The sequence below is a fragment of the Hibiscus syriacus genome, unplaced genomic scaffold, assembly GCF_006381635.1.
Source record: "Hibiscus syriacus cultivar Baekdansim isolate YM2019G1 unplaced genomic scaffold, ASM638163v2 tig00110528_pilon, whole genome shotgun sequence".
NCBI classification, from domain to species: Eukaryota; Viridiplantae; Streptophyta; class Magnoliopsida; order Malvales; family Malvaceae; genus Hibiscus; species Hibiscus syriacus.
In genome coordinates this window covers 2,596,342-2,668,430 of record NW_024062770.1, presented here as the reverse complement: position 1 = coordinate 2,668,430, position 72,089 = coordinate 2,596,342, and the positions used below count along the sequence as shown (strand labels likewise).

General features: G+C 32.9%; 2 protein-coding genes and 1 pseudogene across 3 annotated transcripts in view; 1 reads left to right on the top strand and 2 right to left on the bottom strand.

The window, feature by feature from the left end:
* The window catches only part of LOC120130205 (DEAD-box ATP-dependent RNA helicase 39-like), a 3,146-nt gene extending 1,815 nt beyond the window's left edge, over nucleotides 1-1,331 (top strand). The window contains exons 2-5 of the mRNA XM_039147497.1: nucleotides 74-163; nucleotides 494-682; nucleotides 778-918; nucleotides 1,047-1,331. Of these exons, the coding sequence (XP_039003428.1) occupies nucleotides 74-163; nucleotides 494-682; nucleotides 778-918; nucleotides 1,047-1,220 (594 nt within the window). The 3' untranslated portion in view covers nucleotides 1,221-1,331. The remainder of the gene's footprint in view (nucleotides 1-73; nucleotides 164-493; nucleotides 683-777; nucleotides 919-1,046) is intronic.
* A 2,366-nt stretch (nucleotides 1,332-3,697) lies between these two features.
* On the bottom strand, nucleotides 3,698-6,278 carry LOC120130206 (RNA-binding protein 2-like). 2 transcript variants are annotated; one of them, XM_039147498.1, is made up of 7 exons: nucleotides 6,188-6,278; nucleotides 5,977-6,085; nucleotides 4,985-5,121; nucleotides 4,605-4,893; nucleotides 4,446-4,507; nucleotides 4,236-4,317; nucleotides 3,698-3,844 (listed from the first exon to the last, which is right to left on the bottom strand). In XM_039147498.1, exons 2-7 carry the CDS (start codon nucleotides 6,062-6,064, stop codon nucleotides 3,741-3,743), a joined length of 762 nt encoding a protein of 253 aa, XP_039003429.1. In that variant the 5' UTR covers nucleotides 6,065-6,085; nucleotides 6,188-6,278; the 3' UTR covers nucleotides 3,698-3,740. The 2 variants fall into 2 exon arrangements, with proteins under 2 accessions (XP_039003429.1, XP_039003430.1); XM_039147499.1 differs by having other exon boundaries at nucleotides 5,989-6,085.
* A 37,816-nt stretch (nucleotides 6,279-44,094) lies between these two features.
* LOC120130191 lies at nucleotides 44,095-47,439 on the bottom strand (annotated as a pseudogene).
* Between the last annotated feature and the right edge of the window lie 24,650 nt (nucleotides 47,440-72,089).

The following is a 72,089-nucleotide window of genomic DNA, read 5'->3' as shown; positions in this document are numbered from 1 at the left end:
GATTTATATTAGAAGTTCGAAAAAAACGTTTTACAATAAAGGTTAAGCAATGCACTGACATTGAGTTGTACAGCTTCTTAGGCAGGATGAGGCATTGCTAAGTGTAAAGCCAAAGCATCCTCGAGCTATTGTTTTGTGCTCCTCGGAGGAACTATGCGACCAGGTTCTTTGTTACCCCTCTGTATTTTATTTTTATTTATGATAACTATTTGGACGTATCGTCTTTCTCTTTAGTTCCGAGAGGTTCTTTTTAGAAACAAATAAATAAAAGAGATGCCACTTTGTTGAGATATCTTATCTATTTCTGCAGGAAAAAGGATATTGAAAGAAAAGTTTATAAGTCCATTCCTTTTTCTATCTACTTGACCAATCTGCTCACTTGGAATCAAAATTCGGTTTATTTAAGAAAATGTCTGAGTTAGATTTACAGTTCATAAAAATCCCATATTTCTTATCAGCGCAAGTTTATGATTAAATAAAGATGTTCATGCAGAGTTTTCAAACAGCCAGATTCATCAGCCGTTATGCTAAGTTGAATCCTGCTTCAAAACGTGGTTACGGCAAGTCAAGACTCTCTGAAAATTTGGCACATGACTCGATCGGTATGCTTGTTGCCACTCCTAGTGAAACTAGTCAGTACATTGAGGAGGGAAGTGTTGTTCTAGAGGACATCAAATTATTGGTTTGTATACATCTGCACAACAATGTTTTAGAATGCTGGTCCTTAATTATGTTCGATATCTTTTATATTTAGTGATAGCTAAAGTCTCTAAACAGGTATTGGATGAAATGGACGCTATGTTCGATCATGGCTTTGGTTCCGAAATTCACAAGATACTCGGCCAGTTAAAGAAGTGTCGATCGAAATCCAAAGACGTTGGACTTCAAACTGTTTTAGTTACTTCAGCAATAACAAAGGTAGGACAATAATCTGCTTGATGTACTGGCTTTAGACCATGCATTAAAGTTCCGAATCATCAGTACAATGAGCTGCACCAATCTTCTGAGTTTGTGTATATATTCATTTTATTTTCCCAAAACAACAGATGCTGGGAAAAGAGTTATCTCTTGTAATGGAGCATATGGAACAAAATAATGCTGGAAAAGTGGCTGCAATGTTGCTGGAGATGGATCAACAAGAGGTATATGAACTCACCGAGTCTCTGGATGCTTTGAAGATAAAAATTGCTGAAACAATGAATTCTTGTCTTTCATCTTGATTATTTGATATTTAATTGATCTTTGAAGAGTTGCTATTGTTCTTGAATCTTACCCTTTTTTTGTGTATTTGAACATTATCCTTCTATAGGATAAATAGTTGACCGACTTGATTGTATTGCCGCCATATTTAATTCTTATGAGCATTCATTTTCTGATCCAGTGTTACCTAATTCGTCCCCCACCCCAAAAATCTCGATTTGTATTTGTTAACGGTTCGCTCGCATACTGAAACGATGAAATTAACGTACCAAAAACTCATCACAATAAAAGCAAAGGAAACATAAACTCATTACAGCAAACCAAGGAAAACGGAAACTCATCACAACAAAACAAAGGAAACAAAACCTCATCAAAGTAAAAACATAGGGGTAAGAGTTCAGAAGGAAAAGGGGTGGAAGGAGCGTAATGAAGATAGTGTAAGGGCCAATCTTGGCAGTCGTTGGTAGTGGAGTGGACAATTTTTTTTATTGGCGCTTTGGTAAAAGAAAAGAGAGGAAGATGGGGAAGGGAAAGTGTGGGTAGAGAAAGAGAAGTAAAACTGAGATCTCACCAAAGTAAAGAAAAGCTGTTTTTATTATTGTGCTTTTACTGTTTAAGATTATTGGTTTAATTATAAATTCAATCCTTCAATTTTATAATAACTAAAAATTATTAAAAAATATTTTACTTTACCTGTTGAACATATAAACAAACTATTAAAAAATATTATCATGAATCATGACCATGAAATTCGTTCCAAAGAAGATTTCCTCAACAAACGGTAAATAGTAAATTAACGAACACGAATTAAAAACATTGACCTGGTCTCATATATACGGGTACGGGTAAAGTATGAAATTGAAGTTTAGGTGAATTCATTTACATTTGAAAGCTAGGTTGATCTAATTCTTCACTTTGAAGTACCATGTGCTGCACTAGTGTCCAACCTCCAAATATGTTGAAAACTTGGAATAATTTGATCTTATACGTGTCGAACGAAGACTTGTATTAGCATGATACTTGAGTCTGAGTGACATTGTTTAAGAGGTAGCATTTAATAGGGTCCAAAATATGAATTTCAGCATTTACATTTCTTTCCTCTCTTCTATATTGCGATGATTAAGCAGGTGAAGTTTTAGCCTACTGCATGCATGCAGCCTCACCCCTGCACCATAGAAACCTTTTCACAGCGGCCACTAATAGTAATCTTTTGGGAGGACCGGGTTTCAAAATTATTATTCCTCACTGTAATTTTTTTTTTCATTTTTTATTAACCTCACTGTAATTTGCTCTATCCATTTATTATATATTATATTATCAACGACAGCAACCTTTTTCCTTTAAAACCTGAACACTGATCATATCAATAGCTTTAAGAGATATTCTATCATCACTTTTTAAAAATATTAAATATAAAAATTAAATTATTATTAAACTAATTTTTTTAATATGTGTATTTAATTTTTAATATATTAAATATTTTTATATTTAAAATTTAAAATTTAAAATAATTTTTAAATTTAAAAAAAAATAAATAATTCTCTAAATTTAGAAAAATAATTTAATCCTTAAACAAGAAAAAAATAATTTAGTTAATCTATCATGTCAGTCACACAACATCAGTTACCACGAACAATCATGTCACCACCATGTTATCTTTTTAATTTTTTGCCCTTTTTTATCTTTTGATTAAATTCATTATTCACTATTTTAAAGAAAGTCGATGTTATCTTTTAATTAAATATATTATTCACTCTGTTAAAGGAAACCAATGTTGATAATAAAAATAGTTATTAACTACGTCATAATTTCGTTAAGGATGGAGAGAAAAAAATGTCAATGTTTAAAGTTAAGTTATTAAATTAAACAAATAAACTTGAATGACCAAAATAAAAATATAAGGAAGTTGAATGATGATTTATATACTTAAACCTTATGAATACAACTATATTTTTGCACAACCAAACTGAATGCTAATTTTTTTTGAATTAATATCATATTGATACAATATATAAACATTAGATACAAATATTTCAAAATCATGAACAAATGAATACACTGTTTATACATTGATAACTGGATTTGTTATTTTCTCAACGAGATGATCTAAAGTATACAAACTAATGGTTGGATGATAGATTATCCATTATAAAAACAAAAACAAATATAAAAAGATCTTTTTTTCTTTAACATATTTTCGTATGTTGCAACTGAAGATTGGATATTTGGATTGATTTATCCTTAATTAAATTCCAAATCCTTGTATTTAACAATAAAATGAAACACTGCAATCATCTCTAAGACCCCAAAAGATTAAAAAAACGGCTATTTTATCTAGAAGTTGTTGTACAACACAGGTTCCAGAAACGTGTAAGCAATTCAAGCTTGATCCTCACTCCTAAACTTTTCTCTCTCTCTATTTATTTATTTATTTTTTGTGAATCTCTAGCACCAATACTTAGCAGGATTTAGCAATTTAAATGAGAAAAATAGCCATAAAATGGCATAACATATGATAGCATAATTGTTTCAAGTGGCATTTACCTCCTTCCGCGAACTCCAAAGCCTGAACGTGGACCTGGATTCCGGGAAAACTGCAACCTCAGGTAGTTAGAATCGGGTTCATGCTCGTCGATTTTATAACCTGCACAATCCAATCATAAACTTAAAAACTCAACAGAAGAATCAAATGCAAGCGCTCATCAATTTTTTTAATAGTCTAGGATAAGGTAAGGGTGAACATTCGATCGAGTCGAGTCAAAATATTTCGGCATATGATCTATATTTCAATTGAATGTCTCAACCGATAGCATTCCTTTTTGCGAAGGAAAAAAAAACCCGCAAAGAAGTTTCGGACTTCTCTTTGAGCAAGGAGTGGTAACCTACAACTTGAGCAAAATATTTGAGTGCACCGATGTCAATCTAAAGCATTCATTATATTTCCTATAATCTTTTATGGGACAAAAGAAAGCATGCATGTTTTCCAGTGAGAAACTACTACTATGAAAGTCAAAATCAATGGAAGAAAGGATCACCTTGCAAGGCACTCTTTGCAGTTGCTGCACAGGCAGGGCTTGAAAAATCAACAAAACAAAGGATAACAGGATCTCCACCACGCTGCATTACAAATGAATGAGTTTCAAGCATTCAACAAATGCTAATGAGAATTTCCCAGCACTTCAGAAAACAGAATAAGCCACTATAAAAAAGACAAATGAGTATTTGCCAATATCTACTTCACTTACATGTTTGTATTCTTTGCTTACTAGTCGTACTTCTTTATATCCCACAAAAGGACGAAAGATATCTAAAGCCTTGATTAAGGAATGTGAATCGACAGTACATAAGGAAGGTAATCAAGTTAAAATAGATTTTACTATGCATCACAGCATTACATAGGATACGAGCTACTTCCCTCCTTGTGCTGTCAGGAGGAAGTCCCTCAACAAATAGAGTATTGGAAGCATCTGGAGGCAGAGGTACAGTATCCTGACCCAGCTTTGACATGGGATCGATGGGAAATTGACCGCCAAAACCAACATTTCGACCATTTAGTGCAAGATCTGGAGCAGCAGATGCAGGACGACCCATCACAGGAGGATCAGCCATTGGATGAGCAGGCATTGCACCGGCAGCTGCCCTTCCCAGCCCACCGAATGCACTAGCTTCTCCAGAAGTAAAAGAAGAAAGTTGCTTCAAAAGCAAGTTAATGAATGCTTTAGAAAACAAAAGTGGACATCCACGATGGGGGATAAATATGCACGAGTGAAAGGTTCGATGGTACCGCGCTCTGGAGATAACGGTCATATGCAGATCCGATTGTTTCCGTATCCTTCACAGACAGAAGTCCACTTTTATCATCATCTCTTACCGGATTATTATGCATCTCATGGGCTGGATGAAACCCAAGAGGTGGGGGATCTGTTCAAGTTGAAAATAGAACATTTATGTCAACTTTTTCTCAATAACAAATAATATCTTTCAACAATTATGCATAAGTGAAAGAATTATATTGCTTAAACTCATTACAAACACACTGGAAAGATAAATCACTAGGTAAATTACTTTGCAATGCCTAACAAAATTGGCGTCTAACTAATATAAGAAAAGGAAAACTTCTTGTCACCAGGCACTATGCAGTACACACTGACGGATGTATGCGTTCTCTGTGATGGGCAGTGACCTTGAAATCCAAATTTCTTTATGTTAGTTGTCCATTTTACTGATGCCCACCCTGAAATTTTATTTGAGTCCGTCCCATATGAAAAAATTATGTTATTAATACATATGTGCCCGCCTCAAAAAATATTTCTGGATCTGCAGATGATAGTATGCGGATACAACTTAAATTATTTTGCTTGTATACTATAAATAGACTCTTAATTGTATTGAGCAGATCAGATTCTTTGGTGATAAATCCAGAAGGAAGATGATTTTTTAGGTTCCTCCTTGTGTTTTCTCTCTAGCTTTCTTTCTGTTTTCTCGAGGAATATCAGTTTTCTAACATAAAGCATTCGTTTGCATTGTTCAAAACAGTTTGAACTTCCAAGCGTGCTTATACATAAATTTATCTAACTGAACAAAATAACCTTTCGCCCATCATAGAGTTTGAAGGAAATTACACCAATCTAATCGAAAATTTTAAGAATTTTCCTATACTGATATCAGAAGCAGCTAAAACTAAAACACAATTGAACAAGAAATTGTATAACACAGGCAAAGGTAAAGGTAAAGGGAAAGAGAATGATTTTAAAACGGAAAAGGAAGGAAGCATACCGTAGTCAGTACGAGTTCGTTTAAGCATGCCGCCTGAGGAGAGTACTGGAGGAGTTGGCTGCTTCCGATTCCAGTAATTATCCGACATTAGCTCCTGTTTCAATCTCCCCTGCCAAGACAACAATATGTATTTAATATACCATAATTTCCCGATTCAGAAAACAAATAACCAAAAAGGAAAAGGTATTCAATAGACAGACAGGGAAATGACCTTGGCACAAAATTGAGGAAACCCTAGCTCGACTCTATACTTCTATTTTGTTTATTTTTGTCGAGATTTTTTTTATTTTAATTTTCCTACAATGAGTCGCGACTCGCACGAGTCAAAAGAGTAGCAATACATTACAGCATTTTTGTTGGCATAATACAAAAAATACTCCTAAAGTTTAATATCAGTGTCACTTTTATCATTATTATTTTTTTAAATATATTACTTTTTTTTTTAAATTTTTTATTTTAAGTCAAAATATCTCTTAATAAATGAAAATCATCAGTCAATTTATGATCAATGTTTGAAACTAATTTAACTAATACATATAAATAAGATACTTATGTAACATCCCAAAATACGGGTTAGTGACTAAATTGTAAAACTTCAGAATTTGGTGATTAAAGTAGAATAATTGGATAATTCAATGATTTATCTAGAAGGATTGTTAGTAATTATTAAAAGAATTAAATGGCAAAATGGTCATTTAACCATTAAATGATTAAATTGTATTATGTTGAGGATATATACGGGGGAAAAGGATAAGAAGAATATCTCTTCTTCTCCTCTTTGTTCTTCCATACGAGAGAAAGCCACAGCAAAGGTGAGTTTTCTATTTTCTTGGTTATTTGTTGTTTTAAAAGTTGGGTTTTGATCATTAGATGATAACTAAACTTAAGGAAAGCTTAAGTTGTCTTATAATCAAAAGATGAAGAAGTTATAAGAGATTTAAGAAAACGAGTTTTTATATGAAATCATGGAATAGAGTTGATAAGTTGAATTTTAAGTTAATTTTGACTTGTCATCATGCTAATTAAGGAATATGAAGTGTTAGAATGGTATTTAGAACATATTGAAATTTGAGTATGATTCTTGAATTACATATGAAGGATAGGATTTTGAAGTTATAGATGATTTTCATAGATATAAGTTGGTTTAAGTAATGGTAGTTGAGTTTAATGACATGATAGGGGTTTAAAATAGAAGAATTAAGTGAAGAATTGATGATTTTCGGGGTTAAAATACAATTTCTAGGTAGAGGGAACCGATACCCTATGAAGGGAATCGATTCCCCCTCTTGGACGAAAATTCCAGTATGTGCAGGGGAACAGATTCCCCCTGGAGGGGTATCGATTCCCCCCTAAATGAAAAAATGGAATTTGATTCATTAAACCGGTTTAAGTTATTAACTTCAAGTTAAAAGTTTAGGCTTCTGATAGTTGTTTTGAAATGATATATTTATGTAGATATTGAGCCTAAACAAGTTCTGGAATAATCAAAGGATTATAATCGAATCAAAGCAAAGCTAAGGTGAGTACAATTTTAGTTGTACTTATATTATTGAACGAACATTGGCTTGCGATGAGCCATTGATGGAGTTACTATGGTAAGAAGTGACTCCTAAAATGTTATTTGATATGTGATTCTTATATGTACATGAATACATGATATGCATAAACATAAGAGCATGAAACATAAGATATATGATATGATATACATGATTATATGCATATGTGATATATGCTATGAGATATGACCAATGTGAAATGAAATAAGCTATGTGAATATATGAAATGACATATGAATAAGCAATATGTGATATGATATAAAATATATGGTTACACATACATATGGTATGTGACAGAAGAGAAAGAACAAGTGATGAGAAATATATTCATAATAAATGCCCATAGTATATGATACGAGAGCTATAGGTATAGTTGGCATGCCAAGAGTCGAGGGTAATGTAGTCCTTCGGGACGTAGTGGTCCTACGGGACATATATAGCAGTCCTTCGGGACGAATACTGAACAAATGTTCGGTGCCCCATGAGGGAATTTATACGAGCTGTGGTGACAGCATTGGTGCACAACCTCAATGTACTCACATATCTCTATTCTCAATAATATACATGGGCAACAACAACAGCAATTGAAATATAAATTAAAGTGAAAGTGATGCAAAAAGGTAAGTTTCATGTGTGCATGACTTGATTATATATGTCATAGGAAATATATCCATGCATATTGAAATATCATGATCAAATGGTAAGAATGCATTTTCATGAATCTACTGTTACATGTTTATTTATTGCCTCACTAAGTCTATGACTTAGCGTGTAAGTGATTTACACGTAGGTACCAAGAAACGTGAAGAGCAAGAATAGAAGTGGCAAGGATAGTTTACTAGAAGATCAGATCAGAAGTAATCGACAAAGTATGTATTTTGTTGTGTATAGAGTGTTGGCATGTAATAAGTCGTTAATTATGAGTACTCTGATCAAGTTTGTATTTTGTGGTCTCTTTTATGTAAATTAAAGTATTTTTTTTAAACAAGTTTTAAATTCCCCGGGGTTTTTCTTTAAGTGTCAAGGTTTGAAAAGTCAATGTGACACCTCAGACTCGTATTCGGGTTGGGTACGGGTTGGGGTGTTACAATTAATGGCATCAGAGCTAAGGTTTAGTCGATTCTCGGCATAAATCGGAGTCTTGAGTGTTTTATAAGGTATACATGCCAACAAAATAGTGAAAACTTCTGATCTGATGGAATAGTAAGTATACTGTTGTGCTAATAGAACTATATGATTGTATTTTTATAGATTTCCGGACAATGTAGTTCAAGAAATGAAGTGGGAGATGATATACCCGCTGAAAGTAGTAATTCACTTACCCTGGCCAGGCAGAGTGAAGAACAGACACCCTCTGGAGTGCATGTGAATGATCAAGATATATTCTTTAGAACTTTAGAAGCGGTATTGATGCGTTTTCAACCTCCTGTTACTTCAACTCCAAAAATGAATGTTACGAAAGAGTTAAAGGGATTAGGAGCTCCAGAGTTTAGAGGGGAAGCCGATGAAGGTCCTGTTACTGCGGACCTTTGGCTTAATGACGTGAAGGTCATGCTTACGAGACTTCATTGTTCCGATGCTGAGAAGCTAGATGGAGTAATTTCCTTGTTGAGAGGACAAGCAAGGATATGGTGGACCAATGTTACATCGGAGATCAATTTGTTAGTCAAATAAAGCAAGAGTTCATGAATCTGAAGCAATGGAATCACACTGTATATGAGTACGAGTGTGAATTCAATAAGTTGAGTCGTTTTGCTGCCGAGCTTGTTCCTACTGAGAAGGATGCTTGTGAGTGGTTCGTAGAGGGGTTACGTCATCGGTTGAAGGAGATGTTGATTGTATTGAATCTATCCTCGTTTCAAGAGGTAGTCAATCGTGCCAAAGCTTTGGAAAGAGCTCAGAATGAGAGATTTGAAAATTCAAGGACTCAAACAGTCAAGAGAACGGGTGCTTCTTCGAGTTCCGCACAGTCAAAAAGAGGCAGAGATGCTGGTTCTCGACCTCAAGCTAGATCAGAGTCAGTGGTATCCTCAACTAGAGGATCAAATCCGATGAGAGGCAGACAAACTCAATCAGCAGGATCTGGGGCTGGGAAATTTAACCAGAGTCAAGACAGATAATGTCAAAATTGTAGAAAGAATCATTCTGGGATATGTAGAAGGATTTCTGGAGCTTTCTATAGATGTGGGGAGACCAGACATTTTATTAGGGATTGTCCTAGAGTAGTCGATGAATCTGCACAGCTAGAGAGGTCTATTTCTACATGCCAAAGGGGAAGAGGTAGAGGCAGAGGAAGAAATTAGTCAGAGTCCTCTGCTCAACAAGAGATACGTTCCACTGCTCGAGTGTATAATCTCAGGACCAATGAGGATCGGGATGACCCGGAGATTATAATAGGTACCTTTTTGTTGTTTGATAAACGGGTTATGGTATTGATTGATACAGGTTCTACATATTCATACATTACTAGTAAGTTAGTGAGAGAATTGAACATTCAATTAGAAGCTACTAACAATGAGGTGATAGTGACAAATCCGTTAGGACACAATGCTCGGGTAAATATGGCGAGTCGAGGGTGTCCCATACGAATTCAGGGAATTGAATTCCCTGCTAATTTGGTGTAATTACCTTTTGAAGAATTTGAAGTGATACTGGGAATGGATTGGTTATATCGTTATTATGCTAATGTTGACTGTAGACTGAAAAGAGTAACGTTGAGAAGTCCATAAGAGATAGAAATCGTGGTGTTTAGTGAAAGGTGGAATCCATTGGCAAATGTGATCTCAGTGATGACGACAAAGAAGTTACTGTTATAAGGATGTCAAGGGTTCATTGCTATTGTTTTGGATGGAAGAGCCAAAGACAAAGAGATTGAAGAAATTCCTATCGTTAGAGAGTTCTCTGATGTATTTCCTGCAGAATTGCCAGGTTTACCTCCAGACAGAGAGGTAGAATTTCAGATTGAGATAATGCCGGGAACAGCGCCCATTGCAATGGCACCATACAGGATGGCTCCAAAAGAGTTGCAAGAATTAAAGATTCAATTACAAGAATTACTGGACAAAGGTTTTATTAGACCAAGTGTATCACCTTGGGGAGCTCCAGTTTTATTTGTTAAGAAAAATGACGGTTCAATGCGTCTCTGCATTGACTACAGACAACTCAATAAAGTGACCATCAAGAACAAGTATCCATTTCCCCGAATTGACGATTTATTTGATCAATTAAATGGAGCTTCAGTGTTCTCAAAAATTGATTTACGTTCGGGTTATCATCAATTAAATATTCAAGAGAAAGATGTTCCAAAGACGGCGTTTAGAACAAGATATGGTCACTATGAGTTTATTGTAATGTCGTTTGGAGTTACGAATGCACCAGGTGCTTTCATGGATCTAATGAACAGAATTTTTCAACCCTATTTGGATCAGTTCGTGGTGGTTTTCATTGATGATATTTTAATATATTCAAAGTCAGAGGAAGAGCATAGTTCTCATTTGAGGATTATCTTGCAGAATTTACGAAACAAGAAGCTTTATGCTAAATTCTCTAAATGTGAATTCTGGTTGAATGAAGTGGCATTTCTTGGACATGTAATTTCTGCAGAAGGAGTTCAAGTGGATCCTCAAAATATTAAAGCTATTATGGAGTGGGAAGTTCCAAAGAATGTGACAGAAGTTTGAAGTTTTCTGGGGTTAGCTGGTTATTATCGAAGATTCGTTAAAAATTTTTCGATCATAGCATTACCCCTAACTAAATTGTTGAAAAAGGAAGTAAAATTTGTTTGGATTCAAGAATGTCAAGAGAGTTTTGAAAAGTTAAAGAAGATTTTGACAGAAGCTCCAGTGTTAGTTCAACCTGAGTCTGGCAAGGACTTTGTAGTGTATAGTGATGCGTCTCATAATGTCTTAGGATGTGTATTAATGCAAGAAAGCAAGGTGGTGACCTATGCTTCGAGACAATTAAAACCGCATGAGAAAAATTATCCGACACACGATCTGGAGATGGCTGCAGTAGTGTTCGCTTTAAAGATCTGGCGTCATTACTTGTATGGTGAAAAATGCTACTTGTATACGGATCACAAAAGTTTAAAGTACTTGATGACTCAGAAAGAGTTAAATTTAAGACAGAGAAGATGGGTGGAATTTCTCAAGGATTATGATGTTGTGATTGATTTCCATCCCGGAAAGGCAAATGTGGTAGCGGATGCCTTAAGCCGAAAGACGTTTGCAGCCTTACGAGCTATGGATGCTCAACTATCATTAGGTGGAGATGGTGCAATTTGTGCGGAATTGAATATCAAACCATCATGGTTAGATCGAGTTAAAGAATTGCAAGCTAAAGATGAAAAGTGTTCAAAGAAGTTGCAGCAAATAAAGAATGAAGAATGTACAGATTATGAGATGAAAACTAATGGGAACTTATATTATCAAGGGAGGCTAGTGATTCCAGATGTTAATGAATTAAAGAATGATTTATTAATGGAAGCTCACTGTAGTCCATTGACGATGCATCCAGGAGGAAACAAAATGTATATGGACCTCAAGAGTCGATATTGGTGGATGGGAATGAAGAAAGACATTACGGAATTTGTATCAAAATGTTTGATTTGTCAGCAAGTTTAGGCTGAGCATCAGGTTCCGTCGGGACTGTTACAATCAATTTCAATTCCTCAATGGAAATGGGAGAATGTAACAATGGATTTTGTGACGGGGTTGCCTTTAACTCCGAACAAAAGAGATTCAATATGGGTGATTATAGACAGGTTGACTAAGTAAGCTCATTTTATTCCGGTACGAACTGATTTCTCTATGGATAAATATGTTGAGTTGTATATCAGAGAGATTATACGGTTACATGGTGTACCTGTTTCCATAGTTTCTGATCGGGATCCTAGATTCACGTCACGATTTTGGAAGTCTTTACATGGATCATTGGGTACAAGATTGAATTTTAGCACAGCGTTTCATCCTCACACAGATGGTCAGTCTGAACGAACTATCCAAATTTTGGAGGATATGTTAAGAGCTTGAGTTATCAAATTTAAAGGATCGTGGGAAAAATATTTGCCACTTGCTGAATTTGCGTATAACAATAGTTATCAGTCAAGCATCAAAATGGCTCCATATAAAGCATTATATGGAAGAAGATGTCGTACACCCTTGAACTGGTATGAACTTAAGGATCGAGAAGTTATTGGTCCTGAGTTAATTCAGGATACGGAAGAGAAAGTTCAAGTCATTCAGAATAATCTAAAAGCTGCAGCTGATAGACAGAAATCATATGCTGATTTAAAAAGGAAAGAAATTGAGTTTCAAATCGGAGATAAAGTGTTCTTGAAAGTGTCTCCGTGGAAGAAAGTATTGAGATTTGGGCGTAAAGGAAAATTGAGTCCTCGGTTTATTGGACCATATGAAATCGTTAAGAGAGTAGGACTAGTGGCATATCAATTGGCTTTGCCACCTGAAATGGAGAAAATCCACAACGTCTTTCATGTCTCCATGCTTAGGAAATATCGATCCGATCCATCTCATATTGTAACTACCGAAGATATTGAAGTTCAATCAGATTTGACTTATGAGGAAGAACCTGTTCAAATATTGGCTCACGAAGTCAAGCAATTAAGGAACAAGACTATTCCATTAGTCAAAGTGTTGTGGAGAAATCACAAGGTGGAAGAAGCGACGTGGGAACGTGAAGAGGACATGAAGATTCAATATCCCCATCTCTTTGAACAATGAAAATTCGAGGACGAATTTTCTTAAGGGGGAGAGATTTGTAACATCCCAAAATACGGGTTAGTGACTAAATTGTAAAACTTCAGAATTTGGTGATTAAAGTAGAATAATTGGATAATTCAATGATTTTATCTAGAAGGGTTGTTAGTAATTATTAAAAAAATTAAAGGGCAAAATGGTCATTTAACCATTAAATGATTAAATTGTATTATGTTGAGGATATATACGGGGGAAAGGGATAAGAAGAATATCTCTTTGTTGAGTTAATCGATCGACGGAATCGGCCAAGAGGGGGGTGAATTGGCAATTAAAAATTTCGTGGAAGCTTTTGCAGAAAATTGAAAGTAATTGCACAACGATTTACAGTGGTTCGACTTTCTCAAACAAAGTCTACGTCCACTACCTTAGCTATCCACACTAAGGATTTTCCAACAAATTCACTAATTTGTTCTTTCTTTTGAGGCCAAAGAGATAACCTTACAAAATCCCTCAAGAGTATACCCCAACTCTTGAGAACACTCTTTTTCCCAAAGAGAAGATTACAAATTTGCAAACTTACAAGAAAACCTCACAAGGTAAGATGTTTGCACAATTCTAGAACAAAGAAAAGAACACTCAAAGATAAATACAATTGAGTACAAAAGTGTTCTTGAAAGCAAATGAATATTGGATGAAAAATAGGCTTGAAATGCTCAAACTTGAGGTTTGATGCTTTCTCTTTGATTCTCTCTTGATTCTAGTTGCTTGATGTTTCTTGTTGTTGATCAATGGCTTCAGAACTTGTTTAAATACCCCCTTGAATTAATTCTGAACGTTGGTGATAATTAGTGGGGATAATAGAGCCGTTTAAGTGTGAAAACAATTAATTTTTCTAGGTGGAGCGTCTCATGCATCGATGCATGATCAAGGATGCATCGGTGCATTCGTGTAAAATTCAAATATTTTAACCGTTGGAACACTTGATGCATCGGTGCACCAAGTGTACATCGATGCATGAAATGCATTCGATGTTTGCAAAATAGCCTGGTGCATCGATGCATGGCTTGTGCATCGATGCATCAAATGCATTCGATGTTTTGAAAATATTCAGAGTGCATCGATGCATGGAGAGTGCATCGGTGCATGGAATGCATTCGATGTTCAATTAATTCATCGATGCATCGATGCATGGACTGATGCATCGGTGCATGCCTTTGAATAATTGATTTAAGGCTTGTTTTTGTTTCAAAATACTTTGTGAAAATTGTTTCAAAAATAGTTTAAGTACAAATCACAATTTTACACATTTAGTAAGGATTAAAATTGATCTTGAAAAACTTGGAGTAATAATTTGATATTCGGTTAATTGAATCGAATATAAATTTGTAAAATCATTTATGAAATCTTAAAATTCATTTAACTTAATTTGTTATATCGAAATATCAAAAATGTTTTCAACAATCTCCCCCTTTTTGATATAACAAAACATTTGAATAATTTTAATATTTGTTTAAGAAATTATTTTTGAAATCGATTTTGAAAAACTTACTCCCCCTTACTATAGCACATCTTAAAAATTTTCTCCCCCTTTTTGTTAAATCAAAAAGACTCTATAAAAACGTTTTAAAAAAGAATTTTGAAAAACATTAGCCAATTGATTTATTAATAATAGGCTGCTAAGATCACAATCAAAAGAGAGATTAGCCATTAGTTTTCACAAAAAATATTCATAATAAAATGTGAAATGGCATAATTTGGTCATAAATTTCTAATGATGCAAAATTAATAAACAGAAAGCGTTAAAATGTCAAACCAAATATAAGTTCAAGCATCCTCAAACAAACATCCAACAACTAAGAAAATCCAAGTTTTAAGAACAAGAAAGCATGGCAAGTAAGTCTACTCCATCGGAGGATCGGGAGGAGGAGGATAATGAGCTCGAACTTCAAGAGTCAGAGCATCCATACGATCACGCATCTCCCTCTGAAACTCAAAAATCGTAGACTCAATGGAGGCAAAACGTAGATCAAACGACTATAGAAAAGATCGGAAATAAGGTGGCGTTTGATCATCTTGCCAAGCTGGTACTTCCTCGTCAATATCTCTCATAAGCCTTTGAAGCTCTGGATCATCATCAGCGTCAGGAGCTGGAGGAGGAGGAGGAGCACGAGAAGAACTAGGAGCAGCTCGTGAAGAACTAGCTCCCGAGGTTTGCTTACCGGGTCGAAAAGACCATAGTCCGGTGTTCTCATCCAATTTCCAATCGGATTTCTTTAAGGATGTGATATTGATTGGGTTTTGGAGCGGGATAGGATTGTCAAGGGAGACATCTAGGCCGAGTTTGATAAACAAATTGCTTAGTAGACAACCATAAGGTAGGGTTTCTACATGCTTTGAGGGAATGATGTTTATGATATCGACAAGCGCGCTAAAGACAATATGTGGAAAATTGATTTTCTTTTTGTTCTTTATACAGTGCATCCACCATAAGTCTGTAGTACGTAGTGTGGAGTACCGACCTGAGGATGGTCTAAACCACCAAGAGATCATTAAGTGAAGAAATCGATCGTGGTGAGACCTAAAGGTACTGACACTAGCATTAGGGAGATATGAATATTCCATATCTTCCTTCTCATTAAATAAACCCTCGTCATCTAAACCAAAATGAGATGCGATGGATTCAGAAGTAATAGTGATATATTGTCCTAAAAGATAGGATCTAATCGCTATAGTACCGCACTGAGTTGTGTTCTGAATACAAACCGCATTGGAATAAAAGATGCGGACAAGTTGGTGAAAGACGATGGGTTGAAGAGAAAAGAGTTTATCAAACTTCCATCGGCGAAGAATTGAGAGGTATTCAAATTCAAGTTTTATCATAGCTTGTAGAGAAGGAATACGCTCTTCCCTAATACGATAGGATTGGAAGGAGTTCATGTACCTAGAGTACAATTCATCCCTACGGTTTTCAGGCATGTTAAAACAAGTACTAATGAGGGATGAAGGAATATTGGATGGATTTTGAGGTTTAGGAGCGGGAGGACGGTTTTGGTGAGACCGACTCGAGGATGACCTAGGGCGTTGGGATTAGACATGGTTAGGGAAATCGGAAAAGAAATATCACCTGCAATTTTAAAACACATGTATGCACAACAATTAATCCCAAAACTCAAATGAGTCCTCAATAATTCAAGGTTCTCCAACAAAGTCCTAATGGGCAAAGTTTTGAAAACTATTTAAAATTAATGTCATAATACGCATAGTTTTCATGAAAACAACACAATTGAATCAGTAATTTTCGATTTTTTTTAATTCGAAATTTCAAAAACAATTTTGAAAGATTATGCGTTTTTGATGAAATTCATTGTAGAAACTAGTTTAGAATCATCATATAGCCAATTCCCGATAATTATTTCAAACTAGAACTAATCTAAACTAGTCCTAAGTTCAAAAATTTAACGAAATAGAGTTTTTGTGAAAATACCTTGAAAAATTCAGATTGAGGGGAATGAGGAGATGTTTTGCGCAATTTAATGAGTGTAGCAGGTTTGTAGGATAAAAATCTTGAAGAATCCGATGATTTCCCGAAGGTTTTGAGCAAAATGGAGATTTAGGGTGAGAAGGGGACGAACGGCCGAGAGAAGTTTAGAGTTTAGGTTTTGAAAAATAAAGAAGATGAAGCCTTTAAAACCTAAAACCCGACGGATGCATCGGTGCATGGTCTTATGCATCGATGCATATTCAAGGATGCATCGATGCATTGTTAAATGCATCGGTGCATGAAGCACAAAAATGTCAAAAATCCGTTTTAAACACTTAAAATGCTAAATAATTTGGCACTAATGGTAATGGCAACTCATATATCAAAAATTAATTATGTTCAATCAAACAAATTAATCTTCAAACTTTATTTGAACATAAAATTATTTTTCACTAAGAATCACAAACTCCCCCTAACTAATAACAAGAATGCAATCAAAAATTATTATTTATAAGCATTTTTCATTTATTCTTAAAAGTGCTAAAATTATTTTAAACACTAAGTGAAGATAGGTCAGTTAAACCTAATTCTCTCCTAAGTGTCCAAAATCTTTCCTTGTCTAAGGGTTTTGTAAAGATATCCGCTAATTGATGCAGAGTATCAACATATTCTAGAACTACATCTTCCTTAGTGACATGGTCTCTAATGAAATGATGTCTTATTTCAATGTGCTTAGTTCTAGAGTGTTGGATGGGATTTTTAGTGAGACAAATAGCACTAGTATTGTCACACTTGATAGGAATGGTACCTACTTCAATTCCATAATAAAAAAGTTGTTGTTTCATCCATAAAACTTGTGCACAATAACTACCGGCTGAAATGTATTCCGCTTCAGTGGTAGATAATGCAAAACAATTTTGCTTCTTTGAAAACCAAGAAATCAACATATTTCCAAGGAATTGACAATTACCGGAGGTGCTTTTCCTATCTAATTTGCATCCTCCATAATCCGCATCAGAAAAGGCATGCAAGCTAAAGCTAGAGTCTCTAGGATACCAAAGTCCTAAACTAGGAGGGTCCTTAAGGTATTTAAAGATTCTCTTAACAGCTAGTAAATGTGATTCCTTAGGACATGATTGAAATCTAGCACATAAGCAAACACTAAACATAATGTCCGGTCTACTTGCAGTTAGATAAAGCAAAGAGCCAATCATTGACCTATATAATTTAACATCTACACATTTACCTCCTTCATCTAAGTCAAGCTTTGTTGAAGAGCTCATTGGAGTGTTATGAGGTTTCCCATTTTCCAGTCCAAACTTCTTGAGCATATCTTTAACGTACTTAGCTTGATTAATGAAGATGCCATCTTTTCTTTGCTTGATTTCGAGTCCCAAGAAAAATGAGAGCTCCCCCATCATGCTCATCTCAAACTCACTTTGCATTAGCTTAGAAAATTATTGACAAAAAACATCATTAATAGAACCAAATATTATATAATCAACATAAATTTGAACTACTAATAAATCTTTACCTTTATGCTTTAAAAACAATGTAGTGTCAACCTTTCCTTTTGAAAAACCTTTTTCAATTAAAAAATTTGACAATCTTTCATACCAAGCTCTAGGAGCTTGTTTTAAACCATAAAGAGCTTTTTTCAATTTAAGAACATGATTTGGAAATTTTGAATCTTCAAAACCTGGAGGTTGTTCCACATACAGTTCTTCTTTTATAAAACCATTTAAAAATGCACTTTTAACATCCATTTGATATAATTTAAATTCATAAAAACATGCAAATGCTAATAACATTCTAATTGCTTCCATCCTAGCTACGGGAGCGTATGTTTCATCATAGTCTATGCCCTCTTCTTGAGTATACCCTTGAGCAACAAGTCTAGCCTTATTTCTCACTATATTACCACTCTCATCAAGCTTATTCCTAAATACCCATCTAGTACCTACAGTAGATTTATTACTAGGCCTTTCAACTAATGTCCATACTTTACTTCTCTCAAATTGATTTAACTCTTCTTGCATAGCCATAATCCAATGTTCATCATTTAATGCTTCTTTAATATTCTTAGGCTCTATGCATGAGATAAATGCAACATAATTACAAAATATTTCTAAGAGAAGATCGAGTTGTTACCCCTTTTGATGGATCACCTATAATTTCACCATCCTTGACATAGTTGTACTCTCTTGGATAAAATACTTCCCTTTCTTCAATGGTTGGATTCTCAAGAGGATCATGAGTTTCCTCATTTTTCGTTTCTTCTTTTGATGATGGTTCTCCAACTTCATGTCTAACGTCATTTGTATTTATAACACCTACATCATCATTCACACAAGAATCCTTCCTCGGAAGGGGATTACCATTGAAAACAACATGTATAGACTCTTCTACAACTAAAGTTCTTTTATTAAATACACGATAGGCTTTAGAATTTAAAGAATAACCCAGAAAAATTTCTTCATCACTTTTAGCATCAAATTTGCCAAGGTTTTCTTTACCGTTGTTTAAAACAAAACATTTACATCCAAAAGGATGAAAATAACTAATGTTAGGCTTTTTATTTTTGAGAATTTCATATGGAGCTTTCTTTAAAATTGGCCTAATCATTACTCGATTTACAACATAACAAGCGGTATTTGTGGCTTCCGCCCAAAAATATTTTGGCAAATTATTTTCACAAAGCATGGTTCTAGCCATTTCTTCTAAAGTTCGATTTTTCCTCTCAACAACTCCATTTTGTTGAGGGGTTCTAGGTGCTGAAAAATTATGGCTAATACCATTAGAATTACAAAACTCAATAAATCCAAGATTTTCAAATTCAGTTCCATGATCACTTCTAACACTAGTGATAGAGTAACCTTTTTCATTTTGGATTATTTTTGAAAATGTGATGAAATTTTCTAATGCTTTATCTTTTGTACTTAATAATAGAACCCAAGTATATCTAGAAAAGTCATCTACCAAGACAAATGCATATTGTTTTCCTCCCAAGCTAGTAGTTCTAGTTGGCCCAAAAAGATCTAAATGGATCAATTGTAATACTCTACTAGTTGATACATCATTAATAGATTTAAAAGAAACTCGCTTTTGTTTTCCTTTAGCACATGCATCATAGATTTTATCATTATCAAATTTAAGCTTAGGCAACCCTCTTACTAAGTCTCCTTAAATTAACCGTTGCAAAACACTCATACTAGCATGACCCAGTCTCCTATGCCATAACCAACTATCATGCTCATCCTTAGCAACTAGGCATAAATTAGTCATATCAATAGAATCTAAATGCACCATGTAAATGTTTCCTATTCTATGACCAACAAGCATAATCCGATTAGATGCAATGTCAATGACTTTACAACCATTAATTTCAAATAAGACATTGAATCCTTTATCGCATAATTGACTAATACTCAATAGATTATGCTTTAATCCATTCACATATAAAACATTCTTAATTTGTATGGAAGAGGTATTACCTATTGTACCAATACCTTCAATGTGACCTTTTGAATTATTTCCAAAAGTCACTTCTCCTCCATTTTTGGCGTTAAGCTCTATGAACCGGCTTTTGTCCCCGGTCATGTGTCTCGAGCATCCACTATCAAGGTACCATGAGTTTGAATTTGTTTCCCGTTCCTTGTAGCAATGCTCCTTTCCCTACAAACATAGATTAATTTTTGATTTTTGGTACCCAAATTCTTTTGGGTCAATATTCATTAGTTTCCAAAATCCTAGTCCCCTTAGGTATCCATTTGTGCAGGATATCTTTATCTTTAGTAGTAATGAGTTCTTTAGGAACCCACATGCTTCTAATGATTTTTCCATTTGAGGTTTTTTGGGGACCTCTATGATTGTAGTTTCTAAAACTTTTTCTAACAAAGTTGGATTTTGAATTTTCTCCTTTTTCAAAATGCTTTGTACCAACTTTATCAAAAGAAGTTTTAAGATCATCAATTTTCTTTTGATGATCATCATTGACCTTTGAAAGTAAATTTTGCAAATCTAAATTTTTCTTTTCAAATTCTTCTAGTTTGATTTGCAAATCTTTGATTTTACTTTCAAGATCATTGTTGGTTTTGGATATGAGTTTGTTTTCATTTTTCAATTTTGAAACATCATTTTTATATTTTAAAAACAGTTTCTCATAATCCGAAGCCAACCCATTGTATTCCTCAAATAACTCATCATAAGATAAATCATCAAAATCGGATGAGTTAGATGTTACCTTAGAATCTTCCTCGAATGCCATCAAGCACAAGTTTGCTACTTCTTGTTCCTCTTCATCGGAACTTTCTTCATCGCTCCATGTAGCCACATGAGCCTTGTGCTTATTCTTTGATTGACCCTTTTTCTTCAATTGTGGGCAATCATATTTAGCATGCCCTGGCTTTTTGCATTCGTAACAAATGATTGAGTCCTTCTCTTTCGGTTCATTTTTGAGGCATTCATTTCGTTTGAATTTTCTTCCTCGATAAGGTCTCATCATTTTTCTGAACCATTTGGCAAACAATGCCATTTCCTCGTCATCGTCATCGTTATTCGAATCACTCTCATCTTTTGTGGATTTGAGAGCAACTCCAATGTTTTTCTTCTTCTCCTTCTCCTTTGGTGTCTCGTCAATTTTGTCGAGGTCCACCTCATCTTCGAGCATCATTTCATGAGTGAGGAGTGACCCAATTAGCTCTTCAAGAGTTAAGGACGTTAAGTCCTTAGACTCGATGATTGCCGTCTTCTTTGATTGCCACGATTTTGGGAGGGAGTAGACTAACTTCCTCACAAGCTTTTCATTTGAGATGATATCTCCATACGATTTAAGACCATTGACAATCGTTGAAAATCTATCCGTCATAGCTTTGATGTCTTCATTTGGTTTCATCCTGAAATTTTCATAGCTATGCGTTAGAATACTAATTTTTGATTTCTTTACCTCATATGTACCTTTATGTGTGACTTGAAGATTGTCTCATATTTCTTTGGCGGTTGTACACGATGAAACTCTTCCGTATTCATCTAGTCCAAGAGCACAAAAAATAATATGGATGGCTTTGGAGTTGAGCTGGAACATTCTTGTGTCTCCTTCACTCCACAACCTTGGATGAGTGAGAAGCTTGATGTATCCTTCTTCTACGGCATTCCATGCTCCCATGTCACTTGCTTGAATGAAGTACATCATTCTATTCTTCCAACAGGCATAATTAGCCCCATTGAAGAAAGGAGGCTTGTTGACGGGCATCGAATCGAGACCGGAGTCGTAATTTGAAGAGGAGGCCATTGATGACTTTGTAATCGATGTAACTCTTCCCGAATCGACTCAAGAGGCGATTAAACCTTCAAATGAGTGAGGCTCTGATACCAATTGTTGAGTTAATCGATCGACAGAATCGGCCAAGAGGGGGGTGAATTGGCAATTAAAAATTTCGTGGAAGCTTTTGCAGAAAATTGAAAGTAATTGCACAACGATTTACAGTGGTTCGACTTTCTCAAACAAAGTCTACGTCCACTACCTTAGCTATCCACACTAAGGATTTTCCAACAAATTCACTAATTTGTTCTTTCTTTTGAGGCCAAAGAGATAACCTTACAAAATCCCTCAAGAGTATACCCCAACTCTTGAGAACACTCTTTTTCCTAAAGAGAAGATTACAAATTTGCAAACTTACAAGAAAACCTCACAAGGTAAGATGTTTGTACAATTCTAGAACAAAGAAAAGAACACTCAAAGATAAATACAATTGAGTACAAAAGTGTTCTTGAAAGCAAATGAATATTAGATGAAAAATAGGCTTGAAATGCTCAAACTTGAGGTTTGATGCTTTCTCTTTGATTCTCTCTTGATTCTAGTTGCTTGATGTTTCTTGTTGTTGATCAATGGCTTCAGAACTTGTTTAAATACCCCTTGAATTAATTCTGAACGTTGGTGATAATTAGTGGGGATAATAGAGCTGTTTAAGTGTGAAAACAATTAATTTTTCTAGGTGGAGCGTCTCATGCATCGATGCATGATCAAGGATGCATCGGTGCATTCGTGTAAAATTCAAATATTTTGACCGTTGGAACACTTGATGCATCGGTGCACCAAGTGTGCATCGATGCATGAAATGCATTCGATGTTTGCAAAATAGCCTGGTGCATCGATGCATGGCTTGTGCATCGATGCATCAAATGCATTCGATGTTTTGAAAATATTCAGAGTGCATCGATGCATGGAGAGTGCATCGGTGCATGGAATGCATTCGATGTTCAATTAATTCATCGATGCATCGATGCATGGACTGATGCATCGGTGCATGCCTTTGAATAATTGATTTAAGGCTTGTTTTTGTTTCAAAATACTTTGTGAAAATTGTTTCAAAAATAGTTTAAGTACAAATCACAATTTTACACATTTAGTAAGGATTAAAATTGATCTTGAAAAACTTGGAGTAATAATTTGATATTCGGTTAATTGAATCGAATATAAATTTGTAAAATCATTTGTGAAATCTTAAAATTCATTTAACTTAATTTGTTATATCGAAATATCAAAAATGTTTTCAACACTCTTCTTCTCCTCTTTGTTATTCCATACGAGAGAAAGCCACAACAAAGGTGAGTTTTCTATTTTCTTGGTTATTTGTTGTTTTAAAAGTTGGGTTTTGATCATTATATGATAACTAAACTTAAGGAAAGCTTAAGTTGTCTTATAATCAAAAGATGAAGAAGTTATAAGAGATTTAAGAAAACGAGTTTTTATATGAAATCATGGAATAGAGTTGATAAGTTGAATTTTAAGTTAAATTTGACTTGTCATCATGCTAATTAAGGAATATGAAGTGTTAGAATGGTATTTAGAACATATTGAAATTTGAGTATGATTCTTGAATTAAATATGAAGGATAGGATTTTGAAGTTATAGATGATTTTCATGGATATAAGTTGGTTTAAGTAATGGTAGTTGAGTTTAATGACATGATAGGGGTTTAAAATAGAAGAATTAAGTGAAGAATTGATGATTTTTGGGGTTAAAATACAATTTCTGGGTAAAGGGAACCGATACCCTATGAAGGGAATCGATTCCCCCTCTTGGACGAAAATTCCAGTATGTGCAGGGGGAACAGATTCCCGCCTGGGGGGGTATCGATTCCCCGGGAACAGATTCCCCCTAGGGGGGTATCGATTCTCCCCTAAATGAAAAAATGGAATTTGATTCATTAAACCGGTTTAAGTTATTAACATCAAGTTAAAAGTTTAGGCTTCTGATAGTTGTTTTGAAATGATATATTTATGTAGATATTGAGCCTAAACAAGTTCTGGAATAATCAAAGGACTATAATCGAATCAAAGCAAAGCTAAGGTGAGTGCAATTTTAATTGTACTTATAATATTGAACGAACATTGGCTTGCGATGAGCCATTGATGGAGTTACTATGGTAAGAAGTGACTCCTAAAATGTTATTTGATATGTGATTCTTATATGTACATGAATACATGATATGCATAAACATAAGAGCATGAAACATAAGATATATGATATGATATACATGATTATATGCATATGTGATATATGCTATGAGATATGACCAATGTGAAATGAAATAAGCTATGTGAATATATGAAATGACATATGAATATGCAATATGTGATATGATATGAAATATATGGTTACACATACATGTGGTATGTGACAGAAGAGAAAGAACAAGTGATGAGAAATATATTCATAATAAATGCCCATAGTATATGATACGAGAGCTATAGGTATAGTTGGCATGCCAAGAGTCGAGGGTATTGTAGTCCTTCGGGACTTAGTGGTCCTACGGGACATATATAGCAGTCCTTCGGGACTTAGTGGTCCTACGGGACATATATAGCAGTCCTTCGGGACGAATACTGAACAAATGTTCGGTGCCCCATGAGGGAATTTATACGAGCTGTGGTGACAACATTGGTGCACAACCTCAATGTACTCACATACCTCTATTCTCAATAATATACATGGGCAACAACAACAACAATTGAAATATAAATTAAAGTGAAAGTGATGCAAAAATGTAAGTTTCATGTGTGCATGACTTGATTATATATGTCATAGGAAATATATCCATGCATATTGAAATATCATGATCAAATGGTAAGAATGCATTTTCATGAATCTACTGTTACATGTTTATTTATTGCCTCACTAAGTCTATGACTTAGCGTGTAAGTGATTTACACGTAGGTACCAAGAAACGTGAAGAGCAAGAATAGAAGTGGCAAGGACAGTATTATTACTAGAAGATAAGATAAGAAGTAATCAACAAAGTATGTATTTTGTTGTGTATAGAGTGTTGGCATGTAATAAGTCGTTAATTATGAGTACTCTGATCAAGTTTGTATTTTGTGGTCTCTTTTATGTAAATTAAAGTATTTTATTTAAACAAGTTTTAAATTCCCGGGGGTTTCTTTAAGTGTCAAGGTTTGAAAAGTCAATGTGACACCTCAGACTCGTATTCGGGTCGGGTACGGGTTGGGGTGTTACAACTTATGTGATAATTTATTGCATTAGATTTTTATAAAAAAATAAAAAGTTATGAATAATATTTATATTAAATTATTTACAATCAATCAAAAAGTGGCACTTATATCTCTCTTAAACAAAGTTTTAAATTTTGATTTTCTTTTAGGAGGCCTCAAACCCATGTACATGACAAATTATTTTATGGTATCGACTTACGATATCATTTATGTTTCGTCAATTTTAAAATAATTTTCAGGGGATGAAATCACTCTGTCTAACAAACAGGTCAAGTCGCTTACTTTGCTCATATTCTGAAAGAAACATTATTTAACTTATTCCAACTATAATGCTTTTCATGAACGAATATATCACCATTGAATACAATAAAGATCAAACTCCAGCACAAACGAAAAGAATATGGTCCGAAAGCAAAATCTTAAGCCTCACAAGAAAATAGAATGTAAAGCAAATTGCAACATATAATCATGCATGTATTACATACATGCATCGTACCTACATGATACATGTTTTACATGCATTATATATATATATATATATATATATATATATATATATATGCATCATACATGCATTCTCATTTCTCATGCATCAATATGTTTTTATAACATTTTCAAAATAAAAATATTGATCAAGATATTAAACTTTATTCACTAACTTTTAAAATGAATACAATTTAGTCCAATTTAATATTAATTGAAGCTTCACATTTTATAATTATTTTGATTTGATATTTGCGTGTTGTTTAATTTAGTCCTTAAAATTATATTATTTATCCAAAATTGGTCCACACTTATTTATATTTTTTTAATTTACTCCAAACCCTATAAATCACATCATAAACTTCATTTCAAGCCCTATAACGTATATCATAATCTCCAAACCCTATAAACTTTTATTTACCAACTTTTTAAATGGATGCAATTTAGTCTATGCTTATATTAGTCTCAACTTCAAAATTTACAATTGTTTCGATTTGATCTTTGCGTGTTGTTTAATTTATTTAAAATTTAGTTTGTAATTACACATTTTTTCAATTTAGTCCTTAAAATTATTTTTTATCCAAAATTAGCCCATAATTATTTCTAATTTGTTATTTACTCCAAATCCTATCAATCACTGTCGACAATCATTTTCGTCCCGTCATTATTTATATTATTATTTATATATTATTATTGTATTATTATTATAATTATTATTAATAAATAATAAATTTTATTATAGTAGATATTTACAAATCAGGACTCGGAGGCCCGTTTACAAGTTCAACCTGAGTCAGGCTCAAAATTGATCCAGGCCCAACAAGACCTGATCTGACCCAAATAATTTGATTAGGGTTTCATCATCTTCTCCAGCAGCCAACAAGCTCAGACGTTGGATCTGGAGAGATCCAACGGCCCAGAATGAGCCCAGCATAAATCCTAGGGTTCACCAACCCTAGTGAGACTTTGATGCTGCCTCCAACTGCTCCGCCGCCTACACCCAACTGCTCTGTCGCCTAAACCCAACTGCTCCACCGCTATGTTCCCCAACTAAATTCTACCACGCCATCAAAGCCTCTAGAAGACTCAATGAGAGCCACACATATCGCAATCCGGTAACTCACCGAAGGATTCATCAAAATAGTGGATTGTTAAGGCCTATAAAAAGCCTTGAAAACCTGCAAGGAAAATGGGGAGAAAAAAGAGACAACAAGCAAAAAAAAAAGCGAACAGAAAAAGAAAGAAACAGAGAAAAAAACTAGCAAAGAAGGGAAAGAAGAAGACTTACCACATCATCAGAGCCTCCACGCACGACCGGAAAACCGAAACGTCGAAGGTAATAATCTTAGATCTATGACGTTTTGTAAGCTTTTAGACCAAAACAACTTTAGATCTGGGTTTAGAAAAACTCGGGCTTCGATTTGGGATATGTTTGTAAAATTTGGCCACCATGGGTGGTGGCCAGCGGTGGCAGAAACCGCCGATATACGGTGATCGACCGGTGGCCGACTCTCCCTCTGGTGAGGGAGTTTAGAGAGAGACGAGAGAGAAAGAGAGAAACAGAAATGAGAAATGAGTGAAATGTTGGCCTTTAGGGCCATTTTTGGGTTTAAATACCCCTCCCCGAACTGTGTCGTTTTAGGAAGGGGTCTGTGCGTAATTTTGATAAGGGTAAAATCATTTCCGTGATACCTGTATTCTATACTCTTTTCAATTTAGTCACCTAAATCAGTTTTTTTACATATTTTAATTTTGTTTTCATATTTTATTATTTTTATTTTAGTCACTACTTAATATATATATTTATGGTAAATACCCTATTTATTCCCTATTATTTTAAATAAGTTATATTTTGATCCCTAATAATATTTATGGTTAAATTACACTTTTAATACTTAAATTTAATGATATTTTGATTTATAGCTATTAATTTATATATTTTATAAATATCTAATCTTTAATATTTTTTATATTTAATACTATAACGTTTTCTAGCACGCAATAATTGATTTTCCAGCCATATTTAAATATATTAGTTTAAGTCACTGTCCTTACACTCAATTCACATGAAACATCAAGAGAAAATTGCTTGAAATATAATAATTATATAATCTCGTTTAATGGCTAAAAGTTAGACCCTATAGAAAAGGTCAAGGATTTGGTGTCTATATTTTAAAAATTAAATATATTGTAATACAATTTAATTTAAATACTATAAAAGTTAAACCTAACAAGGCATACGTTTGTTATTTTCATTGATTTATTTCACTATAGTTTTATATATTTGAATTATATTATTTTAAACATTTCCTTAACTTATTAGGAATTTATTTTAAATTATTTATTAGTATAAAATAGTACCCTTAATGATTTTTATGGGATCATAAATTAAATACAAATTTGTTAATTTATTACAAAGACGTTAATTAATAAATAAGGTATCAATTTTTGGCGTTGTAGGGTTCTAATCCTTCCCTACACGTAACCGACTCCTGAACTCATTTTTTGGTAAGTAGACCCCTTTTTGTATTATTTTAATAATATTTTTATAAATTTTATTAAAATAATATAGCATTTTTGGTGACCAATCACACTTCGATCAATGATTGGTGGTGACTCCTCAAATTTGTGTTTTATCTTATGCCAAAAGAAAAAAAAATATTTACTTTTTCGAGACGAGATTTAGAAAATAACAACACTTGTTTTCGCCGGGCGAATACCGTCTCGACAGCTTGGCGACTCCACTGGGGACAATTTCTTTTAGAGAGTCAAGCCACCAATTTATTAATTAATTATCTTTGTAATAAAATTATAAATTTATCTTAATTTATTTTTTCCCTCGATTATTTTAATAATTATTTAAAATAACATAGTTTAAATGATAAAATGAGCTTTAAGAAGTGGAGATTAGTTGAAACTTTGACTAATCAATTAATTTTAAAAATTCCATGGAGATTTGCGTAGGATTCATTGCATGAAAAAGTAATTAATTTTAAATTTTTCATGGGTATTGCGTGGGGTTTGAAAAATTAGCCTTATTGCTTGGAACTCTGACTAAGCAATTAATTTTAAATATTCAATGGGAAGCTAATTCGTTGGTTTGTGCGGGGTTTATGCAATGAAAAATTAGCCTTATTGCTTGTGAAAGAGGAGACCCTGTAATAATGAAATTGTGATTTTCAAACTGGACAATAGGAGTGGTTAAGATTAGTTGGAATTTTATAGTTGGATCTTCGTAAATTAGTTGTTGTTTGTCCATCGAATCCTATGTTTGGAAAGGATTTTATGGGTTGGCGTTGAAAGGATTATACAGTCTTAAAATTTTTGAAAATAGTAAAAAATTTGGGGTTTTGAATAATAATTTTTTTAATCGATCCGTATATGATCCAATAATTTGAAATTTTTTGGATATTCGATCCTAACTATCCAAAAATTGAAAAACAAATTAGATATTTGAATTTTCGGATCGGATTAGCGGATCAAATCGGTCGGATCGGGGGTTTTTTTTACACCCTTAGTTGAACTAACTTGTTTGTTAATGTTTTCAGATTCAATTATTTGTCTTTAGATTTAAAGAATAAATTTGTGTGTGTTATACATTTTTTATACTTTTCCTCACCCATTGTGCACTGCATTCATGACATGAGCTAAAACCCCGCTCTATACCGTTTAGCTTGAATGAGAAACTACTCCCTCGTGTGGTTTTCACCTCCGTATGGGATAGGGGACCATTCATTGAGCTCACACCTTATGTTCCTCGTGTGGTTTTTACCTCTGTATGAACATAAGGAAGTGTGTTCCTTCGAATTGAACTCAATCTGAAAGTCTGTAATGGAACAGGATTGAGGGTTTGGTAACCCAAGGGGCACCAACATGGACAATTCGATGACCCTTTTTACGCTAGAGCCATAATCCAACATATAGTAAAACTTAGAACTTAAGTCGAGACGGAACCTAACCTGAAGAAGTCTTGTAAGATTAAGCACACAAGGAAAAGCTTGTTGGGTCTTTTAATTATTACTTTATTTTGTAAATGCATACAAACTAGAAATCATGCGATTAGGTTTGTTGTTTTAAATAAAGCATGAAAGTAGATTGCATGAAAGTAGGGTTTAATTATTTTTTGATTAATTTTATGTTTCATTTTTCATTTTTTTCATTTTTTGCATTTTTCATTTTCATATCATGGTGTTGATTCATGACTGATTTCATATAGAAAGTTGGAAATATGGAACAAATAGTCCAATATAAAGTAGAAGACAATGCAGTTGTTTTGAGATGGTCGGTCTGAGCAGTTTCAACTTATCAAAGGAAATAGTCTATCACCTGGATACGTGTCAGATTTGGTCAGATATACACATATCAACGTTCGCCAGAATAACCTAGGTGAGTTAAAAGAAATCTGGGAGAAATGGGAAGCAGCAGACAAGCAGTTATTTTATCAGCTATATGGTGACATTACCTATCTTTTGGACATTTCTTTACCTTTGGCAAAGTAGACTTGGCACCTACTATAGAGGAATATCAAGCTCTTATTCGTTTTCCAAGAATTTACGAAGATAAAATGTATATCAAGTCACCTAATACTGCTCCTTTTAGGAAGAAAGTGCTTTTACTGACCGGGATGAGTGAAGAGTGGGCTACAAGAAATATCAAGAAGAAAGGTGATAGTGAATGCATTACTTGGACTGCCTTAAGAGAAGTGATCTACCGCTATCTAGACAAAAGAAAACAGATTGATATGTTAGCTTTAGGAATCTATGGATTAATCATTTTTCTGAAGATTCTGGGGCATGTGGATAAAGCAGTTGTAGACTTGTTTAAAAGATTGAACAACAATGCAGATCCTGTTCCGGCCATATTAGCTGAAACATTTCGTTCCTTGAATTCCTGCTGACATGAAGACGAGGGACGTTTTATAGGCTGTGCACCCTTATTATTGGTATGGATTCTGAATCACTTTAAACATGAAGAAAGAGTTCATGGACGAGTATTTTTGGAAGGCTTCTCACCGTTACAAGATTTCCTTTCTCGCAAATGGCATGGAGGTTATGATGAAGAAAAATGGATGAATATCTTTTGAAATCTCAAAGAAAATGATGTATTATGGTGAGCTTCATGGAATTCTTCTTCAAACATAACATATAAATGTGGAGAACATGATTGGGTTCCCTTGCCTGACATATGGGGTTCTATAGGATACACACCTTTAATGGTCTCCAGATAGTATGGATCAAGGCAGTTTAGTCTTGCAACATCTGGATTATCCGAGTCAGAATTTGTGTTCAGAAGTGACCAGTACAAGGAAAAGATCTGAAAAATTGCTAAGGCCTGAAAATGGATTCATCGAGCAAATTTATTTACTTTCAGTCAAAAGCTATCACCCGAATATGAGCAATGGAGAATTAACCGAGTTAATGACAATATTCCAGTGGTTAATTTTAAAAATGTTCAACCCACCAAAGAACGTTTGAGAATTATACCATCTCCATTAGAGCTGGCAAAGCAAGACTTCGAGATCGAAAGAAAACAATGGAGGAAAACTCTCCAAAAGCTGGAAGAAGAAGTATACCACAAGGAAATTGAGATAAACGCTCATAAAGGGCAAGTTGATCAAGTTAGCAAGGTTGAAAAATAGCTCAGGATAGATTTCAATGATCTCTAGTCAACCTATCAACGGGTGGTAAAAACCCAGATTGTCGAATGATCAAGCAAACAAGAGTCAACATGTCTAAAAATGAAAGGTGAAGAAGGTAAAGAGGATCTCAAACAAAGTAAATACCATGCCAAGATACTTGCCACAAAAAAGGAAGCATTGGAGCAAAGATTGCTTGAAAATCAAGTTCAGAACCAAAAGTTAAAAGGCAAAATCATAAGGTTAGAAATTGCAATGCGAAGTCAAAAAAGTAACTCTGAAGTCAAAAATCTGAGGAAGCAAGTGAATGAACTGGAAATCAAGGTTCAAGATCTTCAGATGAAAGCAAATAAACTACCTATTGTCCCATATGATGAAATTTTACAATGGCGTTATCGTTGGGAACGTGTTCAATGGAAAGTCAAACAAAGAGATGACCTCATTGCAAAGTATTTAGAACAAACTCAGAGAGTAACACAATACTTGGTGGACTTGGCATACGAAGCTACCACTTTGAGTGAAGAATTGGAACCATGAACTGAAGAAGCTTATAAGGTCTTTGAGTTACTTGAACATATACAGCAGTTAGGAGAAGTTGCTCAAATGTATATGTGATGTTGTATCTGCTTTGTAATAAAACTTTGTTTTAATATAAAACATGTTCTGAAGAAATCATCTTGATATCAACACATTGCATTTACATATTGAGCATGAAAATTTTGACATTATATTTTTCATATATATTAATAAACATACATATTCATTAAAAAAGTTTTTTTTCTGAAGAATACTGAACCCCCCTAAGTATTCATATAATACTAGAAAAAGGGCAATGGACAATAAGATCGATCAAATTGAAAGGAATCAGCTTGAGATGCAAGAGAATTTCAAGAAAATTCAGGAAGAAATGCATGAATTGTTGATAAAATCTCAGAATGATATAATGGAAAAATTTGCAAATATGTTACAAAAGAGAAGCATGGAACAAATAAATGCTCCAGCTGCTGGTACTTTCACTGAAGAGCCTTTATATCCTCCAGGTTTCACTCCAAGAACAGATCGTCAAAAAGCTCAAGTTATTGAAGAACCACTATATCCTCCAGGCTTTGCACCACCTCATGTTAAGGCCCAACAAGGAATAGATACTCAATCAGGAAGAGTAAACATAAACTTACCTAGTGCCTTTATAAACCAACAACAAACTGAAGATGTTCCTGATCTTGATGAAGAGCGCAAAAAAGAACAAATCAAACAAGATGATGAAAAATGGAAACAATTAGTAGAGGAAATTAGGACAATGAAGGAATACCCTAGCATGTATGGAATTGAGGCCAAAGAATTGAGTTTGGTGTCTGATTTGGTGTTACTGACTCGATTTTGAAAAATTCGATGGTATGAAATGCCCCTCTATTTATATCATAATGTTCTACAGAAAAATGACGGTTATATAGGAGATGATCAATTGTTGATTCATTGTTTCCAAGAAAGCTTACAGGTTCGACCATGAGATGGTACAACCAATTAAGTAAAGCTCATATTAAATCTTGGAAAGATTTGGCAAAACCTTTTCTTGAACAATATAAGCATGTAAAATACATAAGGCCCAATCGATTGGTGTTGTAGAGTATGGAAAAGAAATCCAACGAGAATTTCAGACTGTATGCCCAAAGATGGAGGAACATAGCTGTACAACTACATCCACGCATTGAAGAATATGAGACAATTGTGCTCTTTGTGAATACTTTAAGAGCTCCTTTCTTTACTCACCTCATAGAGAATTCATTCAAGATCTTTGCTGACATAGTCACAGCAGGTGAGATGATTGAAATGACAGTTAAGAGTGGGAAACTTGATAGTGGTGAATCTAGCAAGAAACCACAAATAAAAAATAAAGAGAGTGAGGTAAATAACGTAAGGAAATATGAATCCAATAACATCACGGTGTGTTGACCTCAGGATACAAGATCATCTACATAAAACCCTACCAGACAAGGGATAAGAGAGAGGCAAGAAAGAGAGAAGCCCCAGTTTGATCCAATTCCTGTGACCTACAAGGAATTTTTTCATATCTTGTATGATAAACATATGGTGTCACCTTATCATATATCACATGTATAACCTCCATACCCTAAATGGTACGATGCTAGCTTGCAATGTGAATATCATGCAGGAGCTCATGGACACTTTATTGAGAACTGCATGTCATTTAAAAAACTTGTTCAAAGTCTTAGAAACAAAAATGTCATCAATTTTGGTGAGAATGAGCAGCCTAATGTAGCCCAAAATCCATTGTCAAACCACGCAGGTATGAGAATCAATGTTGTTAGAGAAAAGAAAGAAAATTATAATGGAAGTTAGTGAGGTGGAGTCACCCATGTGTTGGGTGTGGAGTCAAATGATCAATGTTGGTATGTTGATGCCTAGTATTCTAGTTGAAAAATTCAACAATGAAAACACTTGTCATTACCACCAATGTGAAGGATACACTATACAACAGTGTCCAGATTTCTGAGATTTGGTACAAAAGTTTATGGATGAAAAAGAAATGGAGTTTTTCAAGGAAGTACCAAAAGAAGAGGAAATGGATATTTGTGCCTCTGAGTGATCATCTAGAGGGATCTACAATTCCGATTGTCCTCTAATTATTACACCAAGGATTCGCGTATCAGAGAAAATAAATCCAAAAGTGGTTATCATACCTCCATCTCCGTTCCTGTATAAAGATGACAAGAAAGTGTCATAGAAATATGGATGTACGATGGATGAGATGGTAAAAGAAAAGGATGAAGTAAATGAGGTTGGACAATTTACTCGAAGTGGAAGATGTTATTCCAAAGAGCCTGAGAAGCAAGCTATAGTTGAAAAAGGAAAAAAAGTGGACCTACAGTTGAGAGAAGATGAACCTGTCATTAACGAGCCAGTAACTGAGAATAAAGCTGTAGAATTTCTGAAAATTCTCAAACACAGTGAATACAATATTGTTTAATAGTTGCATAAGTTACCTGCTCGTATATCAGTCTTGGCACTTTTATTAAGCTCTGAGGCACATCGGAATGCCTTATTGAAAGTGTTAAATCAGACTTTTGTACCAAAAAAATTATCGGTAAATAAGCTTGATAGGTTGGTCATAAACATACAGGCTAACAATTTCATTTCTTTTTCTGAAGATGAAATCCCCTCTGGGATGAATGGTATTCCTAAAGCCCTACATATCACGATTAAGTGCAAAGGACATATTCTATCTCGAGTGTTAGTTGATAACGGGTTAGCTTTAAATGTAATGTCATTAGTGACTTTGAAGAAATTACCAATCGATAGCACACTCATGAGAAATAGTCAGAGCATTGTTCAAGCTTTTGATGGAACCAAAAGGGAAGTGTTAGGAAAGATTGACATTCCTTTAACTATCAGCCCAACTACATATGAAGTGGAATTCTTTGTGATGGATATTATACCCACTTACAATTGCTTACTGGGGAGGCCTTGGTTTCACTAGGCAGGGGCAGTTCCATCTATACTTCACCAATATCATTGCTTCTGTCTCTACCACTGCTCCATATATTAAATTGGATGAAAAAGCTATTGAATTCTCTTTTAGATCATAGGAGTTTGTTAATGCCACATTCGTGGCCGATGGCAAAAAAATGCCCAAGTATAGACTTTCAAATTGCACTAAGATGGAGCTCAAATTAACCCTGGAGAAATGAGCAAAAGCTGGAAAAGGGTTAGGAAGTCACTTGCAGGGACCAATTAATACAGTTTTTCCCATCACTAAGAAAGATCGATTTGGTTTGGGATATCAGCCGACTGTAAGGGAAAAGCAGAGAAGCATTAAGAAGAACCAGGAAATGAGGAAGGCAAAGTTAGCTGGAAAAGATCTCAAAAAGATCTCAGCTGGGAACCAATGTCTTTTCCACTGTTGAGTAATACTTTTGTGTCTGGAGGACATATATTCTGAGAAGATAAGCAAAACAAAGGGCTAATAGTTGAGAATGTTTTGAAAGAGCTGAGTATCAATGTCATATCAAATGATGAAACTGAAGAAAAGAGAAATATGGGTATTTACCCCGCACCACCAGACTTTGAATTGAATAATTAGACTATGGAGGAATTACCTGTAGTTTTTAAGTCTTTTTCAGAGTAATACACAAGAACTTCCTCTATTGCTTATACCCTAAGGCAATAGTTGATTTTGTGTAAAGGGTTAAACTATGTTTTTTTCTTTTTCAATAAAAGATGCATTTCAATTAATTTCACATGGAAAATATTTTCTATACATTTTTATGATTATATGTATATATACTTTTGTTCATTTTCCTTTCAGGAACTCACATATCAATAAAATGGATGTTGATGACACTGACACGTAATTTGATTTTGTGCATCCCATGTGTCAAGGGGAAGTTGAGGGTTGTGATAATGATGAGAGATGTGACTTACCTTCCGAGCTATTAAAAATGGTGGAAAAAGAGGATAAACAAATTCTCCCTCATATGGAACATACTGAGATATTGAATTTGGGATCAGATGAGGATAATAAAAACGTGAAAATTGGCACTGCTTTATCTGATAAAGCACGATAGAATTTGATTAATTTGCTTCGGGAATACAATGATGTATTTGCTTGGTCATATAAAGACATGCCAGGTTTGGATACAGAGATGGTAGTACACAAGTTACCAATAAAGTCAGAATATAAGCTTGTTCAACAAAAGCTGAGAAGAATGAAACCCATAATGCTGTTAAAAATAAAAGAAGAAGTAAAAAAACAATTCGATGTCGGGTTTCTTAAAGTGGCCAAGTACCCTGAGTGGGTAGCAAATATTGTCCATGTACCAAAGAAAGATGGTAAAGTTCATATATGTGTTGACTACCGAGATCTCAATTGAGCTAGTCCAAAGGATAATTTTTCTTTGCCACACATAGACATATTGGTGGATAACACTGTTAAAAATTATTTGTTCTCATTTATGGATGGTTTCTCCGGTTATAATCAGATTAAAATGTACACTGATGATATGGAAAAAAAACATTTGTTACCATATGGGGAACATTTTCCTATAAAGTAATGACATTTGGGCTGAAGAATACATGAGCAACATATCAAAGGGCTATGGCAACATTATTTCACGACATGATGCATAAAGAAATAGAAGTTTATGTCAATGATATGATTGTCAAAGCCAAGTCAGAGGATAAACATATCAAGAATTTAAGAAAGCTTTTCCAAAGATTAAGGAAATGCCTGTTGAAGCTTAACCCAAATAAGTGTACATTTGGGGTGATATCTGGAAAGCTCTTAGGGTTTATCATAAGCAAGAAAGGAATTGAAATAGATCCAGATAAAGTCAAAGCTATTCAAGATTTGCCACCCCCATAAACACAAAAAGAGTTTCGAGGATTATTGGGAAGATTGAATTATATAGCTCGATTCATCTCACAGTTAACTGAGAAATGCGATCCCATTTTTCGTCTCCTTCGCAAGAATAATTATGGGGCATGGAGTGACGATTATCAAGAAGCTTTTGAAGCAGTTAAGAGATATTTGTCAAATACCCCAATCTTAGTACCACCTATCCCAGGCAAAACCTTAATTCTTTATTTATCGATTTGGGAAAATTCAATGGGGTGTGTATTAGGGAAACATGATCAAACTGAGAAAAAAGAGAGAGCAATTTACTATCTTAGCAAGAAGTTCACTGATTGTGAAACCGGATACTCGCCAATTGAAAATTTGTGTTGTGCTTTGGTATGGGCCACTCGAAGGTTTAGGCAGTATATGTTATATCACACCACATGGCTCATATCCAGATTTGATCCTTTGAAGTATATGATAAATTTACCTGTATTATCTGGAAGGTTAGTTCGTTGGCAAATCTTATTGTCAGAATTTGATATCCAGTATGTAAGTCAAAAAGCAGTAAAATGAAGTGTCATAGCTGAATTTATTGCAAGTAGAGCTTCTCAAGAATATGAGTCAATAAGTTTTGATTTCCCAGATGAAGATTTAATGGAAACCTCAGTGGAAGAATCAACTACATCCATTAATGAATATTGGAAGTTGAATTTTGATGGTGCTTCGAATGCTTTAGGGCATGGAATAGGGCAATATTGGTTTCACCAAATAGAGAACATTATCATTTTATTAGCCGACTCAATTTTGATTGCACAAACAATATGGCTGAATATGAGGCATGTGTTCTGGGTCTTAAAGCTGCCATTGAACGTAAGATAAAAATGCTTAAGGTATATGGGGATTCATCCCTAGTAATTTACCAAATCAGGGGGAATGAGAGACAAAAAATCCCAAGCTTATAGAATATCGTAAATTGATTGTGGAACTCATTGAAGAATTTGAAGAAGTAACTTTAAATTACCTCCCTAAAGAAGATAACCAGATGGCAGCTTGGCCACTTTGGCAGCCGCATTCAAGGTAGATGAGCATTCGAGCATGATGCCTATTGAAATGCAGGCTTATGAGTACCCAACCCATTGTTTTAATATTAAAGAAAAAGAAGATGAGAACTTTTGGTACTATGATATCTTGTAATACATCAGATATCAGAATTATCCTGAATAAGCAACAGAGAATGATAAAAGAACTATCAGAAGAATGGCATTAGGGTATGTACTCGATGGTGAGATCCTATATAAGAAAAGTCTAGATCAGGTTCTATTTTGATGTGTGGACACCAAGTAGGCCAAAACAATTCTCGAAGGAGTGCATGAAGGAGTATGTGGTACTCGTGCTAATGGGTATTCAATGGTTAGACAAATTATGAGATTTGGGTACTATTGGTCAACTATGGAAACTGATTTTATCAATTATGCCCGAAAATGTCACAAGTGTCAAATTTATGGAGACATAATGCATACCCCTCCTCATCCATTGCACGTGATGACATCTCCATGGCCATTCTCTATGTGGGGCATAGATGTTATTGGACAAATTTTTACAAAAGCTTTAAATGGTCATCGCTTCATTTTGGTAGCAATAGACTATTTTACCAAATGGGTAGAAGCGGCTTCTTATGCAAACATCACTCATACCACAGTCTGTAAATTCTTGAAAAAGGAAATCATTTGTCGATATGGCCTACCAGAAAGGATTATTTCTGACAATGCTTTGAATTTAAACAACAAGATGATGAAATCAATTTGTGAGCAATTCAAAATAAAGCATCATAATTCCACTACTTATCTCCCAAATATGAATGGAGCAGTTAAGGAAACTAATAAGAATATCAAGAGGCTTATAGAGAAGATGACTGAAACTTATAAAGATTGGCATGAGAAACTACCATTTGTTTTGTTGGCTTATAGAACTTTAGTACGAAAATCGACTGGGGCAACTCCGTTTTTGCTAGCCTATGGAATGGAAGATGTCCTACCTATTGAGGTAGAAATTCCTTTACTTCGAGGTTTATCAGAGGTAAAACTAAATGAAGAAGAATAGGTACAATCCAGATATGACCAATTAAATTTGATTGAGGAAAAGAGACTGAAAACTATTTTCATGGTCAGATGTACCAAAAGCGGATGATACGAGCACATGATAAGAAAGTTCGCCTCCGAGAATTTTACGAAGGAGATTTCGTACTTAGAAGGATTCTACCTATTTAAAAGGATTTCCGAGGAAAATGGATGCCAAATTGGGAAAGACCTTATATTGTAAAGAAAGCCTTTTCTGGAGGAGCTTTGGTTCTCACTGAGATGGACGGACCAGAATTACCTCACCTAGTGAATTCTGATGCGGTTAAAAGGTATTTTGCCTGATTGAAAAAAGGAGAGTTCAAGATGAAAGTCCGAAAAGGATATCTTGAAACCAAAGGAGGTCTCAAGTTGAAAACCCGTAAAGGGTGGCTTGAGTGTTATAATTCAGGATTCATGTTTGGAAAAATCTTGGATTCTTTGTTAATGGTGCATAACATCTGGAGATTTGGTAATCAAGAAGAGAATTTACATCCTTAAGCATTATCATGATTCTCGAAATCCTTTTGACAGAAGTTATACTTGAGTCATTTTACGACATGCCAGTTCAAAAGTATTTATGCTATTGATATGTGAAGATGCCTACTTCTTTTTCTTTTACATTTTTCAGTAAAAGTTTGCCATGTAATTATTTAGAAACTATTTATATTTGTATAAATAAAAATAGACTTTTCTTGTTAACTCTTCTTTTTGCAAGCATTTTGCTTTGAAAATTTAAAATATGTAGTTTAACTTGAAGTACATAAAATCATGGTGTATTATTGTACAAAAAGTTTTTTTTTTTAAAAAATACAGGTTTTCTGAAATTGATAATGGTTTCAACTTTCAAGCTTGTATAATGACATTGATACATGGAAAATGAAATTTGAAGTACCTAGATGATCCAAAATATTTGTCACATATGGAATAATTGGCCATTGGTACTAGCGAGGTTCAAGAAAAAAGAAAATTAAGACCATATTTGATTAAATATTATGGGGTCAAAGTTTTCAGCTAAGGTAATTGATCATGTCAGCTTTAATCAAAAAGTATGAGATCAAGATATTCAGTTGAGGTAAATCAGTTTTCTTTGTTGTACCCAAAATGAAATGAGTTACAAGATGGCCAATGAGAGAAGGTCCTTATTCGAAAAAGAAAATGCACTAAAATTGCATCATTGCATACATTTTAGGCATAAATAGGATCATGATATTCATAAATGCATCATTTATTCATATTTTAGGAAACAAAAATCCTTAGATAGCTAGATGTTCTCATCACGAAGGAACCGCGTTATCTCAAATATCTTTAAAGATGGTTAGACGTCCTCATCACGTAGGAACCGAATTATCTCAAATATCTTTAAAGATGGCCATACGTCCTCATCACGAAAGAAAAATGTCATCCATCGATCAGAACTCCTCATCACGAAGAAGCATCATCATCCTTAGATAACCAGATGTCCTCATCACGAAGGAACCGTGTTATTTCAAAATATCTTTAAAGATGGCTAGACGTCCTCATCATGAAGGAACAATGTCATCCATTGATCAGAACTCCTCATCATGAAGGAGCAGTGTCATCCTTAAATAGCCAGATGTCTTCATCACGAAGGAACCGAGTTATCTCAAATATCTTTAAAGATGGCCAGACGCCCTCATCACGAAGGAACAATGTCATACACAGTTTGATTTCCCTTGAATAAAGCGGATCTCTCATCAAAGCATAAAATCAACTGGACTAAAATTCTTTGTCTTTTGTCTTTGTTCTATTATTGTTAACACAAAAATGAGCAAAGAGGGGCAGCTGTCGACAATCATTTTCGTCTCGTCATTATTTATATTATTATTTATATATTATTATTGTATTATAATTATAATTATTATTAATAAATAATAAATTTTATTATAGTAGATATTTACAAATCAGGACTCGGAGGCCCGTTTACAAGTTCAACCCGAGTTAGGCCCAAAACTGATCCAGGCCCAAATAACCCAACAGGCCCAACAAGACCCGATCTGACCCAAAGAATCTGATTAGGGTTTCATCATCTTCTCTAACATCCAACAAGCTCAGCTATTGGATCTGGAGATCCAACAGCCCAGAATGAGCCCAGTAGAAATCCTAGGGTTCACCAACCCTAGTGAGACTTTGGTGCTGCCTCCAACTGCTCCGCCGCCTGCACCCAACTGCTCCGCCACTATGTTCCCCAACTAAATTCTTCCACACCACCAAAGCCTCTAGAAGATTCAAGGAGAGCCGCACATATCGCAATTCGGTGACTCACCAAAGGGTTCATCAAAATAGTGGCTCGTTAAGGCCTATAAAAAGCCTTGAAAATCTGCAAGGAAAAGGGAGAGAAAAAAGAGACAGCAAGCAAAAAAATGAACAGAAAAAAGAAAGAAACAGAGAAAAAAACTAGCAAAGAAGAGAAAGAAGAAGACTTGCCACATCATCGGAGCCTCCACGCACCACTGGAAAGCTGAAACGTCGAAGGTAATAATCTTAGATCTACGACGTTTTGTAAGCTTTTAGACCAAAACAACTTTAGATCTGGGTTTAGAAAAACTTGGACTTCGATTTGGGACATGTTTGTAAAATTCGGCAACCGTGGGTGGTGGTTGGAGGTGGCGGAAACCGTCGGTATATGGTGATCGGTCGGTGGTTGACTTTCCCTCCGGTGAGGGAGTTTAGAGAGAGGCGAGAGAGAAATTTTGTTTCTCTCTCTTAGAGAGAGATACATAAATGAGTGAAATGTTGGCCTTTAGGGCCATTTTTGGGTTTAAATATCTCTCCCCGAACGGCGTCGTTTTAGGAAGGGGTCTGTGCGTAATTTTGATAAGGGTAAAATCATTTCCGTGATACCTTTATTCTATACTCTTTTCAATTTAGTCACCTAAATAAGTTTTTTTACATATTTTAATTTTGTTTTCATATTTTATTATATTTTTATTTTAGTAACTACTTAATATATATATTTATGGTAAATACCCTATTTATTCCCTATTATTTTAAATAAGTTATATTTTGATCCCTAATAATATTTATGGTTAAATTACACTTTTAATACTTAAATTTAATGATATTTTGATTTATAGCTATTAATTTATATATTTTATAAATATCTAAGCTTTAATATTTTTTATATTTAATATTATAATGTTTTCTAGCACGCAATAATTGATTTTCCAGCCATATTTAAATATATTAGTTTAAGTCACTGTCCTTACACTCAGTTCACATGAAACATCAAGAGAAAATTGCTTGAAATATAATAATTATATAATCTCGTTTAATGGCTAAACGTTAGACCCTATAGAAAAGGTCAAGGATTTGGTGTCTATATTTTAAAAAATTAAATATATTGTAATACAATTTAATTTAAATACTATAAAAGTTAAACCAAACAAGGCATACGTTTTGTTATTTTCATTGATTTAATTCACTATAGTTTTATATATATTTGAATTATATTATTTTAAACATTTCCTTAACTTATAGGAATTTATTTTAAATTATTATTAGTATAAAATAGTACCCTTAATGATTTTTATGGATCATAAATTAAATACAAATTTGTTAATTTATTGTAAAGACGTTAATTAATAAATAAGGTACAAATTTTGGGCGTTGTGGGGTGTTAATACTTCCCTACAAGTAACCGACTCTCGAACTCATTTTTTGGTAAGCATACCTCTTTTTGTATTATTTTAATAATATTTTTATAAATTTTATTAAAATAATATAGCATTTTTGGTGACCAATCACACATCGATCAATGATTGGTGACCACTCCTCAAATTTGTGTTTTATCTTATGCCAAAAGAAAACACATTTATTTTTTTGGAGACGAGATTTAGAAAATACGACATTTGTTTTCGCCTGGGAATACTTTCTCGACAATCACATTATAAACTTCATTTCAAACCTATAAATATATCATAATCTCAAAACTCTATAAACTTTTATCACCAACTTTTTATATGGATGCAATTTAGTCCATTTTATATTAATTTTAGCTTTACATTTTACAATTGTTTTTTTGATCGTGCATGTTGTTTAATTTATTTAAATTTTAGTTTGCAATTTCATGTTTGCAAATAGTCCTTAACATTATATTTTTTTTATCAAATTGATCTATAATTATTTCTATTGTAATGTACTACAAATCATATACAATTACAAATTACAATTCGATGTTCATTAAAGGTAAAAAATTATTCACCCAAATATGAACCAACCTAAAGTTATCTGTACCCGATAAGATACAACCTGAATTTTTTTTATCAATAACGTGACCCGATCTGAACGAGATCCGACCTGAAGTCTATCTGAACCAGAATTAACTTGATATTTAACTGTTTTGAACCCGAACTATTGACCTTAAATGATATTGATCCGAAACTAAGATTAACCTAACTCAAACTTGAACTGAATATGATTTCAAATCAACCTAAATGATCCGAACTGAATTTGATTTCAAATCAACCTAAAATGATCCGAACTGAATTGATCCAAACTTGACTGATCTGAGTCGAATAATTAATTGACCTGACATAACCATCTCTAATTTGACATGATCTGTCATGATCCAACCTGAAACATGAACTATTACTTGATTTCATACCCCTAGTGAATTTGAAAAATAGTAGTTTCTATTAAGCATTATTGAAATCTTTAAATAATGAATATTCAAAATGAAACATCAACTTAGTTAGAGTTTTATTATAGTATAGATTTAAATATTAATAGTCTTAATTTGAACTTCTATTTGATAGACATATTTTCTTCAATCACATCAATAGTCCATCAAATGTATATAGAGATTAGAGAAAAATTCCCAAGTAACGTATCCATTCCATAGAAAATGCAAGTTGCTAGAATTAATTACTCTAATAGATTTATTATAATAAGATTTTTTAATATTTAGAATAATTACAAGATAATATTTTTATAATCTTTTTAATTATTGACAATGAACATATTACATATCGACTTCAAATTTTTAAGATAAAACAGTACTTTTTTCAACTACTAAAATTATAACATCATTAAAAAGAAAGCATTTGGTAATGTTTCTTTTATTTCAATGACAACTAATAAATCGAAATAAGTGAAGAAGGCAAACAATTTTAAACTATTAATGGATAAACAGTCGTAATCCATTACAAAAGGAATATATCTTAGGAAAAGATAATTAAGAAACCGAAGCCAAATAAAGGTATATATAACGTAAGTGGACTGTGTGAGATGAGAATTGTACATTTATTCATTCCTTTTTCCCTCAGCAGCATAGAGAGTTTTGATTTCTTCAACATCATCAAAGCTGCCAAGAAATATAGGAGACCTCTCATGTATCTTTGTTGGCATCAAGTCAAGTGCCTGCAAAAAATACGTATCAAATAACTACGAATAGGGATGCACATATGATTTTATATTAGAAGAACTTATAAAATTTTAAAAAGATGTGTACTAATAAGATTTTAAAGGAACAAAAATATATTTTCAATAAAAAAGACACAAAAATATATAATATATAAGAATTTGAAATTTTTAGGGAACAATTGTCCCACACCACACCTCATATCATCCCGACTATATGAGCAACATTAACACCAATATATATCTCATACCATCATCACTCGGAAGGTTTTAGTTTAAATACCTTGTTTTCCAGTGAACGCCTGACCTCCGGCTTGCTCCAGCATGAACGACATCGGAAACACCTCATAGAGAACACTGGTCCACACAAATTGTCCCAACGACTCCGTAAGTAGTATGATAAAAGAAAGTTATACCAAGGACGGATGCATGATTTTATGTTAAAGGCGAAACACATTATCAATAGAAAATACAAAGGAAATACTTAGATTATATGAGAATTTTAAATTTTAGGGTGACTGTCTTTCCCCCTCGATCCATCCCTGGTTATCCATCGTATTTAACGTACCGTAATTTCCATTGGGGGCTCTTCTTATCAGCAGGGTACAAAAAGATGCCTCCATACAGTAATGTACGATGGACATCAGCTACCATGCTGTTCATTCATAAGCTCAGAATTGTTCAAACTTCAAAATATTCAATGATGAATGATAGATTTTTAATAATTGCAGTAATGAGAGATTAATCCATGATACCTTCCAATGTATCTCAGAACTGGAAGGGGATCCGTCCTTTGGGAATTTGCATTTTGCACATACTTGGCCGTTGGACCATCCCAGTTCTTAGCATTTCCTTCATGACTGAATAGATCTTCCCCTTCTTTGGAATCTTTGACAAATAAATATGATAAAACCAATGCTTGTAAACTATTATACGAAATCAAAAAATGATGTAAAACAACTAGAAATTGGACATAGAGAGCCATTTGTTCATTTTGCTGTGATGATCAAGAATGGTTTAAGGGCCTACAGAAATTGTTTTAATTGAAATTTCGTAGAAAAGCAAGAGTCAGTATCATGTGCAAGGCATATCAAGAAAGCAAATGATAACTTTGTCTTTTTTTTAGTATTTTAACTGTCAACTTTTTAATTTTTGTCAAAGCAGACGGATTTACGTTAGCAACACGGATTTACCTTAATTAACTAATAGTTTCCATTAACAAGATCTATTTTGACCAAAATTAAAATGTTAGAAATTAAAATACTCAAGAAAAAAAAGGTAAAATGACCATTTTTACAAAGGTTGAGGTAATTTTATCATTATAACTTTTCAATATACCTCGATATCTGGGGAGTAAGGTTTATCATTATAACTTTTCCAAATGAGTAAGGATGAACTCTCCAAGAGATGGATCAAGGGTGAACCCATTAACTCTCCGGTGCTCAAAACAAGCTGCAATACCAATACATTCAAGTGTTAAGTATCTGAAAGAATAGAAATGATGGTAGCAAAAGCAAAGGAATATGTAAACATATACCGTGCAAGAGCTCCATACATGCAAAGCCAGCTGCCAGCATTGCTTCCCCGGTTGCAGTACATCATCCAGAGTTGGTTCATGGCTGTCTTTGATCATGTAAATCCCAAATATCTAAATCAAAGAGAACACATTCAGTGATTACTGCAATATTAAGTTATCTTAGAACAACAAATTACCCCCTACGAACAAAATGTGACAATGCATTTTGGCATGAGGACCCATACTGTTCCAATTGATACTCCCAGTCAATGTTAGAGGAGCCATCCAGTGGATCGAAAACAACACAGTACCTGCATTATTGGAGATACACTCATATCCATTTGCATGAGGAAAAATCTTATATGCACACATTTGGTTTGGGTGACCAAAACTCTACTCTACTCGAAAAAATCATCTTTTTGACTCTACTCGACTCGAAAAAATTAGAGTTGTAATTTCGTAAACTGACTTGATTAAAAATTTCAAATTTTAGTCGAGTTTTAAAATAGAACGCGAAGAATAACTCATAGATTTTAGTAATTAGTAAATTGATTTTCAAGTTTGAGTCGAGTCCATCAACTATATGATATATGTATATCACATATTAAAAAATGAAGAAATATATGTATGTATATAATTATAAAAAACTATTAAATTGGAATCAATAGTATCATAATATTATAAATATAATTAAATTTATACAGAAATCAAATAACTTGACTCGACTCGAATTTTAGAAACTCTACTCAATTTTTTTAATTCGAACACTCCTCCCTACATTTAGTACATCCAAAATATAAGAGGAGCAACATAATGAAGATCAATTAAAGCACCTCCCACGCTTTGAGGGCTCCACAAAAGTTGTCTCTTCATCTTCGGACACAAGGATGCACTGGTAATATCATGATAATATGTTGAGAGAAAAATCTGAGAAATATAAACATCCGCCATGTTTACTAAAAGGATATTAACTACTCACTGTTCTGCCACTGCTTACTAAGCCTTGACAAAAACTTCATTTGAAAGCACATCCAGTTTCTTTGCTCTTCACCCTTTAGTTCGGACACAAGGATGCACTGGTAATATCATGATATGTTGAGAGAAAAATCTGAGAAATATAAACATCCGCCATGTTTACAAAAAGGATATTAACTACTCACTGTTCTGCCCTGCTTACTAAAGCCTTGACAAAACTTCATTTGAAAGCACATCCATTTCTTTGCTCTTCACCCTTTATAAAAAGATTAAGTTACTAGTATGAAATATATATATACAAATTGTTCACATGGAAATATTCCAGACTACTTGCCTGAACATTGTCTCCCACGAGTCCAAGAGTTGGCAAGCCACCTGCACCATAAACGTAAAACAGTTACAACTAACTGATAGGAAAATGACCCATCTTTTACTTGTTTGAGAGAAAGAAAGACCTTGTTAACAGCAGTGCAGACAAACTTGCAACCAAGAACGATGTGGCTAAGCAAGATGGTGAAATCCCCACGAGACTCAGGATACTTGGATTGTTCATTCAACACGTACGTGTTATGGTCATCAAATCGTCCTGTAGCATCTGCTGCATGGTCCATCTTTCTTCTCCACGCAAAACAAAAGCAAGTTGAAAGCTTTGAAGAAATAAAATGACCCAATAAAGCAGCAACAGCAAAGAAAAAATGATTTATATTGTTATATTAATGAAGCAGCAGCAGCAGAGGATAAAAATTGTTTGAGGAGGGCGGTAGCCTGTGAGTGATTGGTGGAGAGAGGGTCTATCTGCTGGAAATGGAAGTTTCGGATGACACTGAGGGACAGAGGAAAGCAGCGAGGGAGTGTATTCCGTTTTCCTCGTCTTTTCTTACAAGTTATAGGTTCTCTTGGATACAAATGGTCCTCTCTTACAATATGTTGCTTTGGTTAATGTGTTTATTATTAAAGTTATTAAATCATTATGTGATTTCAGGTATTATTTTGCTGAATCGATTATTAAAATTTATAAAATAATAATTTAATTATTTATATGTTTGAAATTCATAATTTTTAATTAAAAATTGATTATTTTCTGAGCTAGACGTTAACATATTAATTTGGATATGATAAAATTAAATTTTAATAATGTCTATTGACATCATCGTTGCTTTCAATCATTGACTCGACAATAATGTTTTAAGCATTGGCTCCATGATATCATGTAAACGGAGAGTCGATTCACAAAATACAACTTAAATAATTATGAGATTAGATTTTATCATATCAAAGTCAACAGATTAATGTTTAGTTCAGATGATTGTTAATTTTTTAACGAAAAAGGACGAGTTTGAAACTTATTAATAATTAGTTTACAATTTAACTTTTAATAGTCGAATGACTCAACAAAACAACGCCCTATAGTCAATGATCATTTTATAACTGTTAAGAGTTGATTGACTCAAACAAAGTAATATCCTATAGTTGATGAACCATTTGTATACTTTACTCTTTTTTTTAGTCATGATTTCACTGAGGCGAACAACGTAGCCCTAGTGATCCGAGATTCAGTATTGATGTATGTAGTGTTTAGGGTGGATATGTGCTCATCTTGAGATTTGAATTTCTTTATATTAGTTTCTTATTTTATCGAAGATGTCCACTTTAAAATTTTGTTTACTCTTGTCCCATATAATTTTTTTTTTATTAATACATATGTCTCTACCTTAAAAATTATTTTTGAATATCTGAGGTTTGTATGAAACTAATATGGATAAGCTGGGTGAACCATTAAGCACTCGAGCTATGCTAGAAATAAAATTTAAATTGAAAAATATTTTCTCTAAGCATGAAGAAAACCCAACATGTTTTGCATTCAAATTTTGTTCGTGCATCCTTGTCATCGGTGGGAAAATAGTTTGCATTCCAATTTTCTGATTCATTGACTCTGAAATCATTAATTAAGTTTATATTTCATTATAGAAGTTTAAGGAAACGAGAAGTTTACTTAATAAAGGTTTCTAGTTATGAATTAGTGTTAAGAGGAAGTACGGTTACAAAAATTTATACAAGAGAAATTAAAATTTCTAAAGGGTGCGATCGTACTCTAGCACCCGACACATCCGTAGTTGGGAGTAATGTGATGATAGAAACAATAATAAATATATAGATTTATTTTGACGAACTTAGATTTTTAGTGTTAATGATTTTATGTATTCAAGAAAAAAATTTATTGTTGTAGTATAATTAATAGATGGCAACTTATCTATGATATTTACTAACTGAATTACTATTCATAAAAACAAAACACTTGTAAAAAAATCCCAAGTCCTAATTTTATCTTTTTTTTCCTTGTTAGCCGTTAGGTTTTTTTCTTTTTCTTTATTTATGTGACCCACAACCGCACCAACTTTAATGATGGTATTAGAACCTATAAATTTGAATTACTACATTAAGTTGGATCCAATAACATTAGAACCTACAAATTCAAATCACTATATTAATAATCAAAACAATTTTTACCCAACTATAAGGGTTTAGGTTTTAAGGTTAGATTGTCTACACATAACTCTAGATAAATAATCAAGAGCTATGACATGACAGGTGAATTCGAGTCTACTAGAAAACGCTTGGGAGAGATCGGTTCACCTTCATAAACAAACAATAACATTTAAGACAATTTTCAAAAAATAACAATAGAAAAGTCTAAAAAATTAATTAAAAATGATAAACAAAGGTTCTTGAGTTAGAATTTAATGAAATGGACTGAAAAACAAACAAGCCGTCAAAAAATGTTAGGATATAGATTTTTAAAAAAAAGTAATGGTTAATGATCAACCGTCGACAATCGAATTAAATCAAAGTCAACTTCATTTGATTCGAGTTCAATCAATTCAGTTTAGTTTGGACGATTTGGTTTGATTAGATCGATTTAACCTTTTGGACCCATTTGTTGGAAAACACACCCACACGCACAACAACAACAACGTGTGAGGTGCCCTCCAGTGTTCCAAAAATTGTGAAAAATTATAGTTTTACAATTTAAGGTTTGAAGACTCCTTAGCTTATATCAAATTATGGTAGAGGCGTAACTTTCACAAAACCCACAAGATTTGTAACACTTCTATTTAGGGGATAAATTTTAGGAATTTTTAAAGCATTAAATTTAAAGTGGTATTTTGAAAGAAATTGAGGATTAAATTGTAAAGTTCAAAGTTTGCATACCATTTTGGGAAGTACAGGAAATTCAGTGACTTAACTCATAATTTAGTCATTTTTCTTTTTGAGAGAATTATAAGTTCTCTTCCCCGTGTGTTTCTGCAGAATTTGTTCATTTTCCTTATCCGGTCAACCCACTTTGAACTCCGATCTACTCACCGTCCGACCACTGTTGACGAACCGAAACCACCCTCGTGTTCGTTGTCGACTGATTAACAAAAACCCTCAAACATTTTGTCGTGAATCGGTGTCGTTTGTCATAAATTTCAACCGGAAGTATCGTCGGTTTTAACTTAATCTCCGTTGGGTTTTCGTCGATTCACGTCGATCCGGCCACCCGTTTTCGATACCTCTCGCTCCATCGTGTTCCTTGCATCATTTCGAGTCCACCGGTGTCTTCCGTGTCTCTTTCGTCGTCGACACGTGGAGGGGTAAGAAAGTCAAAATTTTTGACATTTCGGAATTGAGCTCTCCACCGTTCAAAATTGTGAATCGAGCTTGGTAATTGTCTCAAAATTCCTTAAAATAATTTTTAGAAAATTTTTGGGAATTTTTACGACACCGTAGCACTGTTCACACGCTCCGCCCCTGCGAGTGGGGGAGCTTTGGAAACTGTTGGGGCAGTTTGACCTAGTTTTGACCCGACCCGACCCGTTTACCTGACCCGTCGACTGTTGACTGTTGACCGTTGAGAGTAGTTGACCGTTGACTTTGATAGTTGACTTGGACTGAAAAAGTCAAAATTTTCGAAAAGCCATATTTTATAATTTTCGACGTCCTGAGTCTGATTCCAAAGTTTCAAAATTCGAAAGAAATTGTCAGTCAAACCCGTTGACTATGACTTTGACCAAAAAGTCAAAAATTTTCGAAAAGTCATATTTGATGTTTTTTACGTCCTAAATCTGAATCAGAAGTCCGTTTCGCCAAATTCAAACCCGGTAAGCTGTTTTTCCTTGATTTATCACCCAATTCGATCATTTTTTCATAATTAAGCTCCGTTTTTAATGAAATTTCTATTGATATGTATCAAAGGAATTATTGAAAGTTGATTTCAGGATCGAGGGCGTTTGAATGGAATTTATATGGTCGATCAGTATGGCACGAAAATCGAGATAATAGATTACTACTTCTTTATGCTTTATGGAACATGTTGATAATGGATATATGCATGGATGTATATGATTGGTTTATTATGTATGTTTAATTATGGATGGATTCGATCTGAATATCGTTTAAGTGATAAATTAGTTAAGACTCTATTGAATTACAAATTCTATGATTGAGTGATAAAAGAATCAGTCTTGAATATATAAATTATATTATCTCATTAAAGGTACTTGGGTGATAAATTATGAGAATATTTTGATTAGGTAAAATTATAAAAATACCCTTATGTTGTGAAAAGGCATGAATTGACACTAGAAGTTGGATAAGAGGTTGTTAAGGAATAATTTAAAGTTGAGATTATTTGGAAAAACGATTAACCCTAGAATCTCTAAATTATAATTATCCTTGTTAAGAGTTTTAATACCGAAATTCTATGGTTAAGAAATTATGAAATTACCCTTGAGAGGGAAAAGTAGTTTGAATTGACCCTGAATAGAAAATTACTTGTTTCATCTTTAAGTTCACATGTTTATACAGAAAATTCCTGATAATTCGTAAATCTTCGAGTTATGAGCAAATACCAGAATAATAATTTATCAATGGTGCTCTTTTATCAGAATTGTTTAAAAAGACTGAAGTAAATGATAAGTTGGAATTAAATAAAAAGACCAGACGGAAGGAAATGATTGAAATACCATAGATATGTAAAATGAACAAAATACCCCTAGAATGGAAATGACCTAAGAATATCACCAAGCCCAGTAATGATTGGATATCATCAAGTTATGAAATTAATGGAATAAAACTGAGCACCAGAATGACCAAAATACTCTTATGGCCTAGACTAAGTAATGTTTTGGATTAATTAAGAATCCAAGTAAATATGGGTGTTGTACTGCCCTTAAAAGTTATAGAAAACAACATAAGTGAGCCGATCAACCTTAATGATATGTCAGTACCTGAAAGGCATATATATTACTTGAATGCGTATTCGTCTTCTCAAGTTTGGATCGATGATAATTTTGGATGTACTCAGCTCAACGCTAAATCACATTCGGTACTAAGAAGTAGATACTCGTTAGACAAATCAACCATGAAGAGCGAAAGTACAATATGTATCCGAAATTCAGAAATGTTCGAATTACTCTGGAAAACTCCGAAGGAACTGGAATGGACTTGACTGCTAAATGAACTAAGTAACCTCAATGACTGAGGATTAAGTAAGTGAATTGGATAAGTCTAGAAACTCTGATGAGTTTACAAAGTGTGCAATTACTATGGGTTATGAACCAATAATCAAGTACGTCAACATTTCATGATATCGTTGAAGCGTGGAAATGAAATAAAGACCCTTGGAAGACCCATTCAGCGATGACTCAACAGATGATTATGGACATTAATTGTTGTTATTAAAGAGTGAATACTTGAAGGACAAATAATGAACCGGTCAATATGCATTAGTTCTCGGAGTTATTCAGCTTGAGTTATTTCGATAATCCGATAGATCGACATAGACTGTAAATGTCCTGAACCTTCATTTCTTTCTTATCAGCTCAAATGACAGTTTGATTAACTGATGATTCTGTTAGTTAATGAACACTTCCAATATTGATTCTAAATTCTAGCATTGTACCGGTATACTGAAGATTCGTGTTTCTATACCCAATAAAATTATCAAGTATCTCTGCATAATATCTGATAAATACTTTGATCATCTAGTGTGTTCCATATGTACTACATGACGGTTTTATATGTTTGAAATGAGTTTTAACGAAAGTATTGATTTACTGGTTTATGAACCATGGCAACATGGTATGTGATCTCCGATTACGATTTTCATTGAAAAATATGAATTGTACATGATTTATGAAATCATGGAATTTACTGGTTTATGAATTATGGTTACCTGAAATGTGTTATATGGTTTCCTGTTTTCACTAGAAAATATGAATTGTTCCTGATTTATGGAATCATAGAATTTACTAGGTGTGCATGTGGGTGTAAGGTTCTGGGGAACCTACACATTTATGGAGTGTTCGGTTGGAGGGAATACTATGGTTTTTTTATAAATGTTTTATGGGAGGGTGTTGTTGGAGGAAGTTACCGTTACCGTTACTACAGGCTCATCTACTTTGTGCTCAGGGTAAGTCCTTAGTTGGTGTGTAGGTGAGTGTATGGTTCTGGGGAACCTACACATTATGGAGTGTTCGGTTGGAGGGATTAATATGATTTTTGAATAAAAATATGTTTTAAACTGCTACTGTTTAAAAAGAAAAGATCTGTATCTCTTCACTGGTTTGGCGGGAACACACTAGATAACCTATTCTGATCTACTGAACCTAGACATCTGAAATATTTCTATCTGAACTGAATATTATCTGTTACTACCTTAATTTTCAATGGGACCTTAGCTCAGCCTAAAAATCTGTAGATATTTGAACCAATAAGAAAATATATGTTTATCTGTATCTGTGCGTTCTTCAGCATCATTTGGTAGTTCTGTATTACTGAGCTTTCTAAAGCTCACTCTGTTACTCACATTTTCAGGTTAAAAGAATCGTACTAGTGCATCTATCGACATCAGTAAGGAAGTTTTTCCAGTGTTACTTGCAGAGTATGATACATGTGATTAGGGGGTATGTAATTGTATTTTGTTTTATATCTGAGTCTGGAAATCTGTTTTATTTCTGCATACTGATAAATCATTTTATGAGTTACATGTTTTGACAAAAGTTTTAAATTTTATGAGTTTTTTTACAGTGGGTCGCTCCGGTGGCCTTAATATGACACTCCAGATCGGATCGGGTTACCCGCATTGGTCTGAGGGGGTTACAAGATTCATCCTTTCTTTCTTCTCACAATGATTGCCGAATGGATGAAATCGATGAGGTTTTGTTTGCATCAACGAGAGGAAAATTATGGTATAAGCGGTGAAGTAAACGAAGGCCAATAATCGACAATGAGAGATCTCTGATGACACAAAAACAAAACAAAGAGAGAAGGAAATAGATGAGCGGCTGAGAAAGCCAAATACAAAAAGGTTTTCTTTATACAAAAAGGTTTTCTATTATGGCTAAGTTGATACTTATACCTAGGTTTTTAGGGTTTTAAAAATGAGTTCCACCTGTAAAAATTCTTACACTCTTTAAAGTTTATGAAATAGATTAAGATTCCTTTGAAAATTCAATCCGGTCTTCAAAAATAGTAAAATAAAATTTAATCCCACATTTGGGCTGTGACAATTGAAAGCCCTACAATTTTCCTTGGCAACTCAAACGTCCTTGTCAGGGATTCAAATAGCGGAACGCAAGCGCTATAACGATCACTATTTCGCGGTAACATCACTGTTCGAAACCGATATTAACGAATTTCGTAGTGGGTAGAGTTGAGACAGCTGGAAGTTGAGAGAATAAAAGAAGAAAGGTTCTGGAGTTTTCCTCAACTCCAAGAGCCTTAAAGGTTTTTTTGCCCGTCCCACTTTCACCCTCCTATTTTCATTTTTTAAATTTTTTAAAATTAATTCTAAAATTAAATGGTATGTTTATTTGCCATCACTCCCTCTAATCTTTTAAAATCTATAATTTAGTCACATCTTTTAAAATTTATAATTTAATCTTTAGTTCAAATGTAAACTTTAGTTTTTATTTAATTTAGTCATAATTTCAGTAATCTAAATTTCAGTAATTTAAATTTTATACTTTTATTTTAATTCTATTTGATTTAGTAATCTTATCCTATCACTAGGTTTTTAATGTTTTCTATTTGATTAAACTATATAGTATATATGTCATTTTCGCTTAGAAAATATTCTAAAAATTATTAAAAATGAGACTTTATAATTATAATTATAATTATTATGTTTTAGGATAAGTTGTGCAAAATTTAAAAAATTCACGACCGCGACACCTAAAGTAACCGCGATGACATCCATTATATACGCAATTACGATAAACACAACATGACCGAAAATATGACCGCGAAAGATAATTAAATCTCCTCTTGTGAGACCCTAAGTCACTAATCTCATTTCCTATTTTCTTCTTCTTTTTTCCCTCTTCTTTTTCCTATCGTCACGCGCTTTACACGTCGATGAGTTACATGTTGTCGTCAGCACAGGTAACCTCTTAGACTTGTCCCAAAAGGAGATAAAACCCTAGCCCACTTAGCGTTGTCCAGTGTTTTGCCATCTGGCCTAATCCCGTAGCCTACCTAGCTGACCCATCCGATGGGCCAGTTACTAAGTCTGCCTACCAGCTAAGTCTGAGTGTTATGAGTTGGTCCTTCATGTTGAGGCCTATGAAAAGCCTAACTAGCTTGTGAGCCCCTACAAGTATCAGGTCTACTTCTATGGTTCAATTAGCTTACCCATTTGCCCTAGCTTAAGCTTGAAACCGTAATCAAGCTTAATGCTTGAGCCCAGCCAACAAGCTGACTAAGTCCGATAGAGTTTACTTGTATGATTGGAGCCCATGCCCTTGATCGTGACATATTCGTTTGACCTACCCGTTTACTTTACTCGTTAGACTTACTCATTTGTTGAAAAGAGTAACTTTTAATTTTAAGAAAATACTTTTTATGGAATAATAATTTTTCTTAATATTTATTTAGATAGTGATCTTATAAATTTTTTGAAAAGTGATATATAAATTATTCTAATCTTCAAAGTTATTTTTAACAACTTCACGTTTATGAAAAACAAATATTGGTTTCGTATTTTTTATATTTCTCAACGATGAAACATTTTTCTTTCAAATCTCAACATTAGGAAAGTGAAGAAGGAGGATTAAGCTACATATCTTAATTTTATACTAATTGAATGACTAATATTATAAATTAGAACAATTTAAAATTTTATGAGTTTTGGATTTAGGATTTAGTTTCCTGGAGTTTATAGTAATTTTACGACAAAACTAAAATGATGTGGATGACCCATATATTCCATGTCCACCACACATGGTTGACATGTTACCCTTCTATTTATGATTAACATTCGAGTGACTAAAATTGGTGTAAATTAAAAATTCTATGAGTAAATTAAATTCCTTTAAACTTTAGTGACTAAAATTGTATGGAAGAGAAAGTTAAATGATGAAAATTAAGAATTTTAAAAAATATTTTATAAAATGTCACATCATTTATTTTTTATTTTTATAAAAATAAGTTAAATTTAGGATAAATTATGTATTTAGTCATCCAACTATCATTTTGCTTTCTTTTTGGTCGCAAAATCATTAAATTTTTTCAAAATCATATATAACATTAGGTTTTGGTTTTATTTTGACCACTTATCGTTAAAAATAAATATAACTACAAACGTGATATTTTTATTTTTCTTGTCAAATGATGATGTTACATTACCTTATGGTGACACGTCAACATCACCTTTATTTTTTAATAGCAAGTGACTGAAACGTAATGTTAGGTATAATTTAAAAAATAATGATTGAATAAACAAAACGAAACCGAAATGATAATCGGTGACTAAATATGTAGTTTAGCTTTAATTGTTTGAGTGAACTACATCAAATACCACCAAACTTTAGGCGTTGTATCGTTTATACCACTGAACTTTCAATTTTTCTAATTATAATATTGAACTCTGATTTTCATTTCAATTATACCACTAAACCGTTAAATCGTTAACGACATGATGATGTGGCTGATAGCTTCCATGTGGATGATGGTTGTCGACGTACACACCTCACCAAAATGATGATGTTTTGAGCCGGTCGTTAATGATTTAACGGCCTAGTGGTATAATTGAAACAAAATCAAAGTTCAGTGTTATAATTGAAAAAATTAAAAGTTTAGTGGTATAAAAGATACAAAGCCTAAAGTTAAGTGGTATCTATTGTAGTTTACCCTAATTATTTAAGCTCATACTTTTATTCTCTTAAAACTAAGTGCTCAACCAGCCGTCGCCATGGTCTCCACTTTCCACCATCAAGCGTCGCCAACTCGCCTTCTTTTTACACCAAAATGAAGTCTTTCTTTCCCTTTTTCCTTCCTCCTATTTAGTTTCTAAGAGGTAGGGATGTAAAAAACTGACTCGACCTGCAAAACTAACTGAAACCGACTTGAGTCAAAATTGTTTGTGACCTGAGATGGTGATGATCCGACTGGTGTTGACATGAACCCGAGTTGGACCCAAAATTTACGACTTGCACCCGATCTACACCCGACCTGAGAACGACCTGAACCCGAATTTGACCTGATAATGTGACAACCAAACCCAACTTGCATTCGATCTGATATGAACCTGAACCCGAGAATAACATGACAAATAACTGATATTACCCGATCTATTATCAACCTAACATGTTAAACCTAATATGTTATTGACTCAACCTGTAATGATCCGATCTGTTTTAAACTGAACTGATTTTTGCCTGACTTGTAATTTATAATTGATAAAGTTAACAGATTATAATTTTCGAATATTATAATATGGCACAATACTTCTTCACAATTTATATGTAAGATTAACTATGATAATTGAATTAATGTATTTACTTTTTACACTTATAAATTGTACCCTATAAATAGATTCAAAAAATTTATTAAATTAATGAGTTGGTATTATTAATAAATATAAAATAAATTAGTAATTATAATCATTACATTACTAAATTTACTTCAAATTACTAAATTGACTTTATATATTTATTATGATCATAATATTAAAAAATTAATTATTGCTATTAAATTAATTTTATAAAATGATTCCTTAATCATTTTATGTAATAATTAATAACTTAAATATAAGTTATCTTAATATTTAATTTATATATTAAACATGAATATAATTATTGATAATATTATATAGATTAAAAATTTAATAACTTTATAAATATTGAAACTAACAAAATGTATAGATGTACTCATTAATTTATTACAAATCAATACAACACAATTACACTTAAATCAAGTAAATGAATTTACATTGAAATTTAAGCTCTTGGATCTTATAACAAAAGTTTTACAAGGATAAAAGCCCGAATTTGCTGCCAAAAATTTCTTCATTGAGATTTTATTTATCTCATAATTATTTAAATGCTGCCAACATGATTAAATTATGGGCATTATTTTAGCTTGAAAAGCCAAAATAACACCAATATAATTTAACCATGGGTAACTAATTAGATAAGAATTTACAACAATTGAGTTCTATCAGACCAATAACAACAATTGAGTTCTATCAGACCAATAACAACAATTTACAAGACAACATTCAACCAACAAGCAGTCTAACCATCATTCATACCAATCCAATCAATGGTAAAGCCAAAGGGAATACGATGGCCAACAATGCTAAACATTTCTGACTTTACCAAACCTACACAAGTTAAAAAAATGGTAATGTAATACCCCAAACATCGAGTCAGTGACTAAAATGTAAGGATTTAAAATTTAGCGATTTAATTTGATAAATTGAAAAGTTCAAGGATTGATTTGGAAAATTTTATCTAGGACTTATTATTAAAGATTGAAGAATAGAAGGACATTATGGTCTTTTAGCAGGAAATGAATTTAATATTTATTTTAAAGATATTTAACATGTGATGAATAAGGGGAATAAGGAAAAGTCTGGAACTTTGGTTCACTTCTCTTCTTCTTCTCCCATTGTAACCTCATTTGCCAAGGTGAGTTCTTTTAAAGTTGGTTAATCCTTTCATTTTTGGGTTGGTTTTGAAACCTTGAGTGGTTTAGAAGCTTAAGGAAGCTTTAAGATGAAGAGAAACTAAAAGATTAGTGAAATAATGGTGAATTAGTAAAATGAGTTTTTAAGTGAATGGATGAAATTTGATTAGTAATTGGATTTTAAAGGCATAATCGACTTGTAAAAGGTCTAATTAAGGTGTTTGAAGTATTAAAAATGATTAAGAACATGTTGGAAGATTTGGTATGATTTTTAGTATTAAATGTTCTATGGAGAAATTAGAATGTTAAAAGGGGATTAATGGATATAAGTTATGTGGGATAAATGTTATTGAGTTTAAGAGATTTAAGTGAGTTTTGAGTAAAATTCGAAATGAAATAAGTGAAATCTGGGTAAGGGTATCGGTTCTGGAAGAACATTATCAATACTATAAGGTTAAATTGAAGGATAGTATATGAATCAGAAGAACAATATCAATACTGATTGAAGAAATATTGATACTGATGTGGAGGTATCAATACCAAGAGTAAGGTATCGATACTGTAATTGAAAATGGAATTCCAGAATGCCAAAATGGTATCAGTACTAAAGTGGGTATCATTACCATAGAAGAGAAGTACTTGTACTGAGGACAGAGTACCGACAATATTCAGTTGGAAATGTTAAATTAGGTGTTTTGTTTTCGTTTATGTAAGTGCTAATTGGTTATCAATTAATGGAAATTCGGTATTGATCTTGGACATATTGATGTGTGAATGGATCGTAAATGTACCGAAAGAATTGACATAGTACGAGTTTGAACAAAAGAAAAAGGGTTTCGTTTAGGACTTACATGAGGCAAATATGAGTGCAATTTATTGTTTTATCTTATATATAAGGACGACTTACGATAAGCCAACCTCAAATATTTTTGATCAAAAACATTTTTATTTATTTTATTTAATGTTTTTATGATGTTTTATATAAATTGTATTTTTAAAGTATTGTTTGATTTTATTAATATATGAATGTGTTCTATGTGAAAGTTCTTTATGTGACTGTGTTCTACGTGAAAATGCTCTATGCGCAAGTGTTATATGTGGATAAAAGGCACTTGAATAAAGTAAAGAAAATTAATTATAAAGCTAAATCCCAAAGTATATGTATGAGAATTAGAGGTATAGTTGGTATGCCAAGAGTCGAGGGTTCTACGCGGTCATTCGGGAAAAATTTCTACGTGGTCCTTCAGGACAAATTCTACGCGATCCTTTTGGACAAATCTATGTGGCACTTCGGTACAAATTATATGAGTAGTGGCGACTGCAATTATAGTGCACAACCTCAATGTACTCAGATACTTTGAGTTCTCAGTAAGCGTTGGGCTAATATAACTAAGTGACATAAATTGAATAATGAGTAACATTATACGTTATTTTCATGAAGTGTATCTTGATTTCAATATGAAATGTTTTATATGAATTAAATAAGTAAGTGTTTTTAACTGTTTTATTATACTCATTATTGCCTCACTAAGTCAACGACTTAGTGTGTGGTTGTTTCACACGTAGGTTCAAAGATATCGGAGGAACATAGCTAGGAAATGACATCATACACCTAAAGACGGTCAGATCAGAACTATTTAAATTGTCTGTGATGTTGGTTATTTTGAAACTTTGTTGGTATGTATCATGAAAGTTTAAATAGAAATGCTCTGATCAGTTTTGTAACCATACTATTTTACGTTTTTGTAAATGTATTAAACATTAACTTTCATTATGAAACACAAGTTTTTGGTTATGAATATTTGTATGAGGGTTCCACCAATAATTTCAAAGTAAATTTTAAGTTTTCAACGAATCTTTAAAGAGTCAAAGTTTTGAAAAGTCAATGTGACACCTCAAATTCATATCCGGGTTGGGTACAAGTTAGGGGTGTTACATTTAATGGTATCGGATCTAAGATTTAATAGATTTTAAGTTTGAAACGAAGCAAATTGTGTTTTAAAAAAGTGTACATGCCAACAAAATATTAAAAATTTCTGATATGATAGGGTAATTAGTATACTGTCATTGCTAATAGAGTTAGCGATTTTATCTTAATAGATGTTGGACTACGATGGCTCCCGAAGTGAAACGAGAGATGGAAATGTGGGTAGAATTAATTCACCTACCCCAGTCAGGCAAGGTGAAGAGCAGGCGCCTCAAGGAGTGCCTGTACAAGATCAAGGATCATTTTTCCGGACGTTGGACACGATTCTAATGTGTTTCCAACCGTTTGCTCCCCTAGCTCCTAAGATGAATGTGACTAAGGAACTAAGATGTTTAAGAGCACTAGAATTTAAGGGAGAAGCTGAGGAAGATCCTATTTCTTTGGATATTTGGTTAAACGATGTTAAGATTATGCTTGAGGGTCTCTATTGTTATGAAATAGATGGAGTAGTCTCATTGCTACGAGGTCAAGCGCGTATATGGTGGACTAACGTGACAATGATAACATCTAGAGATCAAGTGATGTGGCTGTTCTTCTTGGAAGAGTTCAATAATAAGTATATCGATGATCAATTTATTAGATAAATGAATCAGGAGTTCATGAATTTAAAACAAGGAAATCGCATTATGTATGAATACGAGTTCAACAAATTGAGTAGATTTGTAGCTTAATTGGTTCTAACGGAAAAAGAATCACATGATTGGTTTGTGGAGGGGTTACGCCCTTGATTGAAGGAGCTGCTGTTAGCGTTGAACCTTTCTACATTTCAAGAGGTGGTGAATCGAGCTAAAGCCTTGGAGCGAGTTCAGAATGAATGATTTGGGGAGCAAAAGACCCAGTGGAACAAGAGAGCTGGTACCTCATTGAGGGGCATCATAATCAAATAAAAGTAGAGGTTTGGGTTTTTAACCTCAATCTAGATATGAATCAGCTTCATCCTCAGGTAGAGGATCAAATCCAGTGAGAGTTAATCAAACTCAATCTATTGAATTGAAGCTAGAAGGCCAAGTCAATGTCATCATTGTGGCAAAAATCATAGTGACATATGTCAAATAGTCTCTATAGAATGTTTCAGATGTGGGGACATGAAACATTTTATCTGGGATTACCTATTGATGATCGGAGAGCCTACATAGTCGGAGAGATCTACTACTGTACCTAAGAGAGTTAGAGGATGAGCCAGAGGAAGAAATCAATCTGAGTCGACCACTCAACCTGAAATGCGCTTGACTGCTCGAGTCTACAACCTTAAGACTAATGAAGATCGCGATGATTCGAAGATCATTGCAGGTACTTTCCAGTTAGTACATAAACCTGTTTTGGTTTTTGATTGATCTGGGATCAACTTATTCTTATATTAGTAGTAAATTGGCGAGAGAATTTGAAATCCAATTAGAAGCTATAAGTAATGATATGATTGTGACTAACCCATTAGGGCATAGTGCTTGGGTGAATCAATTGTGTCGAAGGTGTCCCATAAGAATTCAGGGAATTGAATTCCCTGCAAATCTAATGGAATTACCCTTTGACGAGTTCGAAGTTATTTTGGGAATGGATTGGTTGTATCGTTACCATGAAAATATCGATTGTCGATTGAACCGAGTAGTTTTGAGAAGTTCTGATGGATCAAAAGTAATTATGGTTCGCGAAAGATTTAATCCATTAACTAATGTGATATCAGTTATATCGGCTAATAAGTTAATGTTGCAATGATGTCAAGCTTTCATCGCCAATGTGATTGATACTTGAGCCAAGGAGTTGAGACTGGAGGATATTCCGACGGTTCGATAATTTTCAGACATATTTCTAGCTGAGTTACCAGGATTACCTCCAGATAGAGAGGTTGAGTTTCAAATTGATGTTATGTCGGGAACAACACCATTTTCGATGGTTCCTTACATAATGGCCCCAAAGGAACTGAGTGAGTTAAAGGTTCAGTTGCAAGAGTTATTAGATAAGAGATTCATAAGACCTAGTGTGTCACCTTGGGGTGCACCAGTGCTATTTGTAAAGAAGAAAGATGGTTCTATGCGTCTCAGTATTGATTATCGATAGCTAAACAAGGTGACAATAAAGAATAAGTATCATCTCCTAAGAATCTATGATTTAGTTGATCAACTCAAGGGAACTGCGGTGTTTTCCAAAATTGATTTATGCTCTGGCTATCATCAGTTGAAGATACAAGAAAAAGATATTCTAAAAATGACTTTTAAGATTCGATATGGCATTATGAATTCTTAGTAATTCCATTTAGATTAACCAATGCACCTATAAAGTTTATGTATCTCATGAATAGGGAGGGTATTTCAACCATACATCAATCAATTTGTTGTTGTCTTCATTGATGACATCTTGGTGTATTTAAAGACAAATGAGGAGCATGACGCCCATCTTCGAGTGATTCTTCAAACACTACGAGACAAGAAGTTTTATGCTAAGTTATCTAAATATGAATTTTGGTTACCTGAAGTGGCATTCCTTGGACATGTGGTCTTCAGAGGGAATTCTAATGGATCCTCAGAAGATTAAGGCTATTATGGACTGGGAAATTCCAAGAAATGTTTTTGAAGTAAGGAGTTTTTGGGATCGGCTGGATATTATCGAAGGTTCGTAAAGGACTTTTCGACGATTTCCTTCCCATTGACTAAGCTGTTAAAGAAAAATGTGCCATTCATTTGGACAGATAGATGCCAAGAGAGTTTTGAATCTTTAAAGAAGGTTCTAACGGAGGCTCCAGTTCTAGTTCTACAAGAATTAGGCAAGGACTATATAATATATAGTGATGCTTCCCATAATGGTCTGGGATATATTTTAATGCAAGATGGAAAAGTAGTAGCCTATGCTTCGAGACAGCTTAAGCCACATGAGAAGAACTATCCGACGCATAATCTTGAATTAGCAGCGGTGGTGTTTGCACTGAAGATATGTCACCACTATTTATATGGTGACTGTTGTTATATTTACACGAATCATAAAAGTTTGAAATATTTGCTGACTCAAAAGAAGCTAAACTTGAGACAAAGGAGATGGATCGAGCTACTTAAAGACTATGATGCAATCATAGATTACTACCCCGGGAAAGCTAATATTGTAGCTGACGCACTTAGTTGAAAGACTTTTGCAGCTTTACGTATGTTAGACGCCCGATTTGCATTAAAAGACTATGGTGCTCTGATGGCCAAATTAAAACTAAGACATTATTGTTTGAGCTAATAAAGGAGTCACAAAGAAGGGATGATAAGTGTTTAGCAAGAATAAAACAAGTAGAAAAAGGTGAAATCAAGAACTTTAAAGTAAAGTCTAATGGATGCTTATACTACAGAGACTGAGTTTGTATTCAAAATGATGAAGAGTTGAAGAGAGAGATACTTTCTGAAGCACATTATAGTCCGTTGACTATGTATCTAGGAGGAAACAAGATGTATAAAGATTTAAAAAGCCGATATTGGTGGCTAGGCATGAAAAAAGCTATTACAGAGTTTGTTGCAAAGTGTCTAACCTACCAACAAGTGAAAGCTGAACAACAAGTTCCTTCAAAACTTTTACAACCGATCTCCATTCCTCAGTGGAAATTATAAAGAGTTACGATGGATTTCATAAAAGAGTTACCATTGACACCGAATAAAAAAGAATCAATTTGGGTAATTGTCGATAGGTTGACGAAGACAGCGCACTTCATTCTTGATCGAACTAATTTTCAATGGATAAGTATGTTGAACTATACATCAAGGAGATAATTCGATTACATGGAGTGGTAGTTTCAATAGTATCGGACATAGATCCAAGGTTCACTTCGAGGTTTTGGAAATCTTTACATGGAGCCTTGAGTACCCGATTGAACTTTAGCACAGCTTTTCACCCACAGACAGATGGTCAATCTGAGCGGATTATTCAGATTTTGGAAGATATGTTAAGAGCATGTGTGATTGATTTCTGTGGATCATGAGAGAAGTATATGCTGCTCGTAGAATTTTCTTACAATAATAGTTATCAATCGAGTATCAAGATGGCACCTTACAAAGCTTTATTTGGAAAGAAATGTTGAACACCATTAAATTGGTTTGAATTGAAAGATCGAGATTTATGGGGCCAAAGCTAATCAAAGAAGTTGAAGAAAAAGTGAAGATTATTCAAGATAATCTTAAGATAGCTGCTGATCGGCAGAAGTCCTACGCGGATTTAAAAAGAAAGGAAATTGAATTCCAAGTAGGTGACAAAGTGTTCTCAAAGTATTGACTTGGAAGAAGATTCTCCATTTTGGACACAAAGGAAAACTCAGTCCTAGATTCATTGGACCATACGAAACTATAAAGAAAATTGGACTAGTAGCATATCAGTTAGCATTGCCACCAGAAATGGAGAAGATCCACGATGTTTTTCATGTTTCGATGCTCAGAAGATATCAATCATATCCTTCTAAAATCATAGCACCGGGAAGAAATAGAAGTTCAATCTGACTTGAACTATGAGGAAGAACCAGTGTAGATTTTAGCACATGAAGTTAAATAACTAAGGAACAAGATGATTCCGTTAGTTAAAGTTCTCTGGAGAAATCACAAAGTGGAAGAGGCGACATGGGAATGTGAAGAGGATATGAGAAGACAATTTCCTTATCTATTTGTGTAGTGAAAATTTGAGAACGAATTTTCTTAAGGGGAGAGAATTGTAATACCTCAAACATTAGGTCAGTGACTAAAATGTAAGGATTTAAAATTTAGCGATTTATTTTTGATAAATTGAAAAATTTAAGGACTGATTTGAATTTTTTTTCTAGGACTTATTATTAAAGATTGAAGAATGGAAGGGCATTATGGTCTTTTAGTAGGAAATAAAATTTAGTATTCATTTTTAAAGATATTTAACATGTGATGAATATAGGGAATAAGGAAAAGTCTGGAACTTTGGTTCACTTCTCTTCTTCTTCTCCCACCGTAACCTCATTTGCCAATGTGAGTTCTTTTGAAGTTGGTTAATCCTTTTATGTTTGGGTTGGTTCTGAAACCTTGAGTGGTCTAGAAGCTCAAGGAAGCTTTAAGATGAAGAAAAACTAAGAGATTAGTGAATTAATGGTGATTTAATAAAATGGGGTTTTAAGTGAATTGATGAAATTTGGTTAGTAATTGGATTTTAAAGGCATATTTGACTTGTAAAAGGTCTAATTAATGTGTTTGAAGTATTAGAAATGATTGAGAACATATTGGAAGATTTGGTATGATTTTTAGTATTAAGTGTTCTTTAGAGAAATTTGAATGTTAAAAGGGGATTAATAAATTTAAGCTGTGTGGGATAAATGTTATTGAGTTTAAGGACTTGATTAGAGTTAAGGTTAAGAGATTTAAGTAAGTTTTGAGTAAAATTCGAAATGAAATAAGTGAAATCTAGGTAAGGGTATCAGTACTAGAAGAACAATACCGATAGTATAAGGTTAAATTGAAGGATAGTATATGAATCGAATGAACAATATCAATACTGATTGAAGAAGTATTGATACTGATGTGGAGGTATCGATACCAAGAGCAAGGTATCGATACTGTAATTAAAAATGGAATTCTAGAATGCCAAAATGGTATCGGTACTGAAGTGGGTATCGATAGCATAGAAGAGAAGTATCGATACTGTCAGAAGAGTACTGATACTATTTAGTTGGAAATGTTAAATTAGGTGTTTTCTTTTCGTTTATGTAAGTGCTAATTGGTTATTAGTTAATGGAAATTCGATATTGATCTTAGTCATATTGATGTGTAGATTGGATCGTAAGTTTACCGAAAGAATCGTCATAGTACGAGATTAAACGAAATAAAAATGATTTCGTTTAGGACTTACGTGAGGCAAAGGTGAGTGCAATTTATTATTTTATATTAGATATAAGGAAGGCGTGTGGTAAGCCAACCTTGAATGTTTTCGATCGAAAATAGTTTTATTTATTTTATTTTATGCAATGTTTTTATGATGTTTTATAGAAAATTGTATTTCTAAAGTATTGTTTGATTTTATTAATATATGAATGTTTTCTATGTGAAAGTGCTTTATGTGACCGTGTTCTACGTGAAAATGCTCTATGCAAAAGTGTTCTATGTGGATAAAAGGCACTTGAATAAAGTAATGAAAATTAATTATAAAGCTAAAACCCAAAGTATATGTATGAGAATTAGAGGTATAGTTGGCATTCCAAGAGTCGAGGGTTCTATGCGGTCATTCAGGACAAATTTCTACGTGGTCTTTCAATACAAATTCTGCGCAGTTCTTCGGGACAAATCTATGTGGCACATCTGTGCATATTCTATGTGGCACTTCGGTGCAACATATATGAGTAGTGGTGACTACAATTATAGTGCACATCATCATTGTACTCAGATACCTTGAGTTATCAGTATGCGTTGGGCTAATATAACTAAGTGATATAAATTGAATAATGAGTAACATTATACGTTATTTTCATGAAGTAAGTGTTTTTAAATGTTTTATATGGATTAAATAAGTAAGTGTTTTTAAATGTTTTATTATACTCATTATTTCCTCACTAAGTTAACGACTTAGCGTTTGATTGTTTCACACGTAAGTTCAAAGAGATCGGAGGAACAAAGCTAGGAAAGGACAACATACGTACGAAAATGATCAAATCAGAATTATTTAAATTGTATGTGATGTTGGTTATTATCATGAAAGTTTAAATATAAATGCTCTGATTAGTTTTGTAACCATACTATTTTACATTTATGTAAATATATTAAGCATTAACTTTCATTATGAAATACAAGTTTTTGGTTATGAATTATTGTATGAGGGTTCCACCAATAATTTCAAAATAAATTTTATGTTTTCAACGAATCTTTAAAGAGTTAAAGTTTTGAAAAGTCAATGTGACACCTCATATTTGTATCCGGGTCGGGTTAGGGGTGTAACAGGTAAAGCATTCATTTATATGCTTGCTGAAATTTATGAAAATTAATCAAAAAGCAGTAAATGTAAAAGCAATAACATGCTTGCTGAAATTCATGAAAATTAATGAAAAAGCAGTAAATGTAAAAGCAGTTGCACCCTAAAATAAATTATTTCAAGTATTAATGAAAATTAAGAAATAAACACAATAAAGAAATTACCATAAAAGGGAATAATCAAGAAAGAATTATTCACAAATTCATTCAATTGTTCTTGCTGTAAATGTAAAAGCAGTAGTACCCTAAAAAAGCAAAAAATAAATAAATAAATAAATAAATAAATAAATAAATAAACAATTTAAATGAAATAAACATACGAAAAATAAAACAAATCAAATATTTACCTTTAAAGGGAAGAATCAGTAGCTCTAGTAAGATACTCTTCACCCCTTTCTTCTGGTTCAAAACCATACAACCAATTTCGAGTTGTTACAAAAATCTCAACATTTTTGGGTAAAAGTTTGGCTCTCAACTTGTTCAAAATAGCACCCCTATGCTAAAGGAAGATTCAGAAGCAACTGAAGTAATTGAAATGGACAATGTATCTCTCGCCATGTGAGAGAGTACCGAATAAGAAGCATTTTGTGATTTCTAATACCCCAAAATGACAAACTCAGTATCTTTATTACGGACAACAAGAGAAAAATTAATGTAGGAATCAACATCTGATTTTCCAGCCCTTAAAGAAACTAAATTAACATCAAAATTCTGAAAATAAATAAATCAAAATAGTTAGAATTGTGAAAATAAAATAATTAAATTAAAATAATTAAAATTATAAAAAACCAACCTGAAATAGATCCAACTTTTTAAATGTTCGAGGCTGATTGTCTCTAGAGATGTGTTACTTTGGATAGAAGAAGAGCTAGATAATGCAAAATTTGAATAATATATATATATATATATCAACAAACTCATTATACATGACATTTACCCTTCGTTGAACCTCGTCCTCTACATAAAGAACACTGTACAACTTCAAGAGTTGTAATTTATATCGAGGATCAAACAAAACAAAAATAGACAAAATCAATGAGTGATCAGACCAATATTTCTCATATAATTCGAGCATGGGTCCTGCCATTGAAGAAATGCCTTCACAAGGATCATTGTGAGCATCACACAACAAATTTTCAATTACAACAACATTAGCCAAATACAAGTTAGAGGTGAGGTACTTAGATCCAGAGAACATAGTAGTAATTTCATAAAATGACTTAAGAAAATCACAAATTGTTAGAACCCACTCATATTCAGTAATAGCATCCAAGTCATTTTCCATATTCAAAAACAAATTAATGGTTAATTTAGCATCAAGTGCCCTATGAATCATTAAGTAAGTAGAATTCTATCGAGTAGGAACATCTACTAATAATTTACCACGAAAAGAATATTTACAATATTTAACAATTCACAATCTTTAACAACTAATTCAAAGGCACAAAGTCGAGAATCAGAAGAATCAATAAACTTAACAATTTCTCGTAACTTAATAACAGAAGAATCAATTACCTTCAAACATTTTTGAACTATCAAGTTCAAAATGTGGGCACAACACCTTACATGAAAATATTTACCATTGCTTGGAAGAGGAGAAATAACATGCAAATCATCTCTAAGTCTTTTAACCATCTTAGAATTACTAATAAAAAACATACTACTAAAAAACAAAACAAACATAATATAAAAACAGATAACGAAAAATAATATATAAAACATATACAAAAAATAATAAATAACATATAACACTATATAAATAAAAAACATAACAAAAAAATAAAAACAGGTAACGAAAAATAATAACATATACACAACAAATAATAAATAACATATAACAAAAAACAAAACATACTATTAAAAACAGATAACGAAAATAAATAAAAAAATAATACAAAACACAATATTAATAATAAAAAACAAATACAAAACATAATATAAAAAATTATAAAAAGGAAAAAAGAAAAAAACATATAAAAAGGAAAATAAAATAAAATTATAAAACACATATTTTTTACCTCTTTGTGCTGATTGATCATTTTTGATTTTTTTGTAGATCTCATGCATGAGAAAAAAGATATCTATTTGTTAGGACCCTAAAAACAGAAAATAAAAAGAAAGAAAACGTCTTTTTACAGAAAAATTTATCTCATACGAATGAGAATCCATCGGACCCTAAAAATAAAAATATTCAGTTGAAAAAATGTGTATCAAGAACAATAGGTAAAGAGTCACGAAGATTAGTAGTCAAGAACAATAGGCAAAGAGTCACTAACAATTTTTTTTTCTAGATGAACAGTGCTATTCCTGGGTTAGATCTAAAAAAATATGAGATATTTTCCGGATGAACAGTGATTTTCTGGGTTAGATATAAAAAAATGAGATTTTTTTGGATGAACAATAATTTTTTGGGTTAGATCTAAAAAGTGAGATTTTTTTCCGGATGAACAATGATTTTTTGGGTTAGATCTAGGGGTGTTCAAATTTTCGAACTAATTCGGTTAATAGGCCGAAGCGAATTAGTTTGGTTAATTCGGTCGGCCACCGAATTAGTTTGGTCGATTAACGGTTAAGAAAATTTTTAGAATTCGGTTAACGGTTAATTCGGTTCGAAATCGATTAATTAACCGAAATTAAATTTTAAATTTTAAATATATTATATATAACATATGGGCTCAACCTAAACCACTTAAAACCCAATTAATAATTTAAGATCCAATAACTTTTAAACCTAAATCAATATTAATTAATTAAAAAATTTATATAAAATTTTTATTTTATAATTATATATTATTTAAATTAATTGTAATTGTTTTTTTGAATTAAAAAATATTAAATATATTATATATAACATATGGACTCAGCCCAAACCGTTTAAAACTCAATTAATAATTTAAGATCCAATAACTTTTAAACATAAATCAATATTAATTAATTAAAAAAATATAAAATTTTTATTTTAAAATTATATATTATTTAAATTAATTAGAATATTTTTTTGAATTAAAAAATATTTAATTTTTATATAAGTTAGAAAATTTTAAAAATTTTCGGTTAATTCGAAAAATAACCGAATTAACCAAAATTTATTCGGTTCGGTTAATATTTTTAAAAAAAGTTCAGTTCGGTTAATTCGGTTCGGTTGGCCACCGAATGAACTACCCTAGTTAGATATAAAAATATTGAAGAATAGATTAAGGAAGTTGTGTTTTGATCCAAAAAACACAAAAAAGAAAGAAAGTTTGTGTTTTTTACGGATCAAACAGGCTTTTTTTGGAAGAACAAATGAAGAACACGAATGAGATTTTTTTGTTTGATCGAAAAAGAGTTTGAAATCTGGAAAAAATATGTTTTTCTAGAGAGGGGAAATGATTTTTGGGAGAAATAATATTTAGAGAGAGAATTCAAAAAAATGAAATAATTAAAATTAAAAATGGGTAAAAATTGTATTTATATTACATTTTAATTCGAGCTTCTAGGCCCGTACTTCTATAGAGACTGTAATCTTGTCTCTTAAATTTAAATTCTTTTAATTTAATCCTTTAACTTATTTTATTTTTTTTAATTTCAGCTTGAAAATTTGTATTTATTTAATTTAGTCCTACACATATATATCTTACACACACACACACACACACACACACACACACACACACACACACACACACACACACACACACACACACACACACACACACACACACACACACACACACACACAGACATATATATATATATATATATATACTAATATTATACTTTAATATTTTATACATTTTATATATTTTATACATATTTAATTTATTCCTATGTATATGTACTTTATACTTATATATTTTATATTATATACTTATACTTATACGTATAATGTATACTTATATTATATATGTATATATATTATATACTTCTATAATTATATATATATATATATATATGCTTTTATATATATTTTTATATATAGATATATACTTATATACTTATAATGTATTGTTTATATAAGTTTACACATATATACAATATATATACATTTAAAATATATACTTATACACTTATTATATACTTATATAAGTATAATGTATACTTATATTTTATATGTATATATTATATAAACAAAAACTATAATATATAATATATAATATATATATCTATATATAAATATAAACTATAGTATATAGTTTTATAATTTATATATATTGTTCATATGTAAACTATATAGTTTACATATAGTATATATGGTTTATATATAGTTTATATTAATAACTATATAATTTATACATATATATATAATTATAATTATATATAGTATATATAAATATAACTATATAGTTTATAAATATTTATATATAATTTCTATAGTCTATTAGTTTATATATATAGTTCATATGTAAACTATATAATTTATTTAGTTTATATATATAATTTATATATAGTATATATGATTTATATATAGTTTATACATAGTAGTATATAAGTATAAACTATATAGTATATATAGTTTATATTAATAAACTAT

Excerpts from the sequence above, each read along its gene's own strand:
- LOC120130206 (XM_039147498.1), bottom strand. The coding sequence starts at position 6,064 with ATGTCGGATAATTACTGGAATCGGAAGCAGCCAACTCCTCCAGTACTC. Across the intron at positions 4,894-4,984 it reads ACCGTTATCTCCAGAGCGCG|CAACTTTCTTCTTTTACTTC; the intron begins GTACCATCGAAC and ends TTGCTTTTGAAG. Across the intron at positions 3,845-4,235 it reads TGCAAAGAGTGCCTTGCAAG|GTTATAAAATCGACGAGCAT; the intron begins GTGATCCTTTCT and ends TGGATTGTGCAG.